Source organism: Mirounga angustirostris, unplaced genomic scaffold (assembly GCF_029215605.1).
Source record: "Mirounga angustirostris isolate CCGP_5_RB_7025 unplaced genomic scaffold, mMirAng1.0.hap1 SCAF_12, whole genome shotgun sequence".
Lineage (NCBI taxonomy): Eukaryota > Metazoa > Chordata > Mammalia > Carnivora > Phocidae > Mirounga > Mirounga angustirostris.
In genome coordinates this window covers 97,405,335-97,477,423 of record NW_026991720.1, presented here as the reverse complement: position 1 = coordinate 97,477,423, position 72,089 = coordinate 97,405,335, and the positions used below count along the sequence as shown (strand labels likewise).

Genomic DNA, 72,089 nt, shown 5'->3' with positions numbered 1-72,089 from the left:
GCTGCTTTGCCAGCAGCAGCTGATTATGATTTACTGTTTCCAACACTCCAGAACAAGCTTCATTACACCTCTGCTCCTCCCAGACCCCCATATCAGCTCCAGAGAACTCTGGTCCCAGATGCAGAGGACCCTCCTCAGAGTTTCTGAGACCTCAGCACCAGCCAAGCAGCACCTCTTTGGAGACTTGAGTCCCAGCTCCTGCTGGCCAGGCTGCCCCTCCAAGCTTCAAAATTTTAATTATGCCAACTTCTTCCCTTTGGGGCCTCCATCCCTGTAGCTGTACCTTCAAAATTCCTTAACGTTCTATTTTTCAGTCTCCAGTGCCCAATTCAAATTCTTGGTATTAAGTTTTGTCTGTTAAAATAACTGGCATAGTTTCTTTCTTTGACTGATCCTACCTGATGAAATGGGTAAAAATGTGTGAATTCTATAAGTCCCTCAATACACATTTTGCTGTATGTTTTGGAATTGCCACCCTTCCTCTACTACCAGCCACCAAATTGGACACACTCTTAAAAGAGAATCTCATGTGCCAAGAGAATGCCCCTAGGCATTTATTTGATTTCTAGGTTGAAGAGTGCATCCTAAAATTATTGGTCATTTATTCGTTTTCTTAGTAAATAATATTTTCATGTCTTTTCACTCTTATTTTTTCATATTTCCTTTCTTTTCGTTTTATATCACTTCTAATTCTTAAATTGAGTCTTTGTCTTTCAAATTATTTTTAACATATTGGTTTTATTTTCTTCTCAAACTGTTTTCTGAAAGAAGATCTTTTTCTTTTACTCTTTTCACAGCAAATTGGCCACTCTCTGGTAAACTCCTAATTGGGATTACTACTGTCTTCTCTGGCTCATGTTATTCTTGTTTCTTGTCTCTCGATGTCTATCCTGAGCTATGTATATCTCTAAGTCTTTTTGCCCTATCTTTTTTGTCCACGAAGTCCTTAATTCTTGTGTGAGATTGATTTGGCCCCATATGATTGATCCACTCCATTCAGTAGTCAGTCACAGAACCCTGACACGCATGCTCTCAGGGCCCCCAACATCTGGGAACCTCTGCCCGCATGCTCACATGGGTGCTACTGATGAGAAAAGGTTCTGCTCCGATGTCTTCACTTTGATCACATCATTGCAAAATAGCTTCTCATTCAGAACCTTTTTATTGGGTATCTACTTTGTGCCAGATATAGTTTTACCACTAGAAACAACAGCCATAAACATAAAGGCAATGAATAAATATACAGACACTAACATAGAATATTTCATTTTGTCTCACAGGATTGTATTTATATATTATCTATTAAATATATTTGTTATATATATCTGTTACATATTAATATACATATTTTTTTTCTTAGGTAGTAGAAGTGGTGGGACCAAATAAGTGCATGTAACTAATTAGAGAGTATTAGGGCGTATGTTTTTGGATGGGCTCATCAGAGGAGGCCTATGTCTGGAGGTGACTTTGAGCAGAGATCTAAAGGACATTAGAGAGTGAGCCAAGTGTGTCCGTGGGGAGATGGAAGACAGGGCAGAGGAAATATCAAGTCCAAAGAATCTTTCAGGGGAACTTGTTTGGTGTGGTTAAGAAACAGCAAGGTGGCTATTGTGTTTGGAGAAGATTGAGAAAGGGGCAATGTATCAAAAGACTATGCAGACTCCTTTACACTCTTAAAAATAATTGAGGACCCCAAATAGCTTTTTTTTTATATGTGTTATATGTGTTGATATGGTCTCCTAGACATTAAAACTGAAAAAATTTTTTGGATTCATTAATATTAATATTGCTTTATATGCGAGCATAAATATCTTATGAAAAATAGCCATATTCTCCAAAATAAAAAAATAACAAGAAGAGTAGCATTATTGTTTTGCAAATCTCTATAATGTTTGACTTAAAAGAAGACAGCTAGATTCTCGTTTTCATATCTCCTTCAGCATTCCATCTCTTATAACACATTGTTTTAGCTGAACTATATGAAGAAAATCTAGTCTCATATAAATAAATATAAGGAGTATTTTATAAAATTTTAGATAATTTTATATACATATTTTTGTGAGTATAACAGAACTCAACAAGTGGTAGTATTATAAAAGTTAGTTGCAACCAGATCAATGAGCTGTTCATCCTCTTTTACAATAAAATCCATTCACCTATCTTTTAATCTGAATGAATCTTGTAGTCAAGTATGATATATAATAGCACACATTGGTTATTGGGAAAATATTGATTCATTGAGCTATTCAGATCTCTCAAATTTTGACATAAATTCATTAATATCACCACTAATCTCATCAGAAAAGTCTATAATGAGAAACTGTCATCCTAACAATATAAGTTTTCCAAAATTCTGATTATCACTTGAAAGCCCAAATTCTACTATTGGCAACAAAATTACTAGTTGTTTTTCTTAAAGTGACAAGCTCACCTCATTAAAAAAAAAAAAAAAGTCAAATGCCAAGAATGAGTAACTATAGTCTGTGTATCAGTTGTTCTTCTACATTAAAATTCTATGAAAAGTAGCTAGTTCAGCTGGCAACTCAAAAAAAGCACACATGCTTTTTCTTGAGAAAGCTATTGTATTTTAATTATGCAACAGATGTGATTTATGCATTCTCATTTTGTCACACAGATTATTAAAAATAATTGTACTCAAGGGCTGAAATTTAATATAAAATAATGCTAACTGCTTTATCAAGTGCATTCTTTTTTTTTTTTTTAAGATTTTATTTATTAATTTGACAGAGAGAGAGATAGCGAGAGCAGGAACACAAGCAGGGGGAGTGGTAGAGGGAGAAGCAGGCTTCCCACAGAGCAGGGAGCCCGATGTGGGACTCAATCCCAGGACCTGGGATCATGACCTGAGCCGAAGGCAGATGCTTAACGACTGAGCCACCCAGGCGCCCCTATCAAGTGCATTCTTAAGTGGAGCTTAAAAATATGTCCTTAAATGCTGTGTCTTTGATTTGTGCTAAGGTGTCTGAAATTCTACCCATCATTGCTTTGTTACCATCATTGCAAATGCCAACACACCGAAAAAGCCAAATAGTGTCTTGGTATTACTATAAAAATTGCTTGACCTCTCTTGACCCCTGGAAAACTCTTGAGCAATCTCAAGTGTTCATGGACTATACTGTGAGAACTGGTGGATTAGAGAAAGAGTCAGGTACAGATTATGAAGTCAGGCTTGAAAGCAAGGCAAAGATTAATAGCCTGATGTGACTTCATTTTGAAAGAATTGCTATGGCCTGTGCTTTGTGAATAGTATTCAGATGGGAGTGAGCATACAAAGTAGGAATGATAATTTCAGTCAGAGGCTATTTTAATAGTCCAAGAAAGAGATGATGGTAACTTGAACTAAGATAATAACAAAGGAGAAAGTAAGAAGTTGGATTTGGGATATATTTGAAGTAGAGCTAACATGTTTTCTTCATTGATTAATGTTGAGTATAAAAGGAAGAGAGAAATCAAAGATGTTATCAAGGTGATTAGAATGAAAAACAGTGTGAGAATTAGTGGCATTTGTTGAGATGAGGAAGCCTGAAAGAGGAACATGTTTAAAAGAGGAAAGTAAGAATTCAGTATTGTTTTCATTGAATTTGGGATGCCAGTGAGACATTTAAAAGGAGCTAAGTATGCAGTCTGAAGTTCAAAGTAGAGATTCAGGATAGAGTTACAGATATAGGAGTCAACACCATATAGATGGTATTTGAAATTGTAGGGCGGAGTGAAAATCAATAGAGAAAAGAACAAGGAAAAGTGAAGAAAAAACTTCTGAGACTGAAGCATAGGAAAGGTAATCCCATAATTTATTATCATACCTGAGACACTTTCTGATAGTAAAACAAGGCACTGAAAATAATTCAAAACACATATTTTAGCATATGTATTTCTTAACTGACAAATTGATTTTATTGATGTTTATACAAAAATAATTCTATGCAAAATGACTTCCAAAATAAACTTCTAAAACATTAATATAACATATTAAGTACATTAAAACAAAATTTAAAATGTTTTTAACATATTTATTATCAGAAAAATTAAAAAGAACATAAGCAGAATAGTTATTTTTTATAATTTTCATATGTTTGAATAAATATAGCCTTATTCTCTAATGTTGTAGCAATGGCATTTTCTGAAAAATTTTCATCTTCTGCAACTAAAACTTTGGCCACAGTCTTCTTAAAGTAACTTCTAATAAAATAACTTCAAAGAATCTGTGTCTTCTGATTTTCATGTAACAAACATGACTATAGCTCCTGGAATTTGTAAATATCAGCATATATATTATGCATGTTACATATTTAAAACAACTTTCCTGAGACGTGTAAATTCAGTATTTATTTTTCTTTGAATGCACTTTTTAAAAGCCTTTTGTTGCTACAAGGGATTATTGCAAAGGATTGTAAGGTCATGACAAAAAAATTAATAATTATAGATTTATATCACCCAGTTAGTGACAAGATTACTGTAGCGAGAGGATTTATCCTGCTCTCTATAGCTCTACAGAAAGACTACCTAGCTTATATTTCTCCCACATTAATTTCAAAACCAGTCATTCTTCAGAAGGATCCTGACTTTGGTGACCCCGCAGTGTTGTAAATCCCTTGAGCTGAGGCATGGGTCGTGGATGATACACCAAGTGGCCAGTAGGGGCAGCAGTGTCCAGTTGCTCTTCTATTTCATAAGATTAGAGGAGATTAGCCATCTCTGGCCACTAGTGTCTGAATGCACTTCGTTTTATCAATGAGCACCCACCATGCTGTTCTTAAAATGGAGGTATTGTGTTATATCTGCAAAGGGTCAAGAAAAGAGAGATGGGTTACCATTGATTGCCTTTAGTTTTAGTTATATGATAAGGTGAGAAATATGTTCACTGAATAAGCATCTCACACACAACTAAATGAGACCATGACAGAAAGTAGAAGTAGATGTTGAGGTATACGAACCTATTTAAACTAATTTTAATAGGACTATTAATAATAATGCTTTAAAATAAAATATCCTGGGCAAATACTAAACCACAATACAGAAGTCACATGCATGCACCAAAACTATGGTGTGGTGTCATAGAAGCCAAATGAAACAAGTGCTTCTAGAATAGCACTGTGACAAAGACTGGCTTCTAAGAAGTGTGTAAGACCCGTCCTGAGGTCTAATCACTGAATTCGGCAATTTTAACATATTGGTTACTTAATAAAACCAGTTTTTGTGACTAAATGGGCATAAAAGTTCAATAGAAACACATAGAAAAATCCCAAAAACCCACTGACAGAAAAATGGACAAATAAATTGTTGTATATTCAATGAAACATTAGCAACAGTAAACAAAAATAAGCTGCAGCTACCCACAATAATATAAAGAAAAATTTCACAGTATAAAAGTGAGTGGGCGAGTTAAGTCCCAAAAGTACTGCATAGTGCATGATAGCATTTTAATGAGGTTAAAATATGTTTTTTATTACATAATGTATAGAAGATTCAGTATGCCTGTTACCTCTGGTGGGGGAGTTGTAGGGGAATGAAATATAGGAGAATCACATATTTAGGTGTAAGTTATTGTTAATATTCTATTTATGTGTTAGGTGGTAATTTCAGGATGCTAAATAAGGGAGAGGAGAGTGAGGAAGAGAAGAGGAAGAAAAAATTACAGAAGAGAAAATTTTCCTTTTCTTCCTGAAAAAAAATCAGTCCAAAATTCTATCAGCAGAGCTGATCCAGGTAGACATCCACAGAGGAAAGGAGTGCTGAGAAGCTGCAATGACCCAGGAGGGGATTCAGAGTGGCAGGAGAAGACTATATCAATGGAAGGGTGTTATGGACTGAACATTTGTGTCTGCTCCCAAATTCATATGTTGAAGCGCCCCAGTGTGCATTTGGAGTTGGGCCCTATAAGGTCATACAGGTGGGGCCCTGATTCAACTAGGATCCGTGTCCTTATAAGTAGGCTTGCCAACCTTGTCAAGATCATAAAGTCAAGAAAAGAATGAAGAACCATTCCCAATTGAAGTAGACTGAAAAGACATGACAATTTAAGGCAACCTATTATTCTGGATTTGATCTTTTGGTTATAAATATTATTTGGACAATTGATGAAACCTGATTGGTGTCTGAGGATTAGCTCATAGTGTACCGCTAATTTAGATGGATGTTTTGGGTTATGCAGGAGAATATCTTTGCTTGTAGGAAATGTACACTACAGAATTCAGGAGTCATGGGCCTCAGGTCAACGAGGTATTCTTAAATGGTTCAGGAAAAATGTTACTTGTCCTGGGGCGCCTGGGTGGCTCAGTCGTTAAGCGTCTGCCTTCGGCTCAGGTCGTGATCCCAGGGTCCTGGGATCGAGCCCCACATTGGGCTCCCTGCTCCGCGGGAAGCCTGCTTCTCCCTCTCCTACACCCCCTGCTTGTGTTCCCTCTCTCACTATGTCTCTCTCTGTCAAATAAATAAATAAAATCTTAAAAAAAAAAAAAATGTTACTTGTCCTGTTCTTGAAACTCTTTGACAAGTTTAAAATTGTTTCAAAAGGTTTTTAAAAAGAAAAGAGAGAAAAGGAATTTGAGGAAGTAGTGACAGCAAGTACAAACCACTCATTCAAGATACACTTCTACAAAACAGCAACAAAACCAACAAAAAAACCCAAAATACCATAGCAAGAGGGACATGTGGAATCAGGGGAAGATTCTTTTAAGGTGGGTATTGGGTATATCTATTGTGTTTGTAAGCTACTGGGAGTGATGCAGTAGAGAATAAAATTGTTTTATTGAGTAAAGAGGGACAGAGTTGTAGCAACAAAGCCCTTGAGTAGATGAGAAGGATGAGATTCGGGTACAGGAGCAGGAGTTGCCAATATTTAGAAGCATAGAAAATTAATCTACTGAAAGAAAGAGAGAAGATGAAATCTATCAGTCTGGAGGCAAGTAAATTTGTAGATTTAATCATGGGAGGATAGGGAGGTTCTTTGTTCTATTTTGTCGGTGACATATCAATTTGTCAGGCAAGGGAGAAAGGACAAAAGAAGTTGATTATGATATGGATTGTGAAATATAAGCTGGATAAAAAGAGAAATAAGGAGATAATTAGGATGGTGGGCCATGAAAAGGTGATGGGGTTAATGGATTGGAGGTTTTGATGGGATAAAGTACCTGAGAGATGTGCTGGAGAACAGAAGTAGGAAATTAAGGATAAGTATCGGAGAGTAGGATGTTTGAAAATAAGATACTCATCCTATTTAGTTGTGTTTCATATTAATATCAGAAATAACTTAGTTCAATTACCTTAGGACTGAAGATTTATTAGTGTCAGAAATGATATGGATAGATCAGAATAAAAACAGTTTGGGAACAGTAATGGACACAGAACTGTAAAGATAGTGATTCTTAGGAACATCATCCAGAAAGACACTGAGATACAGGAGAATCAAATCCTTTTCAGTTTTCTTTTTCTTTTTCTCTTTTTTTTAGATTCATATTTTAATCAAATGTATAAAGAAGGGATTTAGAAATCATAAAATGAGTGGATTTAAAAGCACAGCCAGTAGATTTCAAAAGCCTTATGCAATATGACAGGAATATATTCAGCCATTTTACTACCCTTAATTATCTGTCCCTATTAGGAATGGATTTGTGTTACTGAGAAAAGTCTGTGGCATTTCTTAATGGTTGCTGAAAAAAAGATAAATAAAAATGAGGAAACAAAGTCATTTAGATAATGTCCATTTTGAGGCAGCTTAAACAATATATATACGTTTTCACCTGTTTTCAAGATCTAAGAATCTTTTATCATTGCAGAAATATGTGGAAATCTTTATAACAATGTGAAATATCAAAAATAATTTATATTCTATGACATTAATGACAAAGAATATGTTTGGTGAAATAAACTTGGGTCACTCTGCCATTGTTCTGCTTTCAGTAGAGAGCACAGGTCACCAACTGGGTACTTCTCTGGTCTGGGAAGTAAGTAGAAAAAGAACAATGAATAATTATTTTTGATGACCGCTGAGACTATATGTAAGTGGCTAAAGACATGAGTATTTCATCTATTGTTTTAAAATAATTAAGTCACAGGGCTCAGTTGGTTAAGCGACTGCCTTCGGCTCAGGTCATGATCCTGGAGTCCTGGGATCGAGTCCCACATCAGGCTCCCTGCTCAGCAGGGAGTCTGCTTCTCCCTCTGACCCTCCCCCCTCTAATGCTCTCTCTATCTCATTCTCTCTTGCAAATAAATAAATAAAATTTTAAAAATAAATAAATAAATAAATAAATAAAATAAAATAATTAAGTCACAGAACATTTGGTGGTGAAATATGCACATTTTAAATGAGTTTTAGAGTGCTTGTTTACTCCAGATTAACCTTTAATGTATTCTCAATTCCTCTCTTCCTTTCTTTTGGTCATGGTTCCTTAAATGTACCTCGCATCTTCCAAAGAACTCTGCCATTGTTTGTTTCTTTTATTTTTATAGAGCTTTAATAAAGTTTTTAAAATTTCTGTTTGTTCTATTATGCTCTAGAACATCAGCACAAATAGGTGTAAAAGCTAGTTTTAGAGATCATTTTTCCAAATTAAATTTATAGCTCTTAAGTCCAGAGTTTATGGAATTATAGTGTAGAACCAGCTGTTAGAAAGACAAATAAAGCCCTCTGAACTTGTATGGTTGTTTCCATGTTAGGGGCTATCAAAATCATCTTAGAGACAAAGATTGAAAACAAGTACCAGGCACTCAATCTCTCTTCTCTAAAATAGATTTAATTTAATAAGATTAAAGAATGGCTCAATCTGAGCAATAAGTTCCTAACTTCCTAAAATATAAATGTATTGCTTTTTAAAATAAATATATGATGCATAGCTTACATATAGGAAAATATACAACCTTAATTACAATTCATGAATTTTGACAAATATATACATATTTACGCAATACCCAATGAAGATAAAGTACATTTCTATCACCCCAAAAGATTCCTCATGCTTTTTCCTGTCAACCATCCCCCTTACCATAGAGAAAACCATTGGCTTCTATCATTCGATTAGTTTTGCCTGTACCCAAATTTCATATAAACACAAGCATTCATTAGTAAGCTAGTATGTCTAATCTCTTTTCCTAAATATTGCAGCAATGCAGTTTATTCAAGTTGTTTTGTGTAGCAGCAGTTTGCTCTTTCTTATTGTGCAGTATCCATTATGTGAATATACCACTCTTTATCCCCAGCTGTATGTTAGACAGCATTTGGATTTTTTCCTATTTGGAGCTATTAGGAATAAGGCTGCTGTGAGAATTCTTATGCAAGCCTTTTGACAGACATATGCATTCATTTATCCTGGGTCTATACCAAAGAGTAAGATTGCTGAGTCATAGAGCAGGTGTATATTTAGCTTTAGTGATCCTGGAAAGTTTTCCACTTGGCTGTACCATGTTACATTCCTACCAACCGTGTAGAGTTTCCATTTCTCTACATCATAGCCAGAACTTGGTTTTGTCTCTGTTTAATTTAATCACCCTGTGAGTCTGAAGCGATATTTCATTGTGGTTTTACTTTTTTTTTTTTAAAGATTTTATTTATTTATTTGACAGAGAGAGACAGCGAGAGAGGGAACGCAAGCAGGGGGAGGGGGAGAGGGAGAACCAGGCTTCCCGTGGAGCAGGGAGCCCGATGTGGGACTCGATCCCAGGACCCTGGGATCATGACCTGAGCCGAAGGCAGATGCTTAATGACTGAGCCACCCAGGTGCCTCCTCATTATGGTTTTAATTTGTATCTCCCTGATAACAGGGTCAGGACTACGATAAGACAAGTGAAATAATAACTTACGTATAAAATTTAAGAGGAAGGACACTTAAAAATTCAGTAATCAAGAGAAATAATATTTAATGAAGTAGTTTGAAGAATAAAAATGCAAATAACCTATGAGAAACAAAATATCAAAAATTTAAGTAAGTCCGCACTATGCTTACAAAGATAGGGAAAATCCTTTATATTTTGCCAATTAGTGTAAGGTTAGATGTAGATCTTTGGTAGGAAGTCTGGTAATCAGATCAGATCAATTTTCTTCTATTCCTAGTTTTTATGCATCTAACGAGATGATCATATGGTTGTTCTTCTTTCTTGATTATTAACTGATACTAAAATTTTAAACCAAACTTATTTTCTATTAATAAGCCCAATGCCATTGTGGTATGTTAACCTATTCATATAGGGTTCATTTTTAAAAGATTTGTATAGAATTTATGCCCCTGTGTTTCTAAGAGCGATCACTTGATTTTTCTTTTTTGTTAGATTTTGGTATCAAGATCATGCTAATGTCATAAAATGAGATGGTAGTGTTACCATTTTTCTCTATTTTCTGGAGGAATTTTTGTAACATTGGTACTATTTCTTCCTTAAATATTGGGAAAAATTGACTACTGAAGGTAGTCACTAACCTTGAAAATGTCTTCAGAATCAACTTTTTTACAGATATGGTATATTCAATTTTTCTATTTCATCTTGTATTGGCTTTGATAAAACATGTTTCCAGTGAATTTTTCCATTTTATTTATGCTATCAAATTTATTTGCACATAGGTATCTATATTACCTTATTGGTTTGATGTCCACAGGATTTATAGTGATATCTCTGTTTCATTTCTGATATTGACAATTTGCGTTTCCTTTTCTGTTCTTTTCTATACCAGTTTTGCTATAGTTTCATTAATTTTACTGCATTTTTTTAAAAGAACAAGTTTTAGCTTCTTTGTTGAGTTTCTCTATTGTATGTCTTCTTTGCATTCGAATTTTTTTCTTTGTATCTTTATATTTTATTCCATTTTGATGATTTAATCTGATGCCTCTTACACTTCTTGAGATTGTTGGTTTTCAACATTTTTTTTCTTTTCTCATATATACATTAAGAGCCGTAAATTTCCTCTTAACCACTGCTTCAGCTGTATCTCTAAAATTTGATATGCCTGTTTTTTTAAACTCTTTTATTTAAAAATATTTCAAATTATTATTGTGATTACTCTGGTAACCTACAGGTTATTTAAAAGTTTAAAGTTGCTTAACTTTCAACCTTCTAGGATTTTCTAACAGAATAGTTTTTGATTATTAGTGTAATTGTACTATAATCAGAGCTTATGATCTATTACTCCATTCCTTTGACATTTGTTAGGACTTGCTCTGTGGTCTTTCATGTAGTCTATTTTGGTAGAGGATCCATGTGTCTATGAGTATTTGAAAAGAATGTGGATCTACAGTTGTAGGAGGTGGTATTCTGTATGAGTCAATTAAGTCAAATTATTTCATCATGCTGCTCTAATCTTCTATATTTTTTATTGATTTTGAAATTGCTTGTTCTGTTACTGAGGCAAAGGGTTCAGATCTCTAATAATGATTATGGATTTATCTATTTTTCCTTTTATTCTCTTTTTATTTCATATATTTTGATATTATTATTACTATTATTATTATTATTATTATTTTAGAGAGAAAGAAAAAGCATGAGCAGAGGAGGGACAACAAGAGTGTCCCACTTGAGATCAAGACTTGATTTCACGACCCTGAGATCATGACCTGAGCCAAAATTAAGAGTCAGACGCTTAACCCAACCGAGCCACCCAGGCACTCCTATTTTGATATTTTTAGATGCATACATATTTATGATTTCATTCCTTCTAGTTAAATTGACACTTTTATCATTATAAAATCTCCCTCTTTATTTCTAGAAATACTTCTCACTTTAAAATCTGATTTTTCTGATAGTAATATAGACACGCCACCATTTTATTAGTGATTTCTTAGTACAGTCAATTCTGGTTATTCTATAAAGTCACTGTGACTTTAAATATTAAATGTTAAATAATTGAATTTAACATTAAATTATTGCTTTTATGGACAATACAGAGTTAGCTTCCTGGGAGGCTTTGGTCACAGCGTTTTTATCAACTGATCACTATATAACTGATCACTTCATTGTTTCATGTATGTTTCTCTTTAAAGACTCCTTATTTAATACATATTTACCTTTGAACAATATCGGTTTGAAATGCATGAGTCCAGCGATAAACAGATTTTTCTCAATAAATATATTGGAAACATTTTTGGAGATTTGCAGTAATTTGGAAAAACTCACAAACCCATCCTGTAGCCTAGAAATATTGAAAAAATTAAGAAAAAGTTATGTCATGAATACATGAAACATATGTGGATACTAGTCTATTTTATCACTTATGACCACAAAATGTATATAAATATTTTATAAAAAGTAAAATTTCTCAAAACTTGTGCACACACTTATTGACCATACATAGTGCCATCGACCGTCAAGAGAAATGTAAAGAAAGGTAAAGATGCAGTAGTAAAACATAACTGCATGATATTAATCTGTAGTACATACGTACTACCATACTAATTTTTTGTAGCCACCTCCTGTTACTATTATGATGTTGTGAGCATTTGCTTAAAATGCCATGTGACGCTAATCATCTCCATGTGATCAGTTCGTCTCTCCAGTAAGTTGCATATCACAGTAAAAAGTGATGTCCCATGGTCTCTGGCATTTTTTCATTGTGCTTAGTGCAACACCATAAACCTTAAATAAGACTATAGGACCCATGCACTAGTGATGCTGGAAGTTCTCCTAAGAAGCAAAGTCATAACATTACAAGAAAAAGTTGAGTTGCTTGATATGTACTATAGATTGAGGTCTGCAGCCGCAGTTACCTGCCATTGCAAGGTAAGTGAATTCAACATAAAAACCATTGTAAAAAAAAGAAAGAAAGAAAGAAAGAAAGAAAGGAGAGGAAATTTGTGAAGCGATCACTGCAGCTACACCAGCAGGTACAAAAACATTGCACTTTTTGCAAAATACCTTGCTATCTTTTGTTAAAAATGCAGCTTTTAAGTGGGCACAGGATTGCTATATGAAAGGCATAACTATAGACTCTAATAAAATTTGAGAAAAGTGAATTCATTATATGACAACTTAAGCAAAAGGAAGGTGAAGGATCTAAAAGCTGGAGAATTTAATGTTAGCAAGAGGATGGTTTGATAATTTGGGGAAGATGTTTGGCTTTAAAAATGTCAAGATAACAGGACCAAGAGGCTGCAGAGGAGTTCCCAGATGCCATTAAGAAAAGCATTGGAAGAGTATTTGTCTGAACAGGTTTTTAATGCAGACAAAAAATACCCTATTCTGGAAAAGAGTGTCACAAGACATTTATCAGTAAGGACGAGAAGCAAGCAATTAAGGCAAGAAGGCAATTAAGGCAAGAAGGAATAGGTTGAATCTCCTGTTTGTGTAAATGCAGCTGGGTTTGAAATCAAAATTGTCCTTATCTATAAAGCTGCTAACACTTAAGCCTTGAAGGGAAAAGATAAATACCAGCTGCCAGTCTTTTGGCTGTATAACAAGAAGGCCTGGACAACAAGAACCCTTTTCCTGGATTGGTTCCATTGATGTATTGTTCCTGAAGTCAGGAAGTCAGAAAGTACCTTGCCAGTAAGAGACTGCTCTTTAAAGCTCTTTCAATACTGTACAACCTTCCAGGCCACAGAACCCCATGAGTTCAACACCAAAGGTGCTGACGTGGTCTACTTGCCCCTAAGCACAAGATGTCTAATTAAGCCTCTAGATCTGGGAGTCATAAGGACCATTAAGGCTCATTACATACGGTACCCTGTGGAAAGGATTGTCAATGCTATGGAAGAGAACTCTGATAGAACATCATGAAAGTCTGTAAGGATTACATGATTGAAGAAAACATTTCAATAGTAAGAGTCCCTCCAGTTCATTTGACTGTCATCACCACATACACCAAGGATTGGCTAGTCACCGAAAAGCTGTGTTTCAGCAGGATTAACAGAAGATGTTATATTTATGCTATATTGTATTATGAAGCTCCTACTGCAAGAAACACCACACAAACATGCTTTTCTTGTTGTCCAACATCAACACATCAAAAATGAGGTTAACATTAATATTATATAAAACCCACAAAACAATCTTGTGTACTTAAAAAATCTCCTTTAAACCATACCTTAATTGCAGAAGTAAATTATAAAATGTTTGCATAATACTGAGCAGTTACTGTAATTAAATTGTAATAATTGTAATGTAATTATGCTGTCAGATTAGATTGATACAAAATTAATTTCACTTTGTGAAATGATTTGGATGCATTTAAGCCTTTTCTATTCTCTGAAACAGAAATTTTCTGACTCTTGATATTTTTTTTTTAAGATTTTATTTATTTATTTGACAGAGAGAGACACAGCGAGAGAGGGAACACAAGCAGGGGGAGTGGGAGAGGGAGAAGCAGGCTCCCCGCAGAGCAGGGAGCCCGATGCGGGACTCGATCCCAGGACCCCGGGATCATGACCCGAGCAGAAGGCAGTCGCGCAACCAACTGAGCCACCCAGGCGCCCCTGACTCTTGATATTTTAAGAACAGATCTAAAACTACCATGGTAAGATAACTCTAAAGAGTAGTGTGGGAGAGAAGCAGAAGGGTATAACTAGTTAATCATTACTGATTTGTAAGCATTTCTTTCATGGTTATTCACATTTTCTTCTTTGAGTCCATTCTGCAATTCATAATTTTATAAAGAATGTGTTATTAGAATTTTTTTAGAATTCTTTTTTATATAGATTTGTCTGTTATTCTCAAATGTATATGCATATGTACTTTAATTATGAAAGCAATAAAATCTATCATAATAAATTTAAAAATACATTACAAAAATAAAAATGTTACCATTAAACTCAAAATACGCAAAGGGAACCATTGTTAAACTGTTTCAATCCAGTAATATCCATTTAATCTAGCCACCTGAAAGAGTTAATATATGTATTGATTCTTTCTTCCACTTTATACTGTTGATTTTTTGGTAAAGATTTTATTTTTAAGTAATCTCTACACCCAACATGGGACTCAAACTTACAACCTCAAGATCAAGAGTCTCATGCTTTACTGACTGAGCCAGCCAGGCACCCTTAACTTTATATAGTTGTGGGTTTGGGTTGAAAAGGTAAGTTCTAACAAGATGCATTCAATGTAATAATGTTTAAGAATTTTTTAAATAATTAAATTATATTATTGAGATATATATATGGATAGGAATTACATTAAACATAAATGAAAGTTATAGTCTTCAAATAAGAATTAATGAAAGACAAAAATGGGATGGGAGGGGAGACTGAGTGGCTCAGTTGGTTAAGCATTTGACTCTGTTTCGGCTCAGGTCATGATCTCATGGGTTGTGAGCTGGAGCTCCACATTGGGCTCAGTGGGGAGTGTGCTTGAGATTCTCTCCTTCTGCCCCCCCTTCCAGTGTGCTCGCTCTCTCTCTCTCTCTCTCAAATAAATAAATAAATCTTTGAAAGACGTGATGGGAATTGTAGGGATTTTTAACTTCTAATTGTAACTTTTTTTGTTTTTATTTTTATTTTTAAAGATGAATTCATTTATTTGAAAGAGAGAGAGTGGGCAAGAGGGGGGAGGGGCAGACGGAGAGATTCTTCAAGCAGACTCCCCACTGAGCATGAAGCCTGATGCAGCTTCAATCTCATGACCCATGAAATCATGACCTGAGCTGAAACCAAGAGTCAGACCCTTAACTGACTGAGCCATCCAGGCTCCCCCTTTTGTTTTTTAGAAGAGGGAAAGAGTTGAAGCAAATATGATAAAGAACGCCACATCTGCCTGACAAGTATTATGTTGCTTTTGTATTTTCCAGATTTTTCTGTTTTTGAAATATTTTATTATTAAAAATATAAATTATAAACAAATTTAAAAAACAGATGTTGAATACACTTTATTCAATATTTTTTACTTTCAAATTCAACAATGTCTCCCTTTAAAATTCTAACACTCCATCCACTTTCATGGAGTTTTATTTTGGTAACTCTTTTAGTTGGATGGGTATTTTGTTTTGGGTTTTTTTTTTTTTTTTTTTCCATTTTCTTGTTTGGCCACTAAGAAAAGTCTTTAGGCTGAGAAATTGTTCCTCTCAGTACACTTTTAGAAAATTCCAGTTTTGGGGGTGCTTGGGTGGTTCAGTCAGCGAAGACACTGACCCTTGGTTTTGGCTCAGGTCATGATCTCAGGATCATAGGATTGAGCTCCACATTTGGACTCCACACTCAGTACAGAGTCTGCTGGATATTCTCTCCTTCTCCCTCAGCCCCTCCCCCCCTCTCTAAAATAAATAAAATCTTTAAAAAAAAAAGAAAATTCTAACTTTTTAGCATGCAGTATTCTTCCTATCATATATCCATATCCATATCTATCAATTGATAGATAAGGCTATAGATATATATAATTTATTTTTATATTCACTTGTTTATTTTGATTTGATATATGTATATATTAAAAAATTTCACCACAATGAGTCCAGTTAGCATTCATCACCGCACATAATTACAGTTTTTTTGTGTGTGTTAAAAACTTTTAAGATCTACTCTCTTAGCAAATTTCAAATATATAATTTCATATTATTAACTATAGTCACCATGTTGTACATTACACACCCAGGGCTTATTTCTTTTATAACTAGACATATATATTTGACCAACTTTACCCACTTTATCCATTCTCCAATCCCCACTTCTGGCAATCACCGATCTGTTCTCTGTATTTAAGAGCTTGGGTTTTTTTGGTGGTGGTGGTGGTTTATTCGTTTGTTTTAGCTTCCACATATAAGTGAGATCATACAGTATTTGTCCCTTTCTCTCTGACTTATCTCATTTAGTGAAATGTCCTCAAGGTCCATCTATGCTGTTGCAAGTGACAGCCTTTTTTATGGCAGGATAGCATTCCACTGTGTGTGTGTGTATGTGTGTGTTTGTGTGTACGTGTATCACATTTTTTCCTCATTCATCCATCAGTGGACACAGGCTTTTTCATGCTTTGTTATTAAAAATAATGCTTCAGGAAACATAGGGAGGGTGTGCATATAGCTTTTTGAGTTCGTGTTTTCACTTCTGGCAGATAAGTACCCAGAAATGGAATTGCTGGATTATATAATAGTTGTATTTTTAGTTTTTAGAGGAACGCCCATGTTGTTTTCCATAGTGTCTGCATCAATTTACAATCCAACCAGTGGTACAGAAGTGTTCCTTTTTCTCCACATCTTTACCAACAGTTTTTTCATCTTTTTTATAATAGACATTCAGTAACAGGTATGAAGGGATATCTCATTGTGGTTTTGATTTGCATTTCCCTGATGATGAGTGCTGTTGATCACTTTTTCATGTATTTGTTGGCTATCTGTATGTCTTCTTTGAAAAAAATATTTTTTTGTTTTGTTTTGTTTTTTAGACAGGGGGAGGGCATCAGGAGATGGAGACAAAGAATCCCAAGCAGGATCCATGCCCAGCATGGAGCCCAACATGGGCCTGATTTCACAACCCTGAGATCATGATCTGAGCTGAAATCAAGAGTTGGATGCTTCACCAACTGAGCCACCCAGCCCCCTTTGAAAAAAATGTTTATCAGATCCTTTGCCTAATATTTAATCAGATTTTTTTTGCTATTGAATTGCATGAGTTCCTTTTGCATTTTGAGTATTAACCCCTTTATATGAATTTATATTTAAATAAATGCCTTACATCTTTTGGATTATTTAGTAAGGACTGGTTATTTCCTAATGTCACTCAAGTTGTCAGATTCTCTATTATACATTCATATATTTTATTTTATTGAGTACTTGCCAAAGTCTTCAAAAATATTAAAAAAAGAGAGAGAGAGAGAGAATCCCAAATCTTTGCCAAGTAATGTGACAAATTAATGGAAAGCTAATGTAAATGTTAAAGTTGTACAATTTTTGTAACCTCCAGTATTTGTTTTACAATGTTTACTACATTTAAAAAAATCAGAACAGGGGTACCTGGTTGGCTCAGTCAGTAGAGCATGCACCTCTTGACCTTGGGGTTGTGAGTTCAAACCCCATGTTGTATGTAGACATTACTTAAAAATAAAACCTTTAAAAAAAAAAACCTGAGCACAAAATTCATCAAAAGCCCACAAACACACTAAAAACTAATTTATTCAAAAAATTTTAAAAAAATACAGATGGGAATTTTTGCTATTTAAAAAAACTTTCTCAACTGCACTATCAAATTCTCATTACACCCACACATTCTTCAACACAAATACAAGTGCTTTGACAGGGTTCAGAACAAATCCTCCAAAATGTGCCAAGGGTATGTCTTTGGCATATGGATTATTTTGAGTTGAAGGCAATCAAGACCTAGCAGAGTCAAGAAAAACTTTTACCTCAACCTTAAACCACCTAAAATAAATTAGATAAGGGACCTGGCCTAGAAAGAGAGCTATTACTAAGAGATAACTTTTTATCTGAATGACCTATCTCTATGGCAGGACAAATATCTAATTCACAAACATCTGTTCTTCTTATCCTGTGAATCACCCTCCTCTCCTTTAAAGTCCCAGGTTTCTATCCCATTCCTTGTCTCAAGATGACATATAAGCCTCAATAGCCTGGCTTGCCCTTGTGCCTCATATTTTTATGAATTCCCTGAACATATGTAATTCAATTCCTTTTTCTCCTGTTAATCTGTTTTATGTTAACGTGACTTTTAGACGAGCTAAAGAATTCAGAAAGGTAGAGGAAATTTTTTCCTTCCTCAGCAGTTGGTATAGTCAGCAGAATATTTCACTGACTAGACACTGCTGGCTCTGATGCTGCTACAGCAAAGAGATCTTGGTCTTACAAGTGACAGCAGGAGGTAAGAATTCTTATCATGTCAGGCTCCTGGATCTCTACCTGCAGTGGAAGTGATAGTGGTGAGAATCCTTTTTCTTTTTCTAGATTTAGATTATCAGGAGAGACTATTTGTGGAACAAGTTCCTTGGATATAGTGACTCTGTAAAGTTTTGTTGTAAGTACTCTAGGTTTTTATTGATCCTTTTCCTCCCAGAGATGGTCATTGTTTTTCTTTGTCTCTGCCTGACTGTCATAAGGAGGAAAAAACATAGGGAAAAATGCAGGCCCTATAAGCCCGCTCTTCTACTCAGCCTCACAGACTGGTGAGTTTACTTGTTCTCACTAGACTGGTAAATAGTTTGGAAGCTGATATTCAGAGCTTGATAGGACTTTTTTTTTTTTTTAGTCCTTTTACTCTAAGCTAAAATAAAGCTATGTGCCCAGAGGGAATGAAACAAATTGAGGATAATGTATTTGGATGGGTAGATCAACCTAGATCATTTAAGTTGCAACCCAATTCCTTGAGAGATTAAAAACAACTGTCCCTATCTTACAAATATTTGCAAAACCAGAAACACAAACCCAGAAACAACTCAGTCAACCTGTTCTTTCTACCAATCCCAGAACCCCCCTTCTTTACCTTAAGAGACTTATAAGTATTGCCCTTAGGAAACCAAAGTCGTTTTTGGAGAAACTTGGTTGTTTTCTCTGTGCCTTTGTGAGGTAGATTTTCTACACTCACCTACTCTAGGACCTAAGAGTCATTTTTTGAAATGGAAACTCTAGGGAGAGTTTTCTCATCTGAAGGGGAAAAAAAAGAGAGAGAGAGGGAGTATTTGGAAATTGGACAAAGGAAAAATCTTCTCAACAAATATTAGTCTCAACAAATATTAGAGGTCTCTTTGCATTTGTCTGTATGTGTATGTATGTCTATGCATGTATGTCATAGCTATGTGATACTTTTTCCCCTCTGGATGGCAGTGCTAAAATCGATTTGTAATAGAGCTCTATTTAATTAGCTTAAAATTAAGCATTTATAAATTAAGCATTCCTAATCTCAGATCTATAGTAGGCACTAATCCAGGTGTTTTTCAAGTTCACATGATATAAGATAATTTTTGGTAAATAAAAGCTAGTTTAAGTTCATTGGTTTAATCAATACAGACATATCTTTAGTGTTATCAGCATCAAATATAATATTTTTATCTTACCTAGGTTTACTAAAACCTAATAAGTTTATGTCGTCTCTGTTACAGGATTTATCAGCAAGAAAATAACTTAAGATAATGGTTAGCTGTTTAATAACTCATGAAATAGTCATGACTAATCTAAACATAATTGTTAAGAACAAATGAATTAAATAAATGTAAGATAAAAGTTTATAAATGGACTTTTCAGCAATATTTATTTTATGGTATGTGTAGTTTTCTAAATCTCTTTGATAACTTCCACTCTTAGAATTTTGCTAAGTTAAATTAAATGCTGGGAATACATTTAATGTCTAGATTACTTCCAGTAAGATAAAATACTGAAACATTAATTTCTAAATGTGTCTATCTACATTTGTCTTATTACAGAGAAACTAAAGGTGTTTGTGTCTGTTGGTAAATATGTCTTGTGCCACATTGAAAGATTATACTATTAAAAGAAGATATGTGCTTCTAGAAATTATAAAATGTGTTTATAAATTTAAATCTAAACAATGCTGGTATAATAGGGAGTTTACAATTGCTTACTTTTTAGTTTTTGCTGGAAATTAAGGTTTCTAAGCATTAAGAATTCTTATTAATATATATATAATTAAAGCTACTAGAAATAATAAGGGAATATCTCTGTATGCAAGGAAAGTAAAATATATTATGTTGATGAGAAAGAAAGTTATAAAAAGTTTGTGGAAAAGGAATCTTTGGAGGAAAATTTGTGTATGTATGTGATCTTAGTTTTTAGCTAAGATTGAAATGAATTTAACTAAGTGATGGGCTTTAATATCAAAAGTAAACTGGTGCTAAATTAAAATTTGGTTTTATCTATGTTAAAAAGACAAAGTTTTCTTGGACTATTGATCTGCTTTTAATAATAAGAGATTTTAAAGGTATTTCCTTTGCTCTTAAAGTCATCTGCCTAGAATTTTTTTTTTTTTTAATTCTGTGTTTTAACAAAATAATGTCCTGTACTTAATGTTGTTTTAATCAGGTCTTTGATTGCTTTAGAAAACTAAATCTCAGTATTAAATTCTGTGTTTTAACAAAATAATGTCCTGTACTTAATGTTGTTTTAATCAGGTCTTCGATTACTTTAGAAAACTAAATCTCAGTATTAAAAGAGCTAAGCTTTGCTAACAACTATGTAGTCTTCTGTATTTTCCTTAAAAACCTTTTATTGTCACTTTGAGTAAATAAATATCATTTCATAATGATTTCTGATCCTATGTAATCAAATCTTCGAATTTTTTTTATATTTTTGACAAACTTCCCAAAATTCAAATTCTAAGTGAGGTGTTTTTGACTTAGAACTAACTTTAATAGGGGTGCTTGGGTGGCTCAGTGGTTAAGCATCCACTCTTGATTTCAGCTCAGGTCATGGTCTCAGGGTCATGAGATCGAGCCCCACGTTAAACTCTGCACTGGGCATGCATCCTGCTTAAGATTCCCTCCTTCCCTCTGCCCTTCCCCCCTTTCCCTGGCCCCCCACTCTCTCTCTCTCTTTAAAAAAAAAACAAAAAAAACTAACTTTAAGATATGAGATATTCCAGAGGGTCACTGGAACATCTCAAAAGATCTGTTCACTCTTCTTATTAAAAAAAAAAAAATGATATTAAGCTAACTGGGTTTATCTGGTATGTTCAGTTACATGGGAAGCTTTATCAAATAAGCGATGATGAAATTCCTAGGTTATATTGTATGGGTGAATAGCATTGATGTAAGCGTTCTGGGAATTGTATAAGATTCCTAAAATTCTGGTAAGTTCTGGTATAATGTTATCAGTCATAATTCTAGTTATTATCTCAACATGTTGTATGTCACAAAAATAACCAAATTTCCTTGTCAATTGCATTAAAATGAAGTCTCATCAGATTTTTAACCACAAGAATTTTTAAGTCTTTTGTCATCTATAAATACTTTTTTTTATTCTGATGTTGCATATGTGTTTCATCTTCAAAGAGATTCATGGAAAGGAGTTTTGACAAAACGGGTTTCTGATAACTTTCAGATTATAAAACTAAATAGGGTAAGAGTTTCTGGAATTCATTAAAAAAATGGATTCAAGCAAAACAAGTATTAATTACATGGGACTACAAACTAAAAAAGATGATTATAATTCTTTATGACTTTTTGTTTAAAATATCACTGGTCCTTTAATCTTTTGTTTTCCAGATATAAGGAAACCTTTCCTCTTAAACTGACCATGACTTACAGCAATTTGGTAAATTATACTTTTGTAAGGAAAATAGAAAATTTATCTTTCTCCCCCTACCTGATTGTTACAGAATTTGGAAATTCTTAGTATTCTTACTTTCATGGCAATATTGTAATTTATATAAGTTCAATAAGAATCTGTTTTCCTTGTAATAAGGCATAATTAGAAACATTGGTTATGATACCAAGGCTTTGACTGAATGTCATATTTAAGAAAGATATAAATAGACTCAGATACAGCAAGACATGCTTAAGAACCTAAGGCTGACTTGATGGAGCTAATAAAGCTCCTTGAAAAACTCAGTCTTGCTTACAGATTTCTTGTCAGCCTTACTAGGTGAATAAGGAAAGTCATTTCCTGGCAGGCACAGGAACCTCAGGGTATTTTGGAGATCTTGAAAAGAAAGGAATTCACCCAAATTTAGAGGTATTGCAGGCAAAGTCCTATGGCAAGCCTTGGCTCCAGCTTCTTTGCTTTGAAAATCTTTCAGAAGTTCAATCTGAGATTCTTTATGAAAAGTTCCAGCAAAGCAGATTTAAAAGAACTTATATAAGTCAATCACGATTCTTGCTGCACTTTTATGAATTAATAGGCCAAATTAGGCCATATTTATTGAAAATAGACATGGTTTGTAAGTGAATTAGTCTTGTGATTATCTTTGATAAAAATGGGGGTGATTGTAGAGAGAAAAAATATGCTTTAGTAATGTATTGTTAATTGTCTTTGAGATTTTGTTTTCTACTTGTGAACTAGATTCTGCATTCTTCTAATTTCCTCCAATATTTGGCTGCTAACTCTCCAAACTAACATTTCCAAATTTCTCCCACCCTTCTAACTGAGAATCATTATAAACTAAAACTGCCCTTCTCCCAAAGCCATGTAAGCCAAAGCTGGACAACCTGATATAAACTTCAGATAAATCACCACAACAGCTCATGTATAGACAATCTTCATGCATGTTGCTGTGTGAGCCACTTAGAAGGATTACCAGAAACATTCAAACTACAAACCAGAAAAATCAGACTGCTACTGCTTGCCCTCACTTTGTCTAAATATCCTCCAAGCCAGACATCTAAAAATCTTCTCAACTGGTGGTCTTCAGAATTTAGAAACTGGGATTATAATCTGCTCTAATTATTAACCTTTGGGTTTTTTTTTTTATTTCCATAGAAATGTGTGCCACAGGCCTAACTTTGGGAGACCACCTGCATTAACACCTCCTGAGATGAGACACAGCTATTTAACTGAACTGACCTGTTTTCAGGTCTGAGCTTAGTTCAATGAAATGGAGCAATCCACCAAACTGAAGGGGTTCAGAATGAATCTTTACAAAATGTGCCACTTTGGCACATGAATTATTTTGAGCAGAAGACAATCAAGATGCATTTGACTCAAGAATAGCTTTTACCTCTCCTTTAAGCGACCAAAAAAATTTAGATAAGAAGTCTGGCCCCAAGGGCGCCTGGGTGGCTCAGTCGTTAAGCGTCTGCCTTCCGCTCAGGTCATGATCCCAGGGTCCTGGGATCGAGTCCCACACCAGGCTCCCTGCTCGGCCGGAAGACTGCTTCTCCCTCTCCCACTCCCCCTGCTTGTGTTCCCTCTCTCGCTGTCTCTCTCTCTGTGTTGAAAAATAAATAAAATCTTAAAAAAAAAAAAAGTCTGGCCCCAAAAGAAAACTATTGCTAAGAGATAACTTTTTATCTGAATGACCTTTAGTGTATGGCAGGACAAACATTTAATTACCAAACATCTGCTCTTCTTATCATCTTGTTAATCATCTTCACCCCCTTTGAAGTGCCAGGCCCCTAGCTCATTCTTTAGCTCAAGGTGGTATATAAGCCTCAATTGCTTGGCTTGTCCTTGGGTCTCATATTCTTATGGGGCCCCATACTTATGTAATTAAATTTGTTTTTCTCCTGTTAATCTGTCTTATGTTAATTTGATTATGAAACCAGCCAGAGAAACTAGAAATGTAGAAAGAAAAATTTTCCCTCCCCAATAATTTTTAGAGCACCATTGGCAAGATCACAATTTAAACAAAGGCAGGACACAACAAAAATTATGTAGTGTCCTCCAGTTTGTTTTTATTTCTCTATAAAGACCATTGAAATACTTCTTTTAAGTATCTAATTTATTTACATATTTAAATCATCCTACAACTGTTAATGTTGCCCCATATTGAATTTTATAGCACTTTCCCTACCATAAAAACAATAGGCAAACATTACCAACTTTATTTCACACAAAAAATAGCCCAATTTTATATGACCTACTTCAAACCCAATGAAAGGAAAATAAATCTAAAAGTTGAAGAAGAGCGAAAGTGAATTATATGCCAATTTATTATATAAATTTTTCAGTGATACACTATTATCAGTATTTCATTTTTATACACCAAAAGAATAAACAATTTAACTATTTCCTACTAAGAGATACCTAAAACAGTTGATTTTTTTATGTGTACACTGACTTTACAAAATTGTCGGTCTTGATTTCAGCTCAGGTCATGATTTTGGTCAGGGTCCTGGAATCGAGACTTGCTCCGGGCTCCACACTCAGCAGGGAGTCTGCTTCAGGATTCTCCCTCTCCCTCTACCCCCACTCCCCTCAAATAAATAAATAAACTTTTTTTAAAAGATAAATTACTAGCTTCAATTCTGCAGGTAAGTTTGTGTGTTTGGTGACAGGAAGGTAGATGAGCTTTTCTTCTGATACCTGCTATTTAATATTTGGAGTGAGAACAGAGGGTATTTGCACATCATAAAAGGAGACTCTTGTGGTTGAAGGTTTTAGGAAACTGGCAAAAGTTTGAAATAGTAACTGAGGATAATGTGGAGTGAGCCAACTAGGAAAATAATAGATTAGTTATTATTACTATGAAAATAATATAGTTACAGGTGTCATCAAGAGCCCATTTGAAGCTGGTGATAATAAATGTTTAATGACGTCAGTTCAATGGTAATGGTTTTGGATTTCTTGTTGCTTAATTTTTATTAAAGAAAATTGCAGAAAAGATAAATTTTCAAATCAATAAATTATCACCCAGAGAATACCCATATAACCCATTTCCAGGGCAAGAAGTAGAATGTGACTAACTCCCATTGGAATTTCTTCATACAGTACTTTTTCCTTTCCCAATATTGACTTAATCACTATAGTATAGCTACGTGTTTTCTTTTTTTTTAATTTTATTGAATGGTATGCCGTAGTACATAATCTTTGGTATCTGACTTTTTGTGCTTATGAGATGTATCAATTTTGTAGTCTATGGTCATGTTTGTTAGTTTTCTTTAATGTTTGATATATGAATACACCACGATTTATCTATTCTACTGTAGATACATATCTGGTTCCAGTTTTGAGTTATTAAAGGTAAGGCTACTGTGAATATTCTTACACAGGTTACTTAGAGTACATATACAGATTTTCTTATTGCATTTGTACATAAGAGTAGAGTTATAGTTCACAGTGTAAGTACATCTTAGACTTAACAGATACATCAAACTGTGTTTCAGACTAGTACTACTCTCACCAAATTTCATGAGTTCCCCTATGTTGCTTCACATGCAGGCCAATAATTGAGAATTTCATTTAAAAAAAAAATAGGTATTCTGGGGCGCCTGGGTGGCTCAGCTGTTAAGCGTCTGCCTTTGGCTCAGGTCATGGTCCCAGGGTCCTGGGATCGAGCCCCGCGTCGGGCTCCCTGCTCCGCGGGAAGCCTGCTTCTCCCTCTCCCACTCCCCCTGCTTGTGTTCCCTCTCTCGGTGTGTCTCTCTCTGTCAAATAAATAAATAAAATCTTTAAAAAAAAAATAGGTATTCTGTTGGGATATCTCATTACACCATTCCTTTGCGTTTACATTACCATTAAGGAAATTTAACATCTCTTCATATTTTTATTGACTTTTATTCTCTTTTGCAAAGGAGTGTAAAGTCTTCTGTCCATTTTTTAAAATAGTATGCTTTTTTATTGATCTATGGAAATCTTTATATATTCTTGATATGAGTGTTTTGTTGGTTATGTGGGTTCCAACTCTCTATTCCACTCTATGTTTTTCATTCTTACTCAATTAATGATGCCATTTGGTGAACAGAACTTCTAAATTTTAATGAAGTCCAACTTACCAATCAATCTTGGTGGTGGTGCTTTTTGTAACCTGTTTAAGAAATCTTTATGCCAAAGTCAAGAAGATTTTCTCCTTTATTATCCTCTAGAAATTTGAATATTTCAGTAATCATAGTTAGGTCATAGTTAATCTGGATTTTTTTTTTCTATGTGTCATAAATCAGAGACTGTATTTTCCTTTATTTTTATGTAGATAGCTAATAGGCCAAGAATCATTAATAGAAAAGATTTTCCTTTGACCATGTATCTGAAATCTCACCCTTGTTACATATAAAAGTCCATGTATACACAGGAAGATTTCTAGATTCTTTATTTTAATTTCATTTTTTTTCCATTTGTTATCATGCCAACGTGATCATGTCTTAGAAATTCTTTATACTGTCCTGATATGTCTACCAGATCAGGTCTTCATTTCTCTGTTTTCTTTTTTTAATCTTTATTTTTCCATTCAAAAATTTCCAAGAGGAATTTCAAATTAGCTTGTCAATTACCACAGATATCCTCTTGACATCTTGATTGAAATTAGATAGATACATACATTCATGTGTCTTCTAATCCATAAAGATATGAATACTCTCACTCTATTTAGATCTTCTTTTATTTTTCCCAATATGTTTATAGCTATCCATATAGAGATTCTGTGAATTTTTCATTAGATTTATTCCTGGATATTTGATAATTTTATTCTATTGAAAATTCTATATTTTTAAAATAATTTTAATATTCTAACCTGTGTTGCTAGGATATGGAAATACAATTGATTTGATATATTGACCTTATATCCAACAATTTTTTCAAAGTTTACTTATAAATTCTAACAATTTATATTTTGTATTTTCTACATATATAATCATATCAATTGCAAATATTGACAGTTTTGTTTTAATCTTTTCTTATCCTTACATGTTTTATTTCTTTTTCTTGCCTTAATATATTAGCTAGTATCTCCAGTACAAAGTTGGATGGTAGTGAAGACTATGGGCATCTTTGTCTAAGCCCCAAGCTCAGAGGCACACATTAACATTTTGCTATTAAATATGATATTTAATATTAGTATTAATAAATGTATTTTATAAGGTTAAGGAAGTTCTCTTCTATTTCCTGTATAACAGGAACACTTTTTACAATAATCATTAATGGATATTAAATTTTATCACATTTTTATCAATTTATCATGGTTCACTGAGTGAGATTCATACTTTAAGAAGCTAGCATCCAAAATTGAAAGTGACTTTAAGAGTTTATTTGGCTAGGTGATTAAAACTTGAATTTAAAGATGGCCTACATTCAGTGAGGTAAAAATAATGAACTTCCATAATATGGAGGAAGATATCCAAAGATTTAGAAACATAGGAATGTGGTATGTATTTATTATGTGAAACACATTCACCTACTTACTATCTATCCCCTAAGAGGGCTCAGAATACACCCCATTCACTAAGATATTGACAAATACCTCTGTCAAGTATCACCAGGTTCCATGAAACTGGCTCTTTGGGGTCAGTCTTCTGTAGGGCATCATTGTAATGAACTCTTTATGGGAATGATTACTTTGGGGCAGCAACTAACCACAAAGTTACGATAATAAGCCAAAGGATTGCCATGGCAATCAGAGGGCCTTGCCCTTCAGAGATTGGTCAATTGATCATGATAGACTTAAAAATTAAATAGATGACTATCTTTCAAAGTATTATTCAATCTATACAAGTGAAAGGGGGAAGAACCTTATGTCTGAACAGAAACAAGTCAATACAAAAAAAAAAAAAAAAAGGTATTCTCACCAAGTACCCAGACACAATTTAAATAGAAAATGGGGAGTCATACCAAACCTTTTTCTATAACTCCATGCTACATAGAACATGGCTCAATCAAATATAGAACTATAGACTGTTATGTTGGTCCCCTTCCCATATATATTTCATGAATACAATCTCAGGACCCAAGTGTTTTTTTTTTTTTTTTTTACTTAGTCTTTTTGTTTTGAACTAATACTAGTTTTTCTCTCAAATATCACTTCCTTATTCTTCTGGATCATAAGTCACCATTAAAAAAAAAAAAAAAACCCTGGGGCGCCTGGGTGGCTCAGATGGTTAAGCGTCTGCCTTCGGCTCAGGTCATGATCTCAGGGTCCTGGGATCGAGTCCCACATCGGGCTCCCTGCTCCTTGGGAGCCTGCTTCTCCTTCTGCCTCTCTCTCTGTGTCTCTCATGAATAAATAAATAAAATCTTTAAAAAAAAAAAAACAACCCTGAATGTAGGAGTCTCTGGGTCCTCTTGAAGAAGTCTCCTGACACCAGTGCCTGGGGACCTAAAATGCCACCATAGTTTACCATATTGGAGCTTATGGAAATCAGGCCATACACAGAATCTTGGATCTGATGAGCCTATGGACCAACCTGATAGTTATCTCCCTTGTTTCTGAATGGTGTTAGGGAAGATATACTGAGGAGTTTGCAGGATCCTTATATGACTCCTTGGCAAAAACAAGTGAGGCTGAACGTTAAAATGATAGCACACTGAACTACATTTGAGAGAAGGAAGTGAAGACAGGAGTGAAATGATAATATGGGGAAATGTCTTAAGAGAAACTGGGATGAATTTTGTGAAATAGTTGACCAACTAATGTGGGAGTTATGGAGCAAAATAACTGAATGGATACAAGGTTTTGGTAAGTGATGGGGGGGTGCTGTATATTTATTATTTCTTTTTTTTTCTTTTATTCCAGAAATTTCTTTTTTTTCTTTTTTTAAATTTTATTATGTTATGTTAATCACCATACATTACATCATTACTTTTTGAATATATTTACTATTTCTAAGACACAACAGATCTAGGAAATAGCCAAGTCCACAATGAGACAAAGGAGGTGTGTGATTGAAGTAGGGTGAACAATATTTTTATTTGATAAGAAATTAAAGATTGAGACACCAGTATTTTGAAAGCATCCTCCAACTGAATGTTGAAGTAACTAAGGGGTAAGGGCAGGGGACAGGTTAGGGATTAAGAGATAAGGTGCTGAAACCTCAATAAATTAAGAAGGGAAACATGCTCTAAGTTGAATAGCATGAGCTCCAAAGGGACACAGTTAAATTCAACTAGGAGGAATTAGGTTGGGAAGTTCTGATCTTCAATTATTTGAAGTGTTAGCGCAAAAGTGGTCTACACAGGTGAAGACGTTTCTTGTGGTGTGGTATCAGCTGAACAAAACCATGCAAGCCACTGAATGTGTACAAAGACAAGAATAGTGAAGAGGGTGAAGATGTAGAGAAGTTTCCTAATCTTAGACGACAGAACTCTAAAGCCCAGGAGAGAGATCCAAAGGAGAATGTTGGCTAGAGCAGGCGCGTAAGGACTCCATGGCGTAGAGAAGGCTGGCATGTATCTTCCATGGGGAGCAAAGTGGATACAGCATGCTGGATACACGTGTGGTTGGTAAAGTTGTCACCTGGCTGAAACACTGCAAGAGAATGAAGGCCAGCTACAGTTTTCCTTTTAATCCTGTATGTATTTATTCCGCTTTTGCCTGTCCCATCCCACCCCTGAACTTCAATGCTGCAGCACTTTGCGTGTGCACGCGCCTCCGCACACACACACCCTTCTCCTTTGAAAATGGGGTAGTGAACACACTTTTTGTAATTAGTAATCAAGCCCTCCAAATATAAAACAAATCCCAGGAAATTCTAAAGACCTCCTTTATCTTTTTATTCCCTCTTTTTTGAACTGCAAAGCATTTTCCCAAAGTATAGTTTCCTGTACTTATGTTTCTTTAATTGTAAAGCCTTTTTGCTTCCTCTTAGCAATTACCAGGACTAATTGATGATTCAGCCCAGCCATCAGGGACTACTCCCACAGGGCCTCTGGGTCTCTCCAAAGAGAATGTGAGCGGACTCCTACCCTCTGTATTTAGAAAATTCTGACTTGGGATCAAAATTTTCTTTCATTCAACCTCAAATACCTTCACAACTAAATCCTGGCCATTTATAGGAGTCTTAAATAGTCTTTCCTCTTATACCTTGCAAGTTACACAGTCATGATTCTCAACTTGATACTGAACTAAGGGCTCTATATTCCTCTTAAACTAGGGTGGTCATATCATTTGTCATCCAGAACGGGCTGCTTTTGAAAGCAAACGTATGTCCTATTAACAATTATGGGGAGATAGTTGACATGAACCAAGACCATTCTATATTTTTAACCAACCTAGGACTTGTGTGATGTTCCTTTAAAAGGCTCAGGAGTCTGAGCTGGGAAATGTACCAAGTTCTTATGATGACAGGGATCGATTATTTAAGTCATTCAGCCCTTCTTACTACAGTTAGACTAACTCCAGTTAAATTTATTACCATATAAAATCACTTATACCCATTTATTAACATACCTCGCTTAGTTTACTGAGAGATGAGTGGGACTTCCATACATAGTGGAGTCAGACCAAAGCCCTTTCCTCAATATAACTAACTCTGTGCTAGAACACAGCTAAATCAGTTACAGAACTCTGTTGCCTTGGCCACTTTCTTATAGCATCTCACGAATAAAGTTTCAAGGTCCTATTGTATTTTTTTTAATTTAGTCTTATTATTTTGAACTAGCTCCAGTGTTTCTCTCAAATATCAGTTCTTTATTCCACCAGTACAAATGATTATAATTTGCCACCATTTGCCTGTGGGGAAGCCCATACATTTCTCCTAAAAGATCACTATAAGGGTAACAAGACTTTCCTTTTTATTCATAAATAAATAGCATAAGATCTCAGGCTCATGAGTGAAAAATAGGAATAAATGAAAATAAAAATAATAGTCAGCTTTTACTGAACACTTACCATGTACCTGGCATTGTCCTCACAAAGTATAAAACAGGAACTGTTATTCACAGGGCAACTGGGTGACATTCGGGGAGGATAAGACACTTGCTTAAGCTCATAGAGATAATAAATGCTACAGGGAAGCTTGAACCCAGTCTGTAATATTCAATAATTGGAAAACATGTATACTTAAAAATGTTTTGAATTAGGAAATATGTATACTTAAAAATGTAAGGCTAGTCAAATGTTTGTAAATTGCTTCGTTCCTTGAAAGATGTTCAGTAGCATTATTATAAGTTATTATTTACTTTCATGCATACTGTAAATATAGGCAAAGAATCATGGACAAGCTTAGAATTATGGACTCTACCAAAAATTGCTGCTTTTCTTGTATTTTGGTTTTCTTTCCCCCAAATAATTATCTGTTGCACAAAAATAGATGTAGAATGTAATTATTCATGTCTAATCAAACCCATGGGATTTTTAATGAAAGAAAGCATATATTGAAATTAAGAAATATCACAAGCCCCAAGTTTCAACTGACTGCGGCATAATTTTGAAGCAAGAAGAAACATTCCAGAGATGGTAGATGCAGCTACAGCAGCCTCAACTTCCCTAACTTCATGGCTTTTAGCTGTAGATTTTTTAGATTTTTTACTAAGGGTAGGCACCTAGTTCCACGTTAACTTCTTTTGCTAATTAGGAAATTAACAGACACAACTTATGTTTGATTATGAGCCCATTTTAATCTTTCACAAGAGAAAAATAAGATAAAGGTAAGGGTCCATGAGTTTTGGGGAGGACATCTAAGCAGATCGTGATATTAACTTTTACAGAAAATATGACACTTCCTTTTGCCGTTTCTGGAGGTCACATCTAGACCAGATATTACAGTTTGAAAATGACATAACATGACCTCATGAATAATTTGAGTTCTGACTTTGTGAACTGCAACTACAAAGTTACATAGAGATTCACAGAATATAAGCTAGATCTAGGTAATTTATATTTTGGTCATGCATTAAAGGAAAAGAAAAAGGGACAAATGCCATGTGGAAGACTAAAATGACCAGTAGCCATAAAATGGGCAGTTAGTCAATCTAGGCCACCTGGCTATTTACAATGCTGATCACTTCCAAAGACCGCTGGTTATTCTTCCTCTCCGAATTGCTTATTTTATAAGATGCAAAATATGAGACAACCAGAAATTGTGTGGAGGAGATTCACAGACTATTCTCAGCATCTGGAATTTCAAGTGACTTGTTTTGTAGCATCTAGGAGAGAGTTTGGGTGCAATTGATTTTCTTTTTAGTGGTCACTTTTTCAATATACCCTATAGAGCTAAGAGCATGAACAAGTTTTGTTTGCTTGCCCTACGATATTTAATCCTCAATCCTTTGTTGTAAGCATTGTAGATCTTAGGATCTTGACGAAAGAAAGTCTTGATTTGGTTTTGTGACGCAAGTGAGCAGTCATTACTTGTAGTCCCTGGCCTGTCATATGTAGAATGAGCAGTTTGGATTGATTGCTTACTAAGCTCTATACCATTTCTGAAATTCATTCATTTTAGGAATACATGCTATATACATGTAGAGAAAGAGATGTCATTTATAAGTTGTTTCTGTTGTTATTATCTTGCCCTTGACTCTCTCATATCTTTGAAAATGTGACATGTGGAGACCAGTAAACCCAGCACTACCAGGGCATTGGCTTCTATAATTCAACAGAAAACAAATTTTAAAAGCTCATCTTCAGTTAATACGAGTTAGTGACTTTCTCCTGACTCTTATTTTCTTCTGTTGAAAGAGTTTCTCTGTGGATTTTTTATATTGCTTCCATATCTAAAGAGGTCTATTTCCTTTTATTTCCCCAAGTTAGAAAAAAAAAAAAAAACTCTAGGCATGAGGTTACAGGTGAAAATATTTCTCAAGGCCCTGAAATAGTCTCTTCTATGCAGTTTTGAGCTCCTCCAAAGACCATGTTTGAGAACACAGTAGAATGAACCTCTTGGTGCATGGATGGAAATTATGAGCAGTTCAACTAAACCGCTTGCCAGAGATGTGAAGAAATTAAGCTTATGCTTCTGGATCCACAAGGATGATCTTCTAATTTCTTAGATGGTTCTATTTTAAAGGTTATTTCTAAATAAAATACTTAATTTGGGGTTTTCCAATTATTGAGACAATTTTAAAAGTTTACATTGGGCACTTAAGCCCCAATTTAGGACAGATTATGCAAGTAGAATAGGGAAAGTAATTTTATCATGAGCCTTTGGGATTGAAATATGGTGATTCTCGTCAAGTTCAAAGTGAACAAATGCCCCAAAGCTGTCTTAGGAGAAGTGGGTAATGCAGTTGACAATCACAGATCTTGAAGAACCCCTCTCCTGCTTAGCTCTTGGGTGGATCAAAGGCTCTGAAAGTGTTTAGGAAAGACTGTGGACATCATAAGTCAGCAGTGTTTGCAAGATAAAGTTAAACAAGTTTTTATATACAAGAAAAGAGTGCAATGCAATCTAAATAAGATACCAAAAGAAAGGCAATGAAATGAACTCAAAGATTGACTTATACCCAAGGAAGAAGCATATTCAAATAAGAATTTCTATTACATATTTTAGGGGGAAAATAGCGTGGTGATACAAATATTTAAATTTTAAAATAGAGAAAAAAAACAAAAGTTAGTTTAGAAGACAAAAAAACAAATTAAAAAATGAGATTTAAGATTTTATTTTTGGAGGATTAGTTCACAGAAAAGTGTTTGTTTGAAGAAGAGATTTGCAGTCATTTTTATAGGGTAAGACACCAGCAATGACCATTTTGGGAAAGGAGAAATGGGAAGGAAATGTCTCTCCCATTTCTGGATGCAAACAAGTAATCCATCCTGGTAAGTCACCACCAATTTTATAGGAGAATGTGGTGTTTTATAAGGACTTATAAAAATAGTGGGACTTTGTCTCGGAACTGTGACATTTTGATATATTAGATATATTTACTTTTTAATTAAACTTTTTTATCATTTCAAACTGTTAATATAGAAACATTTTTGGCTTTAATAAGGCAAATGTTCTAAAGGAAATAATACAAGTGTGTTTACCAACACTATTTATAGTCCTTGAAATGATACAATAGTATCAATTCATACAATATAATATAATACACACAATATAAATGATATTTAAGATAAAATTATTGGTCTATCTTGGCAAAATTGAAAATAAAATACCAATCAGGCATTTTTCAGAAGGAAAAGAACATAAATCCTTTTCCAATTTTGTCTTCCTTGTTACTTTATTTCTTCTTCTTTTCTTTTTTCTTTCTTTTTCTTTCTTTTGTTGCTTAAATGCTTATAGTTTGACAGTTTATCTGTCTTATAAAAGCTTTTCTCACACTTTAACACTTTTTCAACTTATTTTTATTGTATTTTTATAGTTACGAGATCAAGCTCCCTTTGAGAGAATTTCAGGTGCTTTGCTAAATAAATTCGGAACTTCCCTTGTTTAAAATGGATGCCCTTTTCTTTATATTGGAAACTGTTCTAACAGCAGATAACCTTGAAGTCAGGACATTTTCATGACATATTAATCTCATGTTTATGTCAAATGCTTCAACTAACTCTAAAACCGTGAAATAAACATTGAGCATATCTTGTTAGGGATAAAATTTAAAGCTGGAGACAACTAAACTCTGCAACTAATACCTGCAAAGTTTTGTTTATTTTCCAAATAATGTTAAGTATGGGGTAAGTATATTAACTTGGATTGTTTCTATATTCTGAACACATTCTCCACGAGAGAGTATTTGGAGGTAAAGAGACTTATTTTCTTGAAATGACATACTTCAGAATCCTTTGCTCAATACAAGAAGGATATGGAGCCTTGTTGGCCTAAACATGAACAGATGTAAAATATTCCCCATGACTTTCTCCAAATCTTATAAATCTTATACTCTGTCTCTACCCATAGTGAAAGGTAAATATATCTTCAGAAAATAAATAATATTGTATTTTATAATATGTTCTGATCATTTAAGTTATTGCTGTGTTTAGCAGTAGAAGGATAAGTGGTTTAGAAATCCAACAGCTCTGATAAGGTTAATTTCTTTCTGGTCAGTGAAGGAATTAGCCAACTACAAATTCTTTATCAGTAAAATGAAAATACATATATTGCACTGGTTTCCTGACAGCATTGTTAAGGCTGAGTCATATTTTGAAATAATTTTGAAGATTTGTGGTACAGTTGCATAGAAATAATAATGGGAATAAAATATCTGGTATTCTGCTTAGATGGCAAATGATTTTAATTTTGTTGAAAAGATTTAAATTCATTGGCTAATGGTTGGACTTCATAAGGACAAATGGAGTCTTTAACATACTGTTTGTAGATTCTTAATAAGAAACAGAATATCTCAATCTCAAACCCTCTCCAGGGCAAATAAGTAGATTTGTTCCAAATCCTAAAACTTACTGTGCTTTTTTCCCCCCTAAAATAATATTCTTTATTCATGTATCGTAAGGAACATTAGTTATTGTTATGCAAAAGAAAAGCAAATAAACAAAAAGAAAAATCATGCAATGAAGACCTTACTGGTACTTAAAACCCCTCCCCCATTCCACAACACAGATGACAGCAGGAAGGGCAGAGGGGTGTATGAATTTAAAAAATAATAATGAAATAAAATCAAAGTAATCACACTATGATGGGCTTTTCTTTCTGGAAAATTCTCTCACTACGTGACTTTTTACTTTTTGTCTTTTCCATTTGCCAGCAGGAGTGGTATGGTGCCTGCCCGAGCTGTTTCTCCTCCACGGGAGGCTGTTCAGCAATAAATTCGTGAGGGATAATAGCATGTGATCACTCTAGTTAAAGCGGTTAATAACTGGTTAAGCGACATTTCCCTCAAAAGACTGTTTTCATCGCCCCAAAGCAGTCTCCTTCACCCCATCCCATTCCCCACCTTCAACAGTGCCCCAACTTCCTTCCCAAATCTCCAGCTCCCAGCCCCCAGCAATCCTACACCGCAATCCTACAACTGTATTGTCCTCTTAAGCGCCGAGCGATCCAGTCTGCCGAGGCAAGAAAGATTCAATCGATGGGGGGAAAGGGCAAATTGGAAAAAAAATAAATGCTCCTGCTCTCCAGAAAGAAAACGTAGACGGAGCCGCCAAGCCCCGAGCCTGCCGCGGGCTGCACGGCCCGCGTTCCCGGCAGGTGGGGAGCCGTCCGGCGCGCAGAGAGTTAAAGGCATCATCGCAGCCATCAGAGGGAAAAGTTGCGGCGCGGCGAGCCCGGTGAAGTCCTCCAGCCCGCCCCCCTTGCCCACTCCCCACTTCGCGAGCGGGCTCGGCGTTTAGGGAGGGCAGTGATCACGCAAGCCGGAGCAGCGGGCTGACGTTGGACGAGCTGCCAGGTAGCTGAAAGCAGGCAGCGAAGCAGCGGAGGCACTTCCCCGCGTTGCAAGCCCGAGTGTGGACTCGAAGCCTCTCCGAATCCGAGCCAGCTGGTTTGAACCTTCGCGAATTGCACTCCCCTCTCCCCAGAGCCAGTCCTCGCGGAGTGAGCAGCAGGATGTTTGCTGGGTCGCGCGCAGGGCTCTGAGACTGAGCCTCTGATACGTTTGCATTCCTATCTTTTTGGGCTTTTTGGCTGTTGGCTACACTGATGTGACCCCCCCCCCCCTTGGAATGATGGGGATCTTTTTGGCATATGTTGGATTTGTTTTCTTTTCCGTTTTATATGTTCAACAAGGGCTGTCTTCTCAAGGTAAGTCTGTGCTCATTGGCAAATATACATTTGCTTGCGGAGTGTGTGTGTGTCTGTGTGTGTCTCTGTGTGTGTGTTCTCTATATTCCAAGAACGGCCAAGCAAATGTAGTGAGATTCTTAGCAAGTAACAGTGGAATAGTGTTCTGTCTGGCGTTTTTATTTAAAGTTTATTAAATAGTAGGCAAGCTAGATTTGAGAGCAAATCTACTTTGTGCCTGACAATGAAGTGGGTTCCTGGGCAAGTGCAAACACAGGGTTGCGTGTGTGTGTGTGTGTGTGTGTGCGCCTTGTATCTGTGTGCATGCACTGGGTAACCACTCATGCATACATAATCATGGCAAACAAACAGCTGGGGATGGGGGGCTCTCCATTGCCAGTCCTCAGTGTAGGCAGAATTGGTTTAGTTTCCTTTTTCTGGGTCCTTGCGACTTCGTTTGCATGTGTGTTTATCAAAGGACAGAGTCCTCTGAGGACCCATAAAAAGGCACGACTTGCATTACAAGCCGCAGCAGCCTGCTGAATCCAGTTGTTCGGGACTTCGCAGGCTGCAGTGATCATTTCAGCACCATGAACAGATCACATCTCTGCTGCCAAAAGACTGCATCACTTCTGCAAGCAGAAATGCCATATTCCTCCTTACAGCTTAAACAGAAAAGTCATTTTCACATCAGAATGTCTTCTTTAACATCTGCTTCTTCCTTTAAGCATAAATACAGTTCCCCTTCAGTTGAGATCGTGTTGGTATTTCCTAAAATTTTGAAAAGACACTCTGATGGTGCCTCTTTAAAAAGTGGGGGGAAAGAGCATCCACCCTAAATCAGTCCTGCAGCCCCTCAGTCCTCCTGTCCACGAGTGTGCATTGTAACTGTGCACTTCCATCAGCCACAAATCTCTCCAGGATTACTTTTAGGGAAACCATCAGTTCTTCACAAAGTATCCCTCAGACAAGATAAGAACAACCCCTCAGAGCATTCCATGTTAAAGAAATGCCTTTGGGAGAAAGGGAACATTTCATTTTTGTGAGCTTCACCTTAACTCTGAATTTGCAGACAGGTAGTGTCGAGACTGATAGCGAAAAGACTGAAAAAAAAAAATCTCTGGTGACTTCAAAACAGTCTTCACTCTGAACTAAAACCAGGTGTGTGATTCTTATATGCCATGATATATGGCAATTTACAATACAGTTTGATGAGAACAAATATGAAGGTTAATCTAGAAAGAAAAAAATGTTCACAGCTTAGAAAGTGTGCAACTCCTTTCGCTGCTGTGGCCTTAAAACCACAGTTGCTAGTAATTGTTTTGATATATCAGGCATGTGCATTTTGACAGGTAATCATGATCCATTCTCTATTACTTGAAACAACCAGTTAGTCATAGGTTGTTTAGAAACTTAGAGCAAGAGGCTCTCCCCATATATCAACTTGACAGATTTGTCAAAAATGTAGCTCATTGAATCCCTCTGTAAGTTTTGGGTAATGCTGCAATCTGACAAAAGGTATATGGATCGAACTATGGGCAACTTGGCTAACAGAGGTGAGTTATTTGGCAGCTTGTTAACCTTTCCATTACCTGGACTTCATCAACAACAAAGTTATTTAGGATGATACCAAAAATAAACATGAATGAGGCAAAGGAAAAGGGGTTGGGGAACCAGGCAAAGCCCGAGAAGGCACAGAGGGGTTTTGTTGCCCCCCCCCCTTTTTTTTTAAGTCCGGGAAAAATGTAGAGAGCTCTCAAGGAACGAGACGCAGACAAGAGTGGTGTGGGTATTCCAAAAGGATGCGTTTCTGTTTTGCAGCAAAATTTACCGAGTTTCCGCGGAACGTGACGGCGACCGAGGGGCAGAATGTGGAGATGTCTTGCGCTTTCCAAAGTGGCTCTGCCTCGGTGTATCTGGAGATCCAGTGGTGGTTCCTGCGGGGGCCCGAGGACTTGGAGCCCGGGGCCGAGGTGGCTGGTGCGCAGGTAGCAGAGTCGCGTCGCCCGCAACGCCGCGTGCGTCTGTCCCACTCACCCCCTTGGTCCTCTAGGTGCACCCAGGGGTACTGGACGCCCCTGGGGACCCGCCTGGCTCTCTTAGCGTGAGTGATGCCAGGGGGTGAGCCGGAATGTGTCCTGGTGACATTACGTCAAAACCAAGGAGGAAGTCGGGTGGTGGAGTGTTTCCAGATTAAAACTGGGAATAACCTCCTCCTTTTAGTACCGGCTATTGTCAAGCTGTCAAAAGGGGGGGACTACTGTATCGTTACAGCCCAGGACCCTCTCCCCCTTCCAGGACGGTGGGGTCGGGAGGGATTTTTCTGTGTCTCCATCACACACACACACACACACACACACACACACCTGTCAGTTCTTCTCACGACTGAGGCTGGGAGAAAAGAGATTGGGAGGAGGGGGGAGAGAGAGAAGAGGGAAAAGGAGGGGTAAGGGGAGGTGGGCGTGGGAGGGAGGGAAAGGGGAAGAAAGTGGGGGGGGAGAGAGAGAAAGGAGGGGCGGTGGAAAGAGGCGGCGAGGTGCGAAGGTAGAGGGAATAGGGAGTGAGTGAAGGAGGGGAGCGCAGGCTACTCTTGAACACGCTCGAGAGGAGAGCGGAGGGGAGGGGTGGGAGGGGAAGGGGAGGTGTGGAGAAAGGCAGTAGGGACTGGGAAAGGGAAGCAGCGGGGAGAGGAGGGAGAGAGGGTCAGAGCCGAGATTGAACAGTTCAGCAAAAGAGGCGGCGGACTCGCCCAAGCGAAAAAAGAAAATCTGGAAGAGACCCCAGAGAGGGGAGGCAGGCCGGGCAAAGACGCAGACTCCTGTCCCCGCAAACTTCCACTGGCGCCCGCGCCCCCTCCGGGAGGCCGGCCCTCACCAGCCCGCGGTGTCCGGGAGCCACATCCCAGCGCGCGCGACTCGGCAGCGCCCCCGCGCGGTCCCGCCGCCCCGCGCCGCGTTGGCCTCGGCGGCGACCCGCCGGCTGGGGCTGCGCGGGTCCTCGCCGGTCTCTTTTCCACATCCCCCCAACCGAGACGTTCCTGCTGCCACGACTGGGTGTCGCCGAGCTGGCTCGGCGCGGCTGCGTTCCGGATCGGGACGGGGACCGTCGGGGTCCCGAGCCTGAGCATCGTCTCCTTCCCCCGCAGGTGGAGCTGGTGCCCGACCGAGACCCGGACAACGACGGGACCAAGATCAGTGTGAGTATCACAGCGACAGGCGACAGGGGGCGCGTGCCTGTGTCAGCTGCCAGGCAGGCCCCAGGTGAAAATTAGGGGAACTTTAGGCTTTTAAAAGCCTTTTAACTTACTGTCCCGGAAAAAGGCAATTTCACGAACGCAGGACGAGATCCAGTTTTCTCTTTCTTATTTACCGGGTACATAAAAATTGAAGCAGATTTGGAGTTGATACAATAAAATTATTTATTTCAATATCGTAAATATTTAAACAATTACTAGAGAATCATTTGCCAGCCGAGGAGTGTGACACTTTCTTCTTACTCTTTTTGGCACTTACATAACTGTAGGAGTATAGGGCTGCAGTACTAATATTCATTCAAAATCACAGAAATACTTATCCTTTAATAGGAAGTAAAACACTAACTTATGAAAATCTTCCTAAGCAGGAAAAAATTAAAGCATTCAACAGGATGTTGAAATTGTATTGAAAACAACTCAATTTTCAATGTGATTCATAATGCATGCAATGTATTTCTAATGACAATGCTCAAAATCATATAAAATAAAACCATAAGGCAATGTAAATATAAAACATAATTCGTGGAGGTTGACCTATTGAAAAGAGTTGTATTTTGACTTTTTTTTTTTTTAAAGATTTTATTTATTTATTTGAGAGAGAGAGAATGAGAGACAGAGAGCATGAGAGGGAGGAGGGTCAGAGGGAGAAGCAGACTCCCTGCCGAGCAGGGAGCCCGATGCGGGACTCGATCCCGGGACTCCAGGATCATGACCTGAGCCGAAGGCAGTCGCTTAACCAACTGAGCCACCCAGGCGCCCTGTATTTTGACTTTTAATAATGCTATGTGAAATTAGAAATAAAAAGAAAATAGTATTTTTTTTTTTTACTACACCACCAATGAAGCCTCCTAGAATCACTTTATGTTGATAGAACTGCTTAACTCATTCATAAATAGTAAGCAAGTTTTCATTACTAGAAATGAAATAGTTATATAAAGTCAGAAAGTACAAGGTCTGCTTAGCATATATACTATACATAGGAATATATATAAGTATATATTCTTACTATTTATTCATTTTAAGAATCTAAAAATCCAATGACCTATATTAAAAAAGAAAATTTATTCTGAAGCTGTTACAATAGTAAAAAAGTCATATAAGATTGGAATTATATCACAACTAAAAGTATAAAAATATATTGTACTAATAGAACCAAATTCTGTGATGTAAGTGTATAATCTCAACATGGAAGCAAATATCAAACAAAAATGAGACATAAACCAAAAACTACAATTTATATTCATAAACTCACTGACTTTTTAGAATATTTCAATTCAATTATTATGATATTACAGAAATTATTGTTTTCATACAGTGCTAGAAAGGTTTTACTGGTAAAATCAATTGTTGACAATACTTACCTTAAATATTTCATTTTTATACATATATGTAGTAGCTAGATTGTTCACTGACTATTCATGCTTCACCCTTCGGCCATGATTATATCCTCCAAAGACCAGTAAGGAATAGCTTCACACATCCTGAACTAGGGAGCCATACAGTTAAGATACATGATCATGCACATAACTACTAACAGTATTATCTATGCTAAAAGTTCATAGTATCTAGTGAATCAGCAAAAGTTCTGGTTACAGACTGAGATAGAAAGAAGTTTATTCCCAGTTTAACCGGGTGACCTTGGTCATTTGTCTTAAACCAGCAGTTGTTAACTTAGAATTCTCAGGAATGCTTTTATCAAACACTGATAGGAGCTGTGCCTCCTTGAGATGCAAGCTTAATGTTTCCACATTAATCCAAATGAGGCCATTTTCTTTATTATTATTATTAGTTTAGAGAGGGGGAGAGAGAGGGGAGGGAGGGGCAGAGGGAGAGAGAGAATCTTAAGCAGGCTCCACTGGGCCAGTGCAGAGCCCCGTGTGGAACTCGATCTCACGACCCTGAGATCATGACCTGGGCTGAAATCAAGAGTTGGAGCTTAACTGACTGAGCCACCCAGGTGCCCCCAAATGAGACCATTTACTAACAACTCTCCCTAGATGACTCTAATGTACAGTCAATGCTGAGAATCAGGACCCAAACCCCCAAACCTCAGTTTACTCTTCTCTAAAATAATAATCATATAAGGGGCGCCTGGGTGGCTCAGTTGGTTAAACGACTGCCTTCGGCTCAGGTCATGATCCTGGAGTCCGGGGATTGAGTCCCGCATCGGGCTCCCTGCTTGGCAGGGAGTCTGCTTCTCCCTCTGACCCTCCTCCCTCTCATGCACTCTGTCTCTCATTCTCTCTCTCTCAAATAAATAAAGAAAAAAAAAAATCTTAAAAAAAAATAATAATAATCATATAAGTACCCCAACTATCTCAAACTTTATTAGGAGACTCAACTGAGACTATATTTGAAACTATTAATCCCCATTATTTTCATAGTATGAGTATCTTAATATGTAATTTTGCATACAAATAAATACATACTATGGTTATGGTTCAAATACTGATAACTATTCGTATATATAACTCTGTATGTAAAAAACAATGAACATTTCCCTAGTTTTCTTAATTACTTATGGCCATTTGAAAGTGTATGCCTTCTTTACTTCATTTCCCTGTCTTCCAAAATCATGCAAATCCTTAAATCCTGAGTGTCTTATGAAATCCATCATCTGATCATGGATAATATATGATGTATGTAAAATCTAACTGTTCTGATAAAGATGTTTATGGATATACATGTGTTCATGTATGTTACACGTAATACAAACTTATCTTTTAATATTTACATATAATTTTGCAATTAATCTGACATAAACATTATTAGAAGAAATAAGAGAGCCAGTTTTAATTTTGAAAATCAAACCAGTGTCTGATCGATGGCATCTCCAGGTCCAGTAGCATAAAGACCCTACCATGGCAGGGGGTATGCACTCTGACCATAAGACTCCAGGTGACCTTAATCTGTACTCTGAGCCATACCACCCCCAAGACTATTGGTAAGACTGCACCAAACATTTGAGTAGACTGTTAAATATTCACACCTATTTTTTCAGTTACCTTTAGTAAGGCATCCCAGTGCGGGGATAAAAACACAGTCTCAAACTCTGTTGTGAGCAACAAAACAATTTTGTGATCTCTCAGAGTTGTAGCCTGCAGTGAAGAAGAGAGGCTGTAAAACTAAATCATTCACCATATTCTGTTTGTGCTTCATTTGACTGAGCTATCCAGGCAGAGGTCAATCTCGTGGTTGGAAAAATGGCAGGACCGCTCCTGGAACCTGGGAAATGCGGACCACATGGCTAATAGAATCTGGCGCTGGCTGGACTGAACTAATTATTCCATGATTTTGTGAAGCCAGTTGTTAGTGCAATGGGATAAATATGACCTGCATATTTGACTGTTGAGAAAATAAATAGTTCTTTGACTGTGGCTATGAGGCCATTAAGACCCTTTAATTTTCCAGCATTAGCAAGCTCAGGAGCAAGTGTGGGAACAAAACCGTCTGATGTAGCACTTTATTTTTTTTACCTGCAATTTTTCAGACCGTGAAAGTCCAAGGCAATGACATCTCTCACAAGCTTCAGATTTCCAAAGTGAGGAAAAAGGATGAAGGCTTATACGAATGCAGGGTGACCGATGCCAATTACGGAGAACTACAGGAACACAAAGCCCAGGCCTACCTGAAAGTCAACGCCAACAGCCATGCCAGGAGGATGCAGGCCTTCGAAGCCTCGCCCATGTGGCTGCAAGATACGAAGCCTCGCAAGAATGTCTCCGCGGCCCTTCCCAGCAGCATCCACAGCTCTGCCAACCAGCGAATGTACGCCACCTCCAGCCCTCAAGCGGTAGCCAAAATCCCCAAACAAAGTCCACAATCAGGTATGGAAACCCATTTTGAGCCTTTCAGTTTACCACTCACAAACCTCCCCGCGGGAAGATTGGTCGAGTAGAGTAGACAGATTTGTGTGTGATGGTTTTGAAACTGGAGACCTAGTTCGGTTGAAATAATGATGGGAGGAGACACGGGGAGCTTGAGGCTCGCCTTCACAGAGGGTGTGAGTTGCCCTGTGAGTCGCTGACAGTGCCTCATGTCCGGGGGACCTCAGAGCTAGACTTTTTTTTTTTTTCTCTCCCCTTCTGTATTTACACACTATAAGAACAGTAAATCATGTAATGTTGGTTGCATTATAAATGCATGTTCATTTTCTCTACAGATTTATGTATTGATAATGGCCCAAATTAAGAGACTTTCACTTAATCAAAATGTAAATGAAAGAGACAACACATTTTCGGCGGCCCATAGCTTTAAGGCAGGATTGTTCTCCAAGGGCTTTTGATTTTGAAGGAGAAACTTCAGCTGCCTGTGATGAAAGTGATGATGATAATGGGAGGAAGTGAGGGGGGGATGAAAGGCAGTAAGTGGTGCAGAGATAAGGCAACTCCCGTAAATGTGCCTTCGATGCCAATTTAGGAGCTTAGTCACACATTTCCAAAGTCAGCTGTGCAAGTTAAAGCTGTTCTGAATGACATTAATTTATGCAATCACTCAGCCAATGGAAACTCATTGAAGTTTTAACCTTGATGTGGGATAAAGGCTCCTTGGAATGAGCAGTACCCTGCACAACCCCATGACTGTTCTGTATTTTGTTCAAACACTTGACGAAATATTACAGGGTGAAGGGAGCAGAAAAATACTTAATTTATCATTCTTTAAGTTTTTCCCTTTACACTTTATCATTGAAGAATTATTGATACTACTGTTGGTAATAGAAAATTACATTGCTGGGCGCCTGGGTGGCTCAGTTGGTTAAGCGACTGCCTTCGGCTCAGGTCATGATCCTGGAGTCCCGGGATCGAGTCCCGCATCGGGCTCCCTGCTCGGCAGGGAGTCTGCTTCTCCCTCTGACCCTCCTCCCTCTCATGCTCTCTGTCTCTCATTCTCTCTCTCGCAAATAAAAAAAAAAAAAAAAAAAAAATCAAAAAAAAAAAAAGAAAATTACATTGCTAACACTCAGTGTCACTTTAGCCATTAAATACAAAATCCTGGTCATTTCATTAGGAGGATTTCAAATACATACATATATATGTGTATGTATATATACATATATATATATGTATGTATATATATATATGCACTTTTAAAATAATGTGTGTCAACCTAGGTTTCCTACTCATGCATCACGTGCTAATGGATATGATTTGTAGGCAGCTTGACTAAGGGTCCCTGGAAGTTTGTTTGCATTGCCTTTAAATGGAGGTGAGCAAGTATCCCAGCATCCCTTGGTCATGGCAGTTTCTGCCAATCTGATAAACAAATAGCTTAGTCTCTTAGCCACCCTAAGGCTCAATGTGTGTGGCTTTGTTTCATTTTCCTCTTTCTCATCGCTTTTGTTTTTCAAGTTAAAGAACAAAACCATAGCTAGAATGTACATTACACAGATATCTATATGCATGTATAGATATACATATACATATATATGTATATGTATACATATATATACATATACATATATAGCACACAGAAATACATTTATATATGCGCCTAATGGTTAGAATTTTTGTAGCCATTGTTTGACAAAGAGTCAGTGTTTCTGGAGACATTGTCCCCCTCTCCTTCATGCAAAAACAAAAAAAGAAGCCAGACACTATATGCAAAATTACAGAGTAGCTTCAGCAGATAGTTTAGGACCTTATTCGTGAGAACTCCAAATCATGAAAGTCAAATTATTAGCCTACATAGAATATTCCAAACTAGATACCATAAATCTGTTTCGTTGAATAAAATCAAATGGATTACCTATTCCAGTGGAGGGTTCTAAGCATGGAATGAAATGTCCTAGTTCTAAATTATTTACTTTTAGATGAAATAATATACTCTAAAAATATCTATTTTAATATATTTTTCTTGGTGTTGTGATTGGAGCTAAATGGTAAAACTCTCAATATCTTCTAACAGTTTTCAAACAGAAATCACTGCTTCTTTTCCACCACACCAAGCCTTGCTTGTTGCTTTCTCTAAAGCAAGACGGAAGAAGGGAAGCTGACTTCATGAAAGCCTATATGCATCCAAAGCCATCTGCTTATAGCAAAGATTAATATGAAATATATCAAAATCTTTAATTTCTATTTTTTTCTACCAGTGAATACTGGAAAATATTTTCGATACGTTTAATCATACTTTTCAGCTTCTAGTTCAGAAGCTGGGGTTACCTAGCCACCCATCCTGTCTATGTGTAAGTTTCTGTGCTTGCACAATTATTGTATAAAATACAGTCTCTGGGATGGATATGTATAGAGTAGATTCACTGTAATACCTACAGCCTGGTTTATACTTCCGCTTTATAATTTTTCAGGTTATGTCCAAATAAAGCTGATTTCAATACTCATGCTTCATTTATTCACTCTCCATCCTTTTGAGAGCTTCTGTGCCAGGCACAAGACACAAAGATGGGAGACATACTTCCTCTCTTCAAAGAGTGTATATTTTTATTTGTGAGCAAACAAAATATTTGTAAATTCCACTGATCATGCATCTTTTTTTTTTTTCTTACTCTAGTAAAGGCAAGACATGATGAAGACACAAAAATTAAAATCTTGCTTTTACAGGCCAAATGCTATAGTAGACTTCTGTCTGTTTTCACTCGATACAAGGAGGCATGCTTATCCATGGTACATGTGTTACAAAAGGCTGGTTTATCTGGCCTTTTCTCTTCATGATAGTCTTAGACTTAGTTGATTACATCATTTAGGCTGAATTACTCAATTCTTAATTCGTAGTATTTTTCTGTCAAAGAATTTCTGTCTCTATGCAGGAAAAGTATTGGCTGAAAGGAATTTGGTATATATACATATATATAACGTTCAAACTGTCATACAATTAACCAGTTTTCGTAAAGCAGAAATCTACACAAAAAAAAAAAAACGATGGAAAAAGAGCCTATTTCCATCTATACACCACAAGATAAAGAAAAGATTTAACTGTCATTTAATATAGTACTCCCGTATTTTTCCAGTATTTTTCCAAAAGTTAGTGAGCATGTGACTGTACCCTCCTGCTTTAAACTGTTTACCTTTATGACATCTCCTTTTAAATTCATTTGATAAAACCCATAATTAAAACAATGAGGAAAAGTGGTAAAGCAAACAGATAAACAAAACTTGGCTTTCGCAACCCCTTGTTTTCTCATCCCCAGTTCTTTTGAACTCTCTCCAGTTTTGTGCACTCATAGCTAACATTAGAAGAAATGTCCTATAAAGATGTTCTGAGGAGGAAGAATTCCTGATTCTGGCCCGGAGTGGTTTCATTCCACCTTCACAGAGAACGCAGAGACTTCCTTGAGCCTCTCCCCTCCCCAAATACCCCACTATACTACACCATCCTCTACTTGAGTCTTCCTGTCTCACCCTCCTTCCAGAAGCCAGAGGTGCCCTCCATAGGCCACCCCTCCAGTCCTCCCTGTGTTCCTGTCTTCTTTCCCTGCTACTGACCCCTCCCCAAGCCCTGGAAAACTGGCAAACCAGACTGACTCCAGCCCCCACTTGCCTCCCCCAGCCGCCAGCCACCATCCGGCAGGGGGCGCCGTCGCCCACTCCCACTCCTAGCGCCTTCTTCACCGCCAGCCCTGCAGTCTCCAAACCTGTCCCCTCACCTCTCCTGTCTTGTCCTGCGCAGTTGCTAGGAGCATCTGTCCTCCGACTGGCTGTTAAGAGTTCGAGCTCTCGGGGCGCCTGGGTGGCTCAGTCGGTTAAGCGACTGCCTTCGGCTCAGGTCACGATCCTGGAGTCCCGGGATCGAGTCCCGCGTCGGGCTCCCTGCTCGGCGGGGAGTCTGCTTCTCCCTCTGACCCTCTTCCCTCTCGTGCTCTCTGTCTCTCATTCTCTCTCTCTCAAATAAATAAAATCTTTAAAAAAAAAATTTTTTTTTAAGATTTTCAAGAAAACTTTTGAACCTCTCCAAAGCAGATAGCTTGAATAAATAAGTAAAATTGAAACACCTCCAGACACAACAGGAAAAAAGAGAAACCACATATTACAAATATGAGCAAGGAGGGGTGCCTGGGTGGCTCAGTCGGTTAAGTGTCTGCCTTTGGCTGAGGTTCATGGTACCAGGGTCCTGGGATCAAGCCCTGCATCGGGCTCCCTGCTCAGCGGGGAGTCTGCTTCTCCCTCTGACCCTCCCCCTTCTCATGCTCTCTCTCTCTTAAATAAATAAAATCATGGGGCACCTGGGTGGCTCAGTTGGTTAAGCAACTGCCTTCGGCTCAGGTCATGATCCTGGAGTCCCTGGATCGAGTCCCGCATCGGGCTCCCTGCTCAGCAGGGAGTCTGCTTCTCCCTCTGACCCTCCCCCCTCTCATGTGCTCTCTCTCTCATTCTCTCTCTGTCAAATAAATAAATAAAATCTTAAAAAAAAAAAAAAAAGAGTTCGAGCTCTCTCGTAAATGCAGTCCTGTTCTAGTCTCAACTCCCTGATCTAATCACCCATTTTTAAGATTTTTGACTGCTAAACTTTCCCCACAAAATTCCTGCACTCACGTCTCCGATTCCGATGTCTCTCCGGAGAGCCAGACTAGGCTTCGCCCTGGTCCCCCAGTCCATCTCCACAAGCACCGTGGCAGGTAGCGATGACTGCACGTTGGTTGATGCTGCACCCACTGGGATGTAGCACCTGCCCCCCTGGCCCCCAACCCGGGCTGCCCCGTGGCCACTCTGACAGTTAGGGTATGAAGTAGTTATGCGGCTCATGCAATGCCAAGTCTAGATTTAGCCTTTCTGAGGGCAGGCAGCATCAGCTGTGGCCTCTTGGAAGCCAGGCACCAGTTAAGAAGTCCAACTACCTTGAGACCACCTTACTGAGTGAAGCCCAAGCCGCCCAGCCTTTAACTTCAGTCCCTGCTGCCTTTTCAACCAGCACTGCTCAGCTGAGCCCAACTGACACTGACCCTGAGAGATTTAAAAAAAAAAAAAAAAATGTTGTTTGAGGGTACAAGGTTTTAGGTTTTAGGGTGGTGAGGCCCCTAAACACAAATACTCAAAACAACTGAGTTTATCTTAGCTTCCTCACCAAAAAGAAATGTTCTTCCTCTGGTGTTCCCAAATTCTTTTAATCACATCATCACAAACACAGGTCTTGTGGAAACCTGGAAAACGTTCTTATTTTCTCTTCCTCCGGTTGCCACAGGGAATTCGATATTCAGTCCCACTGTCTCTTTAAAATATCCTTGAACAACTGCATCTTTTCTGTTCCTCCCAATTTTAAATGTTAATGCACCGAACAGATCACAACAGAGCAAGTATGAATTACTATTTCCAAAGCACTATCACAAACTTTCTCATGGTCTAATTTCCAGCCTTGTTTCTCCTGAGTTCCCAATCCTCACGCCCATAATCTTCTTAATTAGTATTTCCTGAATGTTTTCAGATACCGTCTTACCTCTGTGACTTTGCAAATGTGTTGTCTCTGCGTGGGTCTTTCCCTCCTAGCCGAGTTCCTACTCAAATGCAAATTCTTTTGTAAAGCTTCCTTGGATCCTCTTAGAATTGGTTGTTTCCTCCTTCAAGGCTCAGCAGCAACTTGTTTATGCTTCCTTTGAATCCATTGTTGTGCTTGTAGTGTAGGAAGTCATCCCCGGGGCTTTCCTCCTTTCTGGGCTGGATTCCACCCTACGTTCTGGGAAGCCTCAGTCTCAGGCACTACGGGGTAGTTGGTCACCCAACAATAACTTCTAGGCTGCAGACATTACAATTTGCATTTGTATTCCTCCAGGTGCCTAGAACAAATGGAGTTCATGTTTGCAGGAGAAAAGGAAAACAGGGACAGTAAATCTTTGTTTTTATTTTTTTTTCCTTATAATTATATTTGCATAAATAGATAATACTACCACTATTCCAAAACCGACGGAGACTAAACAGTGTTTCTCCAAGTGTCCTGCAGACGACTCAAGCCAGACTCACCAGGGAGCTTGTTAAAAATTCATATTCTGAGACTCCACCTAGCACCTTTTGAATGGAAGTCTCTGAATCTAGAACCAAAAATAGGCATTTTTATGTGCAGCAAATTATGAAAATCGTTAGCTCTAAAAAGTTCTTATGGATGAGGAAAACATTTGTATCACTTACCATGAGATAGGCATGCATGTGTGTAATGCTACAAAATACTTGTACGGAAACTGGTCTTTTGCCATTATTTTCTGCGATTGAGATGGACTTTTGTGAAGCTCTTCTCTTCGCTCCGGTGATCAACAGCTGGCACTTACAAGAAAACTGGCCGTGGTTGAGGGGTAGTTATGTTTCTACGTATGGAGCCTCTAGTCACTCAGCAGGGATGCTGATTCTCTGAACTCCAAAATATGATTATTGTGTTTTCACCGTGAGCTGAACCTGAGCATTGAGAGACAGCTGCTCCTACAGCTGCTAGAAGCCAAGAGCTCCCCGAAGTTCCTCTGTGGCTGATAAACATGGCTCCTCTCCAACAATGGCCGGATTTAGCAAGCATGATCTTGAAACAGAATTCAAAGCTGGTGCGGGGAGGCAGAGGAGGGGCTGAGGGTCTTGCAGGAGGCTGTTTTCCTCATTTAAAATATGAGGAAAGTGTGTGTTGCCTTCCGGTAGCGAGCCAATAATATAATTTAGACCTCAATGTTGATTTTGGTTTAAATGATCCAACTTGGCTGCTTACACAGGTTAAATTAATTTGATCACTGTAATTCTATCAGTTAAATGGCTGCTATGTAAATCAAGTGTCGATGAATAAGGTGAAAAATAGATTTGAGGCAGTGCTTTAGGTAATACAGGCCACTGGATCTGCTAGAGCTGTGTTTGAACCGGAATTAAGTAGATTAAAAGTCTATACTGGCTAAATTCGCTCGCAAACCCATATTTAACTCATTGAAATTCAGTAACTAGCTGAGCCCATAAAACCAAGGCCCAGCTCTATGTTGGAAGGGCTTTTCAATGCACCACTGGTCACATTAGGATTCACTTGTGATTGCCAGGAGCTCTGTAGTTGAGGAGACATAAAGCAGAATTGCCCGTGTTATAAGCTCGTCTCTAATGATTGCATGATTTGAGATATCAGAAAGCTGCCAGGTGAGCAGCTTTCTGGATAGATAACCAAAGGTTTGAGAAGTTGCTGGAAGACTTAATTCTGTTGGTCAAAGTAACACGTGTCCTAGAAAAGACAAGCGTCCCCTCTCCCAAGGAACACTGTTGTCGCCTAAAGCCTAACACAGGTGCATTCATTTCAGTCACAAGGGGCCATGGGCCCAGCAGCTAAGGAGGAAGGCCCTTCCCAAGTCACCTCCGTCACTCACAGCTGGCCATGTCTCCCTTTCCTCATTTGTTAAATGGGAACTATGGTATATACCTCACCAAGTTTTGAGAATTAAATGAAATCATATGCAGAGAGAGCTTGGCATTGATCAAGCCCTCAAGAAATGATAACTAGTTGCTGTATTAATATTGTTGCATATGCTTTTTTATTATTCTGATTATTGTTAGGAGCAATGAGGTGCTGAGAGTAAATGGTCTACACCACCTGGCTCCGCTGTGGTGCGTATTTTCCTTATTGGGTGAGTGTAGGTGAGGGGTTAAAGAAGGATTCGTTCCTGGCTTATGTTTTATCATGTATAATTTCAGAACTTTCTTTTTTACTTCTGTCACAATGCCATTAATTGATGATAAATTTTCCCCTATATAACCATACTAAATATATTAGTGACCAGCTGTCTTGCCCAAGGTTGTAACTAGATGCTTACTGTAAAGCGTAATAAAATTCCAAAGGATTGTTAAGAATTTGAACTATGTGGCCTGAATAAACAGCATGTATTTGGAAACCACAATTATGCTCACTGGCTGCTAACTTAATTAAATTCAAGCTTTCAAAAAAGACCCTTAGAATTTTTAAAGTCATAAAATGATCATAGATACATCTAAAAACGTAAGAACAGGTAAAAGCTTTAAAAAGAAAAAAATAAAATGGGTTTAGAACCAGTAAACCCCAGCTTGTTTGTTGAGCGAGCTGTGTACAAAATATCTCTGAGCCTCAAGAGCCATAATTTATAAAACAGATATTAACACATATGCCCTAAGGGGCCATTTTCTGCATTAAGAGACATGATGTATTTTAAACATCTATCAGAGTAAACATGGCAAAGAGTTCAGCAATGGTTGGTTCCTTCCTCTTTACCTACAGGATTTTAAAGCGTATTATTAAATAACTATGATTTAAAAGGGTAATAAAGGAACATAAATAAATAGAGATGAAAGAAAATAAGCCTGGAAATCCCTCAAATTATATAAAATATTTTAATATCTGATGAGCTAAAAATATAAGAATTAAGGAAGGATTTATTTAATTAATAAGTGACAAAAGGAAACATTATTGTAATTTATGATATGTATCCAAATGAACTCAAATTAATTAAAGAGCTAAGCAGAAAAGAAAAATCAGAGAAAGATTAGCATAAAATCAGAGGCCTGAGGCTTTGAAGATTTAGAGTTACAAAATATGCAAGTGAAAATAACATTTTACTATAAGTAATTCAAAACATTTGTTTAATTAAATCAAATTTAAGTAAAAAGTGATACAGCAGACAAGGAAATATGTGTGTCTAATACTTAGGAAAAGAAGAAAATAATCTCAATTTTACATATGCTATAATTATGTAATCCATTCCAAATGATTTAGAAATATCAAAATAAACTTAATTCTCTATTTGACAGCAAAACTGAAATAGAAAATACTTGGGGCTTAATACATAATTTTCAATAGTAACAACAACAACAACAAAAAGTATAAAATATCTAGCTTTTTTAAAAACAATCGCAAGTAGTCTAAATATGAAGACCATTAGAACACTTTGTTCAGAGAGTTTAAGTTGGAATAAATGAATGAATATGCATGTTTTTGGATGGACAGTCTCAATTTTAAATGTGTCAGGTTTTTCAAAAGTATTTGTAGGTCAAAACCCTGGTCTTTTTTTAAAACTTGAAACATAATCTTGGCAAAGATTTTTAGAATCAACATGTATCATCAAGGTTACAGTGACTCAGGCATTTTGCTATATGATTACTTGCACGGTGAATTGGTACTTTCCTTCTGGAGGAACATTTATCTGGAAAGCTCAGTCACAGGGCTTTAGACCGTGTGACCCACTCATACCTGAGGTGATGTTCCTGGAAGGAAAGTCCAAAAAGATCAGTAGTGAAGCAAGCCCAGAGGCATGAGCGGAGATGCTTCTCACAGAGGCCTTCCCAAAACAGCAAATACCCAAATGACCAAAAGTAAGGAAGTTACTTGAATGTGTTAAAATGTTAAAACCATGCAGTGAGTATTACGCAGGTTCTAAAATCAAGTTTTAATGAAATTAGATAAGACTCAATACAGAAAACAACGTGAGAAATACAGGCTACAAAACATTAAAGTAAAAAATAAAGAATACAAAACTTTAAGTCAATCTGAGATACTTGCATAGAAAGATGATAAATGTATGAAAATGGACAGCAAAAGTCAAGATGTTATGATTTTTAATTATTTGATTATTTTGTGTGTATAATTAACATTTATACAATGATAATCCATTGCTTTTGTTATATGGAAAAAAAAAACACATTATTTAAAATTTCCCAGATTTAGAGATAGGCTAATGATGGGGTGCCTGGGTGGCTCCGTCAGTTGAGCATCTGACTCTTGATTTCCGCTCAGGTCATGATCTTGGGGCTCTCAGACCAAGCCCTGCATCACGTCGGGCTCCATGCTCAGTGGGGAGTCTGCTTGGGATTCTCTCTCTCTCTCTCTCCCTCTCTCTCCCTCTGCCCTCCCCCCACGTGTTCTCTCTCTCTTTCTCTAAAATAAATAAATCTTAAAAAAAAAAAGAGAGACCAATGACAGCTCATGAGAGAGAAAACTAACAAAATATGTTCAACCAATTACAAAAGACAAAGTAAAATAACGGGTGTGATTGCGGAGGTAGTGACAAATTAAAAATATATATACATGCACATGTATGCACACATGCACACATTTATACGTACATGTGTACGTGTGTGCATATATAGATAGTAAAAGTACTACTTTGAAAGCGGCATACTCGGAAATTGCTAGTAGCATGGAAATTAAGAACACTGTATGTTATTTCCTGGGAGCTGGATGGAGAATCTGACCCTCAAATTATTCTTTTTGTTTTTCTAAATATAGTGAGTGTGACTTTGATAAATTTATTTTGATTAAACTAATCAAGCACACGTCAAGTCCATAAATTAAATATCATGCAATCATTTTTCCTCTCACTAGTATGACTCATTCAGCCCCCAGTTCAGAGGGAGTTCGGAGCGGTGAGCAGTCATTGGTACTGTCAAGGAAAATTAGTACCCTGGAAGATTTATAAATGATAATTATGTTTTATTTAATATGTCTTTTAAAAAGTCTGAGAGAGCATTTTTGCATGAATTTCGAACCCTATATGCATTAAAAAAATCCCAACATAGGTTAAACTCTTAATGCTGGAATTAAAGCAAATTGTAAAACTAGGAGTTAGGATTCCTCATTCCACAAAGCTGACGACTGTGGAGCCACAGAGTTTGTATTTGAAAAAATACAATTTTTTGTATTTTGTAGAGTTTGTATTTGAAAAAATAAAAAGTAAGAAACTACATTAAGCAGTTTCATTATCTTCACAGACACGAGCATTTTAATAAAGATTAAGTAAAGCAGCCACTCTACATTGTAAAGTAGGGGGGGTCTTAAGCGTTGTGAAATGAGGGGGTCTGTTATGGGACTGATTTCTTTCTTGTGTCATTTATATGTTTTATTTTATAGACACATTCTTAGCAGCATCTTCTTCAGCCATTTGGAACATATTTGAGTTTTAATTTTTCTAATTAAATAAATTTATTAATTTTCTGATTTCTCTTAGCGCTGTAAATGGTTAATTTGAAAAATAGTACAGAGCAAGCAGTAGAAACACAACTACTCAATAGAAAAAAAAACCCTTTAGAATGTAAAAACTCAATTTCCAACAGTCTGAAAATATAAGTATTTTGAAGATATGAACTATGTCTTGATATTTTTTATGTTATTGCAGTGTCTAACATTGTGTTTAGCATGTAATTAGAGTTAAATAGATGTTTAAGGCTTGGGTATGATGTTTTGGTTTATGTATAGTACAAACCACTTAGAATAATACCACTGCTGAGAGGATGCATGAATTCTTACATAATCTGGTCAACCTCTAACAAAACAAACCCAGACACCTATGTTTTAATGGAGAATACACTTGGGTCATCCATCGTTGCATACTATAACAACAATATTCATTTATTTAAAATTATATTTAGTATCAAATTATGTTTAGGAAGTTCGATGAGCAGTCCCTGGCAACTATGTACTTTTATTGTATCTGCATGCCTTGATAAAAAGGATATGGATTAAAATTATATATTGCTTCATCTCTGTTAATTATTTAATTCTGATGGCTAAGGTCATTTCTGTTATGAAGTTCATTTATAAAACATTCTAATTTAGATAATTTTGAAACAGCTGGATTAAGGAAAAACTACAACCATTGGCTCAAATTTGGAAAGCGTATGGGTAAAGTCTTAAAACATTGTTCTTATGTCAAAAGAAGTGTGTTTTCTGAAGCTATATAATTGGTGTTTTTCTATAACCTGTTGGCATTAGGTCCTCAAGGAATTTTTTGCTCAAAAGCAAACATTGCTGACCAATTAAAATTAGTTTTTAAATGTAGGCAAATTACTGTATGAATTATGTTGCTATCTTAACTTTCCAATTTATGTAAGAAGATAAGCGAAAATTGAAATCGCATATTTGCAACTTTTTTTTCCTTCTCTTTCCTTTACTTCTGTGCCTTTATTCTGAGTGCCTCAGTTGCCATTTCCCTACAAATGTGAGATGTGTTTCTTTCTTTGATGAGGCATTCTTCTCTGTTGATGTTGGCGAGGGGCATCTCTGTCACAGTGCGGCAAAGTGTAGGCAGAAAGAGAGATCCTTTATTTCACCAACTAGTGAGTGGTGGCTCAAATATGAAAATACAGCTTGCTTCTCTCTCCACTCAGGAGTCAGTAATTCTCGCTGTGGTGCACTTTATATGAGCATCCTCACTCAGGGCACACCAGTCCAGCCCACTCTGATGCAGAGCCATCCCCCTTTGACCCCAGTTGTCCTCATTATTTCCTCCACTCCCCACATTGAATGTGCTTATTTAAGCCCTTTGAGAAATTTGGCATGCTCTACAATACTATCCGTGCGTGTGTCGTCCCTAACAGGGAATTTGTGATCATTCCAACAAGATGTGGATTAATATCTACCTTTGCATTATGAATAAAGAATATGCTAATTAAGAGTGAAAACACACATGCAAAAGGCATATTTAAACTCCATGAGTAAATAGTTGCAAGCCCCTGAGCAGCGTTTATTTATGTACTGGTAAATGTAGTGCTAATAATAAATCATTTTTATCCATGCATTAAAAGAGTTATTAAATATACATGGTATTAAAAACTTCACTCTCTGGAAACATTTTGTTTTCCCCTAATTTATATTGCTCTCCATTCCATTTTGTCAGAGCAGCTCATATTTCCAAATATTTCTAACAGGCAGAATTGAGAGTCTAGAGTTTTTTTGCAGTCATGAAGAATCTCCAGAGGAAATTGTGATGCACGTTAGCGTGTAGATTGAAACCGACCTGGTTTTGAACCTCAGCAGCACCCCCTACTAGCTGGGTAAACTCGAACACATTGCAGGTTCAACAGCTTCAGGTCCTTCATTTGGAAGATGATTATAATGACCTCACGAGACCACTATCAGAGGTAAAGAAATACTAAGTGTTCAAGAAATATTTGCTCATCCTGTGTGCACCAAGGTCAGTCTTACTTAGATGAATGAGTTACAACTAGCGTGTGCTGTTTTAAGACACACTATGGCCTTAGCAGGTGGGAGGAACCAGCACTTTACATGTTCCTTCTCAAGGCACTGTAGGAGGTAGGGACCCTGATATCCTGCCACGGATAGAGTCTGGAAGATTCTGTGGTGAGTGGCGTATCAGCCATGCACCTTGGCAATTAGACTGTGTGTGCTTGGGCATCTGCACTTTTTTTTTTCCTTCCCTCAGCTACAAGAAGAGGCCTCATGACTAGAACAGAGGTATAAATTTGCTGACGAAAAGGAAAAAGAAAAGGAAACTTACACAACTACTGCCAACATGCCAGGGCACAATAAAATAGGCAATTTATGTATTATATATGTATAAAAAAATGTTTTTTCTGGAAGAAATTGGCAATGGATCCATAAGAATTCTAATAAAAAGATATTCTTTTCAAAAAACTATAGGATAAAATCATCCTATTATTTGACCTTTCCCCTTAAGTAGTGATTTAGTATGTGCAAACCTGAATAAAAATGGCATTAAAAGCCAGCTCGAATTTTCTCACACAGCTATTTTCATTTCTTAAAGCTGACATTGTAATAAAAGAGAAGTATGTCAAAGGGTCTGTCTGTTCCTAGAGCTGTAATGGACACTCCGTTCTTTATAAACTTGGCTCCTTACAGTCAAAATTATTTGACTGATGCTTCTTTTATTATTGGAGTATTTTCAGTTTTAGGTTTGCTCAGCTGATAAGCCTCACTAATATTCACTTTTATAAAATAAAGACTCTGGAGTCAGACTGTGGAGCCACACAGCAGGAGAGAAATTGTTTTCTTTTTCTTTTCTTGTTCCTTTTGACTCCACTTGATACTTAAATAGGAAAAAGAAGAGAATTATACTCCAATTTATAGACAGATGCCCTGCATTGACTGTACCTCATATCTAAACCAATGAAAAGTTGGACTCACATAGGAAATTTACCTATCAGAAAATACTCACAGCCAAGAGAAAGTGGGTATTTGAAGAGCTGGTATAATTTAGATGGGATAAATTATCCAGATAGTTGTGTAAACGCTCCTCTTAGTTCTTTGACTTCAATACCCGTATCCTCTTCTGATGCTTTTTTCTGGTGGACAAGAGCTCGGGTGGTCTTTCTCACTCCATCACTAACTAGTGGTGGCACTTAAAACAATCAGCTTAGCTTTCTTAGTTCTAGGCTATCAAATTGAGTAAAAAGCTTGGAGAAAAAGAAGTTCTTAGAAGAAGACATGTAGGAATGATGGTGGAGCCACCTTTTACTCAAATATTTAAATGAATTTGGACGAACCTTTAAGCTCTAAAATTCTATCATATGAAAAGTTCAAACTATTATTATGTCATACGACATTTGGTACACTATATGGAGCAAAGCAAGCTTTACGTCTTCTTAAGGTTTAGGAAAACTAAAAGTCTGATGATGTTTTTGTATCCCGTATTTATCAATTCTGAGTTGGGGAGAAGAAATGTTAGATCAATTTTTTTTTTTTCTCTGAAGCATGTTATGGCCAGTGCATTTTTCTCTGAAAAGATTAGTGTACATTCAAATAATAGCTTCACATCTTGACTGAACAGATGTGGAGACAATGGAGCAAGATCATTTGCCTCAGGGAGTCTCATTAAAAAAAGCACGTCCTTATTCTAAATTGATCTGACTCGCATTGCAGTTTCTTCATTTCTTTACTTTACCACCTATTATCCATGTGACTTAGGGTGAGGTATTCCATGTCACTGAGTTACATTTTCCTGATCTGTACATTTACTGTACAGAACTGTTGAGGGGATGAACTAAGACAATGCATGCAAATTACCTAGTGCAGATTCCCTGACACATAGTAGATGCCCAGTGTGTTTTAGTCATTTTAGAAATTGATGTGAACAAGAGGGATGCTACATTATTAAACATGCCCAGTGTCTTCCAGCCTCATGACCGTGCATGCAGGGAAGAAATGGCAGTACAGATGGAATAGTTTAAAAAGGAAGGTGCTAAAAGGGAGCTAAGTTCTTCCATCTGGCAGACAGATGAGAGGGGCAAGGCCGACTTTGCAGTCTGGGAAGTTGTGCTAAGTGAAATGAGGCAGGGAGATGCAGGACTGAGCTCTTGATGGAAGTGGTTCTCACGATGCGGTGTCACTGCAGCCCATCTCCACCGGATTGCACAGAATGCCAAGGTCTCACTCCTGAGCTGTGATTGTTTTTTGTTTGGTTGGTTTTTGGGGGGTTTTTTTGTTTTTTGTTTTTTTAAAGCAACAGATGGACTTTTTTGTTCTTTGAGATAATAATTAAGTGAAGATAAATATTTGAGGCTTTTCTTTTCTTTTTTCGTATTTCTCCTTAGCCAAACTCTCTTTTGGTACAGTCAGCCTCTTGAGAAAGGCTTGCTTTTCCACATCTCAGTGGAGGTGATGTGACAGTGGCTGTTGCATGAGGTATAAGAAGAGCTGAAAACTGGAAGCTAAGTTTCTGCACTCCTTAGACTTCTAAGGAGACTTATTAGACCTTTCCATTTGCAAAATGGAGAAAATACCTTTCCTGTGTTACAAAGGCTTGGGGAATTACACCTGAGAGAGAGAGCACTATGAAAATCTTTAAGCATAAAAACAAATGAAAGTCATCGTTATTAAATAGAAGTCAAAGGACATCATGAAATGGCATGCTGAGTCAGAGAGAAATCTCTAAGTTCTATTAGGCTGCTCTTTGGGCATGCTATCTGCACATTTTCTTCGCATGATTTAGATAATAGTATCTCTCTTCTTTACAGGGAACTTTGTGTAAGGGGAAAAGTTTTAAAACTTTCAAGGCATTGTTTTAGACATTGAGAGTCATAAAAAAAATTGCTGAAGTTTTGTCCCTCGCCTTTAATGAGCTTACAATGTAATCAGTGGGATAAGCTGTGAATGTAATGAATTACAAGTCAATGTAGGCCATGCTGAGGCCATTGGAGAGACAACGCCCATATACTGTGAAGTTCAGAGGGGAGTGAGATTACAACTGGCTGGTGGGAACACACAAAATGGGTGCAGGTTATTTGAGGGGAAGAGTTGCTTAAATTCATGGGCGTATTAGGGAATAACAGATCACCCTGCCTGGCCTGGGCATAAGGCAAGAGAAACCAAATAAAGCAAAATAGGTGATCCAACACAATGTCTATCATACTAATATGAAAAAAAAAATAATAATACACAAACAGTTATTATGCTCAACTTAGAAAACGTAGAACAAATATGTTTCTTATTTGGGATCTTAGAAATGAGAGGCAGCAGAAGAAATTGGAGCTCAGGGTTCCTAACTGAGTCCTGGCTGTCATTATTTCACAAGAGTAAAATGTTTCTATCAGTGAAGGTAAGAATAAAGCATGATGAGTGGCCAAAGTTTGACTTTAAGAAAAATAATAATAACTTTCTATAGAATAGAGTATAATAACATGTTTGATAATAATGTGATATTCAGAATAGTGTACATCTGAATGGAAAGGACTATGATGATTATTTGTTAAAAGAACATAGGACAAATGACAGCATTTCAGAGTCTTAGGTTTCACTAAGTCCTTGGATTTACAAAGATAAAGGAGTCCATATGTCTTCATTCAAGACCTAAAACAGAAGAGAAAAACAACCAGTGATTTGATGATAAAATTGCTTTAGAATCTAATGTACAGGGGGGAAAAAAAAGCTTTATAATTGTCCTGACAGAAATACATTTCATTTAATAGAAATATGCTAGGAAATGCATGTATCTAGAGCAGATGAATGATTACTAGAAAAAAAAATACTATGTTACAATGGCATATTGCGTATCTGATGGCAGTTCAAAATTTTAGTAACCTTAAAATACACTTTACAGTATGCAATTGGGCTTCTTTCTGATTACCCTGCTTATGTAAATTTTGTTTTAACTTGCACATGCTGGACATAGTATGGTTGGAAATGTTGGGTCAAAATGAAGTAGCGGTTCCCTTCATATCTTTTTGGGAATGATGGGCTCAGGCATTTCCTATGAAGGGTTGATTATTTGAGGAAGGGGCAGCAAAATACATGATCTGAGCAAGTGTGAGCCAATCTGCAATGCCTACACTGAAAAGGAAACCATTATTTCACAAAATATCTTTCTTGAAGAGTGAATCATTTTGCTTGCTTTTATTGCTCTTAGCATTTCTTGAACCTTTACCCAATATCAGACATACTTTGTGTCAAGTGCAGTTGGCTATTCAAAGAGCCATGTAATCATTTCTTTTTTTGCTTTCCTTCCTTCTTTCTTCCCTTCCTTCCTTCCTTCCTTTCCTTCCTTCTTTCTTCCCTTCCTTCCTTCCTTTCTTTCCTTCTTTTTTCCTTTCTTTTTTTTTTTTTGATTAAATGAATCCTTGTCAAAGAATTTCTCTTCAAAAGATAATAAGAATACATATTTAATTTTGGAAAGCTCTGATGCTAGTGGTTCTACATGGATTGTATATATTTCCCTTGCATGAACTTTGTGCTGAGAGCTTCACATGACCTATCACTTTTGCATTGTTGAACCTTCTTACCCGGCTTGAATGAAGGCACCCTGCTGAGACTCACCATTAACTGCAGGGTCTTCAGCCATTAGGTTTCTATGAGGAGATACTATGTTAAATATATGGCTCGCTACCAAACAAAGACAATCAATGGCAGCACTAGAGTAACCTAACCAAAAACAACAACAACAACAACAAAACAGTAATGATTTGATTTAGTCTAATAAATGGCTATCTTAGAACCCCCAAATGTTTATTCTACAGTGACGTTTTGAGAGCATGTGTTTTTGCCTCAATTTTTATCATTTGGCAATATGGACCTGAACATGATTTAGCGGAAATATTCAAAAGATTGAATTTCCATGCCCTTACCCCTTCAAACTGTTTCAATCTATCTCCAATTTAAAAAAAAGAAAGACAGGGGCGCCTGGGTGGCTCAGTCATTAAGCGTCTGCCTTCAGCTCAGGTCATGATCCCAGGTCCTGGGATCGAGCCCCGCATCAGCCTCCCTGCTCCGTGGGAAGCCTGCTTCTCCCTCTCCCACTCCCCCTGCTTGTGTTTCCTCTCTCGCTGTCTCTCTCTCTCTGTCAAATAAATAAATAAAATCTTAAAAAAAAAAAAGACAGAAAGAAAGAAAGAAAAAAGAAAGACCCCCCCCAAAAAGGAAAGAAATTCTTAGAGCCTCATCACATTTTTGTTTTCTTACAAATAAAGGTATTTAATACATAATTAGTAGCTAGAAGCTTACTGAATTAAATGCGTGAAGAAATAAATGCAAGAACACCATTTAGTTCTCTCCTTTACAGTGTCCTCAAGCTCTTTCAAAAATTTCCAACTCTTGATAGCACTTAACTTTTCCTCAGATTTCAAGAGTAAACAATTGAGAAAGATCTTTCTCTAAAACAAAATGCCCTCATGCACCCATCCCAGAACACATTCTCCCCGCCCTTGAGAATCCTGCTGCTCTGTTTTGGTTCTACTCCTGTGGTTTTATGCTTACGCAGTAGTAAAACAGGGGATGCGTTTTTTTTTTTTTTTTTTGGTACCAATAGAGGAATAACCAAATGACTAGAGTGAATGATCCTTAAAGAATTACTTGAGGGACGAGTATGTGGATTTGTTTCTCTCAGGGTTCCCAACCATGGGATGGCATTGTTTGAAAACAGACAAAACAAAACAAGACCAACTTCCTGGGACTGAAATACTTTGTATGTGTTGTTATTTGCAGTGCATGCCAAGACATTCATGAGCACCAGAGCCAAGCTGGCGAGCTAATTAAATATATATATGTATGTGTTTAAAACAGCCTAATAAGGAGCATTGGAAATCTTCAAGATGAGCGAATATCTTATAACTTCTTCCGCAGGTGCGAGGATAGCTACAAGCCATGGACTTTCTGTCCTGCTTCTTGTTTGTGGCTTTGTGAAGGGTGCTTTGCTTTAATCTAAAGTGCTGACTTTTTTCCAATATCACTTTCTCTTCTTAAAGCAAAGAGCAAATCGCCTGTAAAATCTACGGAGCGGACAGCAAAGTTGACCCTAAACTCCAAGCACCACTCTGCACCCACTGTTCTCTAATTACCTACCCAAGGAGCGCCTGCTTCCGGAAGCATAAATGAAGAGGCTATCACACGCTTTGTTCATAACATTTTCTTGGGCAAATCACTGGTCTTTTATTTCGAGAAAATTAGTGTGAAGTGATAGGACATTTTCTAATAGCCAGATCTTTTTTTTTTTTTTTTTTTCCTTTTCTTTCGGCTACTTAAAGCATCATCTGACTGCTCAGGGATTGGCCTGAACGTCATCAGTATAGTAAATCTTTACTATGGATACCACTGATTTCCTACTAAAAGACACATTACCTGCAGGAAACAAACAGAAATCAAAAAGCTACAGAACATAAACTACCATCAAACAAAACCCCGGTTTTGGGGCAACAACAAAATCATCAACACTGCGAGTCAACAAGGAGAACGTTATTTTAAATAAGACACAATAAAGGAAAGATTTTTTTTTTAATTTTCTCTTTTTTCTTGGATTTTTTTCCACCTTTTTCTTGATTATATTTCTTGTTCAATGGTGGCAAGTGCTGATTACGGCCAATCCCTGTCAATCCTGGGAGGTTTATATAAATACATTTTGAGTGTTCTATATTTCAATGTATTTTAATTCATTTTGCAATTCCTGTATATGCAAACCTGACAAATTCTGTAAATTGCTTATAGTATGTGTGATATAACTTCAAAGTAGATAGACTATGACCCTCATGCAAGCTGATTTTTATCATTAAATATATAAATATATACATATAGAGATCTATATGTTGGGCCACCAACCAACTTTTTTTAGATAAAGCATTTGTTTTTCATTTATAATTCATATATTGTGTGAATTTTGTAATGCCTTGTTTCACTTCCACAGGTTTGACAGCTGCAGATGGTCACTGTTGCCCTCTGCTTCCTTCTGGAAAATGCATATTCAAAATTGTATTGGTCTCTGATAAATGAATTAATTTTGTTGTGTGTATGCTGTGTTGAAATTTGCTATGTTCCTTTATATATGGTGTTTATTGAGGTTTGAGGGTCTCTTGACTCTGAGGAATGTACACTCTCTGGTTTTGACAGCTATCCCTATATTACTATCATCATTATTATTTTCAAAAACAATGTTGCTTCTAGAAAATTTGCCTTGGAGGTGAATGTGGAGAAGGTGAAGTGGTCACCATGATTACCTAAATTCATGGAAGAACACTTCTTGCTGTGGCTAAAGATGCTGCTTCCTTTGACCTTTATGGATTTTTGTAGCTTTGTCACTCTGTTATTTGCTGCTAATTATATTTTAATGTCTCCTAATTAAAAATTAAAATTTGGTTGTTGGCTAAATATAATATGCAAAAGATGACTGCAAATCCCCAACTAAAGAAGATAATGTGTTCAAGTTTTCACTGGTTAAGTGAATTATAATTTCAAATATTTCATTCTTATTTTTGGCTTTATGATAATTCAGATTATTTTATTTGGAAACTGTTCTCTACTCTGGCAAAGAATGATAGGCAGAACTATTAATGTGTTCCATATACACTATGGAATAGATACAGATTGAGATAGAAATGACCTAAGTTTTCCTTACCTAGAGATTCTTCCATTTTCTTTCATAACAAAACCAGAAGATCATCTTTGTAGGACCAGCAGCTCGTAGGCTAAGGTCCTAAACTGAAGCTTGAAGGCAATGAATACCTCTGCTTTTCAAAGGTAAATGCATTGATTTTCTGCTATTCAATTACAAGCAATGTGCATATTTTCATAATATCTTAACATTATCTTTGAGAAATAATGTTTCAGGCTAAAACTTTTATTGACTTCTTTTTGTCCATTTGGTTCATTATTTCAGTCTAATGAGAAAAATAAAGGATTTAATTGCGCTATTTTATTAACCTAGAAATTTATTTTCTTTCAAAATTTAATACTTAAAATGCATAAATTAATGGTAAGATAAATATTTATTAAGTCTATCTGGCCTCTAAAGATCACATACATTCAAGCGTAAATTAGCATACTGATTCAAATTCAGTCAGGCTGGGAAAATCCACCATGTAATTTACTTTTACCCAAAGTTCAGGTTATGAGATTAGTCACCTCTAAAGCAAGACAGACGTGTATCTGTATCAATGATGTTTACCATGCTCGCTCGTAATAAAGGATATATGCTGGCTTGGAAAGAATACTCGCTAGATTCATTGTATCAATGTCCAGAATAATGAAGTCTTCTTTGTCAGTGGGATACCGAGAGTCTGACTCACTGGCCTCAGTGAGAAAGAACATGGCACACTATATCTCCAAACTTGAAAAGTTAATGTGTAACCTTAAATACTGGACAGAAGCTTTAAAAAATTAACAAATCTGTCTAGTGGTTTTCACCTTGTATCTGTATCTCTGGGACTACTACTCATAGGTAACAATGACTCTAGAAACAAAGATTAAAAAATAAGTTATATGATATTCTCAACTTTGATTTCTAAGATTATGAAATGTTTTTCAGAAGAGGAAGTCATAAAAAGTTGAAATTGCTTACCTGAATCCAAACAAATTCTTTAGTTCTTTCTTAAAGACTTACAAATTGCTTACAGATGAAACAATGCAAATGAAAACACTTGAGGATAAAATAGCAAAAATTGTGTAAAGCAGGAGCTCTTAATCTGAGTTAGTAAACAAGCTTGGTGGAGTCTATGAACCCACTAAAATTATATGAATATTTTTGCATATGTGTATTTTTTAAAGTTTTTATTTAAATTCCAGTTAGTTAACATACAGGGTAATATTCGTTTCAGGAATAGAATTTAGTGATTCAACACTTCCATACATCACCCAGTGCTCATCACAAGTGCCCTCCTTAATCCCACCTCCCCTCTGGTCACCATCAATTTGTTCTCTATAGTTAAGAGTTTGTTTCTTGGTTTGCCTCTCTCTCTCTTTTTTTCCTGATGCTCATTTGTTTTGTTGCTTCAATTCCACATATGAGTAAAATCATGTGGTATTTGTCTTTCTGTGACTGACTAGTTTTGCTTAGCATGATGCTCTCTAATTCCATCCACGTCATTGCAAATGTCAGAATTTCATTCTTTTTTTATGACTGAATAATATTCCATTGTGTGTGTGTGTGTGTGTATCATCTTCCTTTTTTTTTTTTTTAAAGATTTTATTTATTTATTCATGAGAGACAGAGAGAGAGAGAGAGAGGCAGAGGGAGAAGCAGGCTCCCAAGGAGCAGAGAGCCCGATGCGGGACTCGATCCCAGGACCCTGGGATCATGACCTGAGCCAAAGGCAGACGCTTAACCATCTGAGCCACCCAGGCGCCCTGTGTATCATCTTCTTTATCCATTCATCAGTTGAGGAACATTGGGCTGTTTTCCTAATTTGGCTATTGTAGATAATGCTGCTATAAACATAGAGGTGTATGTATCCCTTTGAATTAGTGTTTCTGTATTCTTTGGGTAAATACCTGGTAGTGCAATTGCACTGTTTCTTGGTTTGCCTCTCTCTCTAGAAAATAGGGTAGTTCTATTTTTAACTTTTGGAGGAACCTCCATACTGTTCTCCAGATTGGCTGCACCAGTTTGCATTCCCACCAACAGTGCATGAGGGTTCCTTTTTCTCCACATCCTGGCCAACACCTGTTTATTGTGTTGTTGATTTTAGCCATTCTGACAGGTGTGAGGTGATATATGCATATTTGTTTTATGGAGATGGTCCCTTCCATTCATTGATTCTGAAAGCGATTTGATTGTGATTTGCTGGCCCAAAAGAAGAATGCTTAGATGTTTTTGAGCACCTAAAAGGATCTGATTATTATTTTGAATTAATTTACCTTAAAGTTCTTAGAAACAAGACATGTTTAGGGAAATAGTGTGCGCGTTCGTGCATGTGTGTATGTATGTATTTGTATACATATATACATATACACATAAAATAAAACATATTTTTAAATCCAGAAAAAAAGTCCCTTTAAATTTGTCATATACAATATGGAATAACATATATGGTATGATGTCATTGAATTCTTAGAGCCAAAGCTAAGAACTTAAAATATAATTTTATGAGATATACACAGATAGCATTCAAATAAGCAGTCTTGGTTTTGATCTTATATAAAATACAAAATAGTAAATATAACTTAGTAGTAGTTCCTATAAGGAAAAAATAATTGCAAAAGGTAAATGTAATCTGAGATAATATATAAACTGTGATGATTGTGTCTTAGAGTTAAAACTAGGAAGCTACAAAATACATGTGCACATAATTTCAAATAGGAAGCCCAAATAATTTTAATTTTAAAGTTTTTTTTATTTAAGTAATCTTTACACCCCATGTGAGACTCGAACTCATGACCCTGAGATCAAGAGTCACATGCTCTTCTGACTGAGACAGCCAGGGGCCCCCAAATAATTTTAATTTTAGAACTGCTCATTAATAAAGGAGCAGTCTATCATTCAGAAAATGTTATAAACCTCATCGTTCCAGTGATGGAATAGATAAAGTCCTTTCCTGTACCTAGGGAAAGAGACAGGAAACATCCAAAAACAAGGGAATATAAGATAGTGATAAATTCTAAGAAGAAAACCCAGTAGGATGACATAAAGGAGCATGACTGAAAGTGATCAGGGGAGGCTGCTCAGAAGGAGGCAACATTTAAGCTTGAAGAACAAGAAGCTTGTCAGGGGAGGATCTGGGAGAAACTTCCAGGGAGAGGAAACATCTCGCACAAAACTCCCAAAGAGAAGTCCATCTAGGCTGCCTCATGCACTAGAAAGAGGCCAGGGTACAGTGAGGGGAGAGTGGCAGGAGATGAGACCAGGCAAGGGAGAGCCTGAGAGATGAGGCAAGGACAGAGGAACAGAACAGTTTGTGAAAACTCCAAGGTGAGCTGTTATTCTGAGATCCAGACACAAGCTATCTCCAGACCTGACTTCTTACTGCGTATAGTTTTGCTGTAAGCAAGATTCCTTTGGGAAACAAAATTGAATCTCTCAAATAGTCAAGTAATACTTTTGTATCAGAGCTCAAGGATATCTTAGGCATGAAGGAATTTAACATTTTAATGCTAATTTACAGTTGATAATTTTGAGGAAGAAAAGAAAAAAAATGAGAGATAATCGGGACTGTTTTTAGTATAGTACTGAAGTAGTTATAATTAGAAATGTAATTTGAAATAAAAACATGTATATGAATTAAAAGTGCAGATAGGTTGAAATAAAAGAGACTCCTAGACACTTGGTAAAACATTGTCATTAAAAAGATAAAGGGAGGGGAAAATCTCTACATGTACAGAGAAAAAAAGTGATCAAAAAAAAAAAAAAATAGGATCATGGAGTCTTCCACAATATAAACCCAGGAAGACAATGGATTAAAGAGTACCGTGGGAAAAATATTGTGACAAAATGATGTTATGCTTAGTTAAGTTATATTTTCATTGTTAGGGAAATAAACAAAATCATTCTGAGGTAGGCAAGGCTCATAGAAAAATTGTATATATCTACTCTTCTTAAGGCTATGCTTACCTCCTATATGTTCCAACTAAGAATCAAATATAATTTTAAAAATAGGCATAATATAAACTGTCTACCATATGAGCTCTGAAATTGTGTTAAATCTAAGGAGTCGTTGCATATTTTATTGTATTTTACTGTATATATATGAAAAGAAACAAGTTTCACAAAATAGTATTTACCCTTATTGTGTGCATGCAGTGAAATGCACTCTAATATTTTCTATTTTGTTCTGTTTCTTTCTTTTTGTTAACACATGTCACAGAACACTAAATTAATTTTATAACCAAAATCTGAAAAAAAAATCACAGGTGCATTTTATTCCAAAATTTAGTATAAATGGCAAGCATAATTAAATGGCAGTATATAATATAAAATCATAATTTAATTGAGTTCTAAACTCTTATTATATTTTTAAAAACCAGGAAGTCAAAGATAACTCAAGGAAAAAAAACAAATGCATGCTTTCTCCTGTATTAAAGTGACATGACTCATATTGGGGGTAAGGGAGTAATAGGGTTATTGTACATGTCTATGGTCTTTGTGTTCTATTTTAAGTTTGTATCATTTTCTTCTTCTGGCTTCTTATCATCTGAACCCCTTCCTGTGTTTGAGAGATCTTTAACCCCTAGTTAAAACTGATGAGGTCCCCCAGAAGAAATTTCCTTCTTTAAAGCTTTGAGAACTACATTGGAGAGATAGCATGCCAGCATATTTGAAGTCTACTACCATGGCCATCCCAAGATACCAGAGAAGTGGTAGAAGACATTATGGTGGTGGTATTTAATCACTAGAGGAAAGGCATGTAGGGTGACAGTAATAAGAAGCAACCCCAGGGAATGCCTGGGTGGCTCAGTAAGTTGTGTCCAATTCTTGATTTTGACTCAGGTCATGATCTCAGGGTCGTGAGATTGAGCCCTGACTTGGCTCTGCACTGGATGTGGAACCTGCTTAAGATTTTCTCTCCCTCTGCCCCTCCCTTGCTCTTTCTCAAAAAGAAAGAAGAAGGAAGGAAGGAAGGAAGGAAGGAAGGAAGGAAGGAAGGAAGGAAGGAAGGAAGGAAAAGAAAAGGAAGGAAGGAAAGAAAGAAGAAAGAAAGAAAGAAGAAAGAAAGAAAGAAAGAAAGAAAGAAAGAAAGAAAGAAAGAAAGAAAGAAAAAGAAAGAAAGAAAGAAAGAAAGAAAGAAAGAAAGAAAAAGAAAGAAAGAAAGCAGAAAGAAAGAAAGAGAGAGAGAGAGAGAGAGAAAGAAAGAAAGTAAGAAAGAAAGAAAGAAACCTCAGAAAGGTAATCAGATTGTCTGACCCAAGTTTTGAATAGTTGTTTGTGAAATCGGAGGTAACAGAAGAGCGACCTTCTTGAAGACATACTTGATTTGTGTGGTCTACCTTTTCTTGGAAATAGAGTTTTGAACCACCACACTAAAGTTGCACTCCTCATCCAAACCCATTGCCAGAGTCAGATTCATTAAATGGATCACTGGTCCCAATAATAATACTTCATGTGAATCCTGGCACTATTACTCTCAGCATCCCCCAAAGGAACTGAGACGTTTAGAGAGTAAATGTGTATCAAAGAAAGAGATATATTCAGAACTGGTGAGTTACTGGGCCATGACTCAGAATTAATACTATATCCTGGGGTCCCTGGCATGTCCAGTGAAAGATGTAAAGGGCAGGCAATTCACAGAATATTTACCCTAATCTCTTGTTGGCCATGGAAACCGCTATACCCACCTGTAGTTATTTTCCTAGCTCCTAAACACACAGCTGAAATGTCTAATTTGAGCAATAGAAGACAGACTCTACATTGTTTCTCTGTCCAATTAGCTAATGACCATATTTCTGAAGGACCTGGAATTTCTCTTTACCAAAACAGTCAATAAGAAACTTCAATGGCAGAAATAAGTGACACTATTAAAATCATGGATAAAGCACTTACCTCTTTCTTTGGTAGTCCAAACCCAGCTGAGTCTTGAGTCCAGGTTAGCACAGGCATGATAGGTGCTGAGTGCAGTTGTAGCTGCTGGTTCAATTATGGGTACTTACTGGAGCAGTATAATTGATTTATTTGTGAAGTTCAAGAACCATGAATCAAAGAGAAGGAAAGAAGACAGAAGATGAATGTGTTGTCAAGCCAGCTACCATTGCAGGCAACTGGAGTTTAATCCCATGGGGAAACTAAGCATCTGGTATAAAACACATACCTCAGAGTTATCTCCATCCAAGGGAGAAGCTAGAGTATTTAAATACCAACCCATGCCAGTCATTGGCTGAAGATGGCTGGCCATGTGGGGAGGAAGGTAAGAGGGTTCATTTCCAACCACTTCAAGCCTGCCTTGTGCATGGGCAGAACAGACTTTTGCAGCTTCCAAGACAATCTTTAGGGAAAGAACTGCAGATGTCAGCAATGGGAAATTCGCTAGAATGTATGGAAGGGCTGAGGCACATTGGATGTGGATCACAACACTTCCTGCTATAACATTAACAGAACAAAAAAGTATGCACAGATCTCAGTAGATGAAAGAATGGCATTTGATGAAATTCAACATCCATTCATGATTAAAAACTCTTGAAAACTTGAAAAGTCTTTCCTCACCCTGGTAATGTGTATTTTCAAAACTACTGTAGCAAATACCATACTCAATTATGACACATTGAATATTTTCCCTTTATACTCAGGAATGAGGAACAAGAGAATGAAGCCCATTATCCCACATTTATGTATTATATAAGTATGTTCTTAGAAGTGTTTTAATGATCCATAATTGGGAAGAACACCAATAAAAATATGTAAATATATACTATGTTCATAAATAATATACTGGATAGCAAAGAAAATAATTCAGCTAGGGCTATTTATAACATTATGGATGAATTTTAAAGCTATAATTGATACTTGGTTGATTAAAAACAAGGGATATTTATGGTAGGATTCTTTTTATACAAAATTCAAGAGTAAGTAAAATTGAATCAGTGTCTGAAGCATGCCAGAAAATTTCTTCTAAAATGGAGAAATACGTCACATCTTATCCTTCCTAATACTAAAAAAAGTCCCATGTTTCATGGGTCCATTGTGCAGCTCTGATTTATTGAGTCACCTGAAAGTTTGCCAGGTTTGAGCGCCCACAGAGGAAAAGAAGGTTTGTTACCTGGTCCAGACCATGATGGAAATAGCTCTGCCCATTCTCCCTTATAGCTCTACAAGTCCAACTGGGTTCCAGGCATCCTGTTAATATATATGGAATCTGCTGAAAATCTTGCTAGGAGAATTACTATGAACGTCACTTATTTTTGTAGGAAAGCCATGTCTAATGTGGCAGTTTATTCATCTACTTTTAAGAAACCATTTATCACTGTCCCCTGGTAGAGATTAAATAAAGATGGGATACCAGGCAATTAGGCCACCTCTCAGGACTCAGTGTTACCTATAAAGTTCAACATTCCGCAACAGTCCACCATCATGTAGCAATAAGAAAATGTCTGAGAACACCCCAAAGGTACAATAATTACATAAAAATGTCACACTCTCAGTTTCCACATCCCTGCCATAAGCATCAATCCTCAATCAACCCACATTATAGTGCCGTGAGGAATTAGTTCTCCATAAAGGGAAAAGTTTAAGTTCAGCTTATGGATGGATGGT

General features: G+C 36.8%; 1 protein-coding gene across 2 annotated transcripts; it reads left to right on the top strand.

Annotated features, from left to right (window-relative positions):
• Positions 1–36,286: 36,286 nt before the first annotated feature.
• On the top strand, positions 36,287–62,981 carry VSTM2A (V-set and transmembrane domain containing 2A). Of its 2 annotated transcripts, none has more exons than XM_045865151.1 (5): positions 36,287–36,813; positions 38,614–38,780; positions 39,938–39,988; positions 43,536–43,872; positions 62,893–62,981. In XM_045865151.1, the coding sequence occupies exons 1-5, from the start codon at positions 36,735–36,737 to the stop codon at positions 62,979–62,981; spliced, it is 723 nt and encodes a 240-aa protein (XP_045721107.1). In that variant the 5' UTR covers positions 36,287–36,734. The 2 variants fall into 2 exon arrangements, with proteins under 2 accessions (XP_045721107.1, XP_045721108.1); XM_045865152.1 differs by lacking the exon at positions 62,893–62,981 and adding an exon at positions 62,771–62,847.
• The last annotated feature ends 9,108 nt before the right edge of the window (positions 62,982–72,089 follow it).

Excerpts from the sequence above, each read along its gene's own strand:
- VSTM2A (XM_045865151.1), top strand. The coding sequence starts at position 36,735 with ATGATGGGGATCTTTTTGGCATATGTTGGATTTGTTTTCTTTTCCGTT. Across the intron at positions 36,814-38,613 it reads ACAAGGGCTGTCTTCTCAAG|CAAAATTTACCGAGTTTCCG; the intron begins GTAAGTCTGTGC and ends TCTGTTTTGCAG. Across the intron at positions 39,989-43,535 it reads ACGACGGGACCAAGATCAGT|ACCGTGAAAGTCCAAGGCAA; the intron begins GTGAGTATCACA and ends GCAATTTTTCAG.